Below are 72089 nucleotides of genomic sequence, written 5' to 3' on the forward strand. Positions count from 1 at the left end.
ACTAGTCCAGCTGACTAGTCTAGGCTACTACTCTAGCCTTCTCTTGTCTACTATACTGTAGTCTACTTTCGTCTACCCTAGTCTACCCTATCATAAACTACCCCACCCTAACCTTTTCTAATCTATTCCATTTGATTCGGTTCAAAGCATTTGGATGCTTTTGGACGCGATGACGCTTGAATCGGCTCGATTCGGCTCGATTCGGCACCATCGGCTCGATTCAGCTCCATTTGGCTCAAATCGCTTCGATTCAGCTCGTTTCGGCTCGATTCGGCTCGGTTCAGCCTTATTCGGCCCTATTCGGCTCGACTCGACTCTTTTCTACTCTATTTGTCTCTATGCGACTCCATTTTCACTCCCTTCTACTCCATTCTACTCTATTCTCTTCTACCCTACCCTGCCTTACTCTAATCTATTCTCATGGATTCCATTCGGCGCGATTCGAAACAATTTGACGCGATTCCTCTCGTTTTCTTTCCATTTGGCTCGATTCGCCTAGAATTGGCTCTATTCAGCCATATCCTGCACTATTTGACTCTGCAACTCTAATTGACTCAATTCTACTCTACTCTTCTCTACTTTTCTCTGCTCTACCCTACTGTACTAGATTCTGTTCTTTCTATTCTGTACTGTTCTATCCTATTCTATTCTACCCTCCCAGCCCCTCCCCTCCCCTTCTCTAATCTACTTCATTCGATTCGATTCCACGCATTTCCACGCGAGTCGACGCGATTGGCCTTGAATCAGCTCACTTCACTTCGAATCAGCTCCATTTGGCTCCAATTCACTCCATTCGGCTCGATTTGGCCCGAATTGCGTCGATTCTGCTGGATTCTGCTCGATTAGGCCTTCTTTGGCCCTATTTGGCCCTATTCTGCTCTATTCGACTCTTTTCTACTCTTTCCGTCTCTATTCTAAGCATTTCACACCATTCTACACTATTCTGCTCTACCCTAACCTACACCACTCGAATTTACTCTAATTGATTCGACGCGATTCCTCGCAATTCGTCTCCATTCGGCTCTATTCGACTCTATTATACTCTCGTCTACTCTTCTCTATTGTATTGTTTCTGTTCTATTCTACTCTATTCTACCGTACCCTATGCTGCCCAACTCTAATCTATTCTAACCCATTTCACTGGATTCGATTCAACCCATTTCGACGCGATTCGCCTCGATTTGGCTCTGTTCAAATCTCTTCGACTCTACTCTATTCCCCTCTACTCTACTCTAGCCTACTCTTCTCTCTTTGTTCTGTATTGCTCTATTCTGTTCTGTTCTATTATTCTATTCTGTTTTATTCCATTCTACTCTATTCTACCCTACCCTACCCTACTGAACCTCCCCTACTCTAATTTGTTCATTTCGATTCGACGAATTTGGACGCGATTCGGGTCGAATCAGTTCCATTCGTGTCCGCTCGGCTCCATTTGGCTCGAATCGTGTCGATCCGGCTCGATTAGGCTCGATTAGGCTCGATTAGGCTCGATTCACTGGATTCGGCTCCTTTTGGCTGCATTCAGCTCGATTCGGTCCTCCTCGGCCCTATTCAGCACTATTCTGCTCTATTCACCTCTTCTCTACTCTATTGGACTCCATTCGGTTCCATTGCACAGGATTCTACCCCATTCTACTCCTCCCTACTCTAATTTCATGGAATTGATTCGATGGGATTCTACGTGGTTTGTCTCGTTTCGTCTCCATTTGGCTCGATTCGACTCTGTTCTACTCTACTCTACACTATTCTGCTCTGCTCTACCCTTTTCTACTCTATTCTGTTGTGTTCTTTCTAGTCTCTTCTACTGCCTTCGATTCTATTTTACTCTATTCTATCCTACCCTATTCTGGTCTATTCTACTGGATTCCATTCCATGCATTTCAATGTGATTCGGCTCAACTCGGCTCCATTGCACTCCATTCATCCCCCTTCAGCTCCAATCGTTTCGATTCAGCTCTGATCGGCTCCATTCGGCTCTAGTCAGCTCTATTCGGCTCTACTAGACTCTACTCAACTCTATTATCTCTTTTCGACTCCATTAACTCCATTCTACACCATTCTACTCCATCCTTCTCTATTCTCTTGTATTGTACTCTAATCTAGTCTATTCTAATCGATTGGATGTGATTTGACTTGAATCGATGGGATTGAATGCAATTCGATGGGATCCGACGCGATATGGCACGATTCCGCAGGATTCGGCGCGATTCGTCTTGATTTCTATCGCTTCGGCTCTTTTTGGCTCTATATGGCTGTATATGGCTCTATTTGGCAATATTCAACTCTCTTCTTCTCTACTCTTCTCTACTCTACAGTACTTGACCCTATTCTATTCTTTCAGTTCTGTTCTCTTCTATGCTGTTCTGTGCTACTGCATTCTATTCTAGCCTACCCTGCCCAAACTTACCCTACCCTAATCTCTTCTATTCTATTCAACACTCTTGAACGGGATTCAACCTGACTTGGGTCATATCGGCTCGATTCAGCTCGTTTCTGGGCCATCAACTCGATTCGGTTCTGATCGGCTCTTTTCCGCTCTATTTTGTCTTTTCAGCACTATTCGATTCTATTTGACTCTAGTCTACTCTATTCTTTCTCTTCTGTTCTGTTCTACTCTACCCTACCCTACCCTAACCTTACCTGCCCTACACGAATCTATTTGATTTGATTCGACACATTTCAATCCGATTCAACATGATTCGTCTCGATTCACCTAGAATTTGGTCGATTCAGCTGCATTCAGCTCTGTTCGGCTCTATTCAACTCTATTAGTCTCCATTCTATCGTACTCGTCTCTACTTAATTGTATTCTATTGTTTCTGTTGTGTTCTACTCTAACCCCTCCTAGCCTACTCTACTCTAATCGATTCGATTCTATGCATTTGAACGCAATTCCCTGTCATTAGGCTTGAATCGGCTTGATTTAGCTCTACTTGCCTTGAATTGGGTCGATTTGGCTCGATTCAGCCTAATTAGGCTCGTTCCAACCTTATTCGGCCCTGTTCGGCTCTATTCAACACTTTTCTAATTCCTTCGTCTCTATTTGGCTCCATTCAACACCGTTTCACACCATTCTACTCTGTTCGACTCCATTCTACACTATTCTATTCTGTTCTACTCTGCGCTAGTCTAATCTATTGGAATTGACTCGATTCATCGCGATTTGTCTCTTTTCCTCTCCATTCGACTCGATTCAGCTCGAATTGGATCTGTTCATCTCTATTCTGCACTATTCAACTCTGACTATTTGACTCTACTCAACTCTACTCCATTCTACTCTTTGCATCCTCTTCTCTTCTACTCTATTCTAGTTTTCTGTGCCCTCCCCTACCGAATCCCAGCCTAACTTACACTACTCTAATCTGTTCCATTGAATTCGATTCCATTCAGTTCGACCCCATTGGACGGGATTTGGTGAGATTCCATGAGATTCGACGGGTTTGGGTAGGATTTGATGGAATTCGACGAGATTCACTGCAATAGGATGTGATTAGGTGCGATTTGGCTCGATTTAGCTCGGCTCATTTTGTTTGTCTCTATTTGGCTCGTTCCAGCACATTCGGTTCCATTCAGCTCGAACCTGGTCGATTGGACTCGATTTGGCTCGATTCGGTTCGATTCGGTGCTATTTGGCTCTAGTCAACTCTTCTCTACTCTCTTCATCTCTCTTCGATTCCATTTGGCTCCATTCCACACCGTTCTACACTATTCTATTCTACACGACCCTATCCCACCCTGCTGTATCCTAATCTAGTCTCTTCTTTTCTATTCTCTTTTATTCTATTCTCATTTTCTATTTTCTCCTTTCCATCCTATGCTATTCTACCATACCCTACACTCAACTAACCTATCCTGACCTATGCTGTCCTATTCTATTTTATTCTATTTTCTCTCTTCCACCGTATGCGACCCTACCCTTTGCTACCCCACCGTACCATACCCTACTACGTAGGGGTACTCAATAAGAGCACTAATTAAGGGGACTTGTTTGGGCAAGGGTACTAGTTCAGGCTAGTACTTAAAGCCACTTGACTAGTGAAGAGTACTAGTTAAGGCAAGGGTACTAGTGAAGACGATAGGTAGGGCAAGGGTACTAGTTAAGGGTACAGGTTACAGGAAGAGTCCTAGTTAAGGCTACTAGTTGAGGCAAGGGTACTAGTTAATAGCACTAGTTAAGGCCAGGGTGCTAGTTAAGGCTAGTGGCTAAGGCAAACCTACTAGTTCAGCATACTAGTATGGCAGAGGTACTAGTTAAGACTGCTAGGTCAGGCAAGGCAACTAGTTAAGGGTGCTAGTTAAGGCAAGGCTACTAGTTAAGGTTAGTAGTCAGGCTAGGGTACTAGTTCAGATGACTAATTTAGGGTACTTGTCAAGGCAAAGGTACCATTCAAGGCTAGTTGTCTAGGCTACTGATATATGCCACTAGTCTTGCTGACTAGTCCAGCTGACTAGTCTAGGCTACTACTCTAGCCTTCTCTTGTCTACTATACTGTAGTCTACTTTCGTCTACCCTAGTCTACCCTATCATAAACTACCCCACCCTAACCTTTTCTAATCTATTCCATTTGATTCGGTTCAAAGCATTTGGATGCTTTTGGACGCGATGACGCTTGAATCGGCTCGATTCGGCTCGATTCGGCACCATCGGCTCGATTCAGCTCCATTTGGCTCAAATCGCTTCGATTCAGCTCGTTTCGGCTCGATTCGGCTCGGTTCAGCCTTATTCGGCCCTATTCGGCTCGACTCGACTCTTTTCTACTCTATTTGTCTCTATGCGACTCCATTTTCACTCCCTTCTACTCCATTCTACTCTATTCTCTTCTACCCTACCCTGCCTTACTCTAATCTATTCTCATGGATTCCATTCGGCGCGATTCGAAACAATTTGACGCGATTCCTCTCGTTTTCTTTCCATTTGGCTCGATTCGCCTAGAATTGGCTCTATTCAGCCATATCCTGCACTATTTGACTCTGCAACTCTAATTGACTCAATTCTACTCTACTCTTCTCTACTTTTCTCTGCTCTACCCTACTGTACTAGATTCTGTTCTTTCTATTCTGTACTGTTCTATCCTATTCTATTCTACCCTCCCAGCCCCTCCCCTCCCCTTCTCTAATCTACTTCATTCGATTCGATTCCACGCATTTCCACGCGAGTCGACGCGATTGGCCTTGAATCAGCTCACTTCACTTCGAATCAGCTCCATTTGGCTCCAATTCACTCCATTCGGCTCGATTTGGCCCGAATTGCGTCGATTCTGCTGGATTCTGCTCGATTAGGCCTTCTTTGGCCCTATTTGGCCCTATTCTGCTCTATTCGACTCTTTTCTACTCTTTCCGTCTCTATTCTAAGCATTTCACACCATTCTACACTATTCTGCTCTACCCTAACCTACACCACTCTAATTTACTCTAATTGATTCGACGCGATTCGACGCGATTTCTCCATTCGGCTCTATTCGACTCTATTATACTCTCGTCTACTCTTCTCTATTGTATTGTTTCTGTTCTATTCTACTCTATTCTACCGTACCCTATGCTGCCCAACTCTAATCTATTCTAACCCATTTGACTGGATTCGATTCAACCCATTTTGACGCGATTCGCCTCGATTTGGCTCTGTTCAAATCTCTTCGACTCTATTCCCCTCTACTCTACTCTAGCCTACTCTTCTCTCTTTGTTCTGTATTGCTCTATTCTGTTCTGTTCTATTATTCTATTCTGTTTTATTCCATTCTACTCTATTCTACCCTACCCTACCCTACTGAACCTCCCCTACTCTAATCTGTTCATTTGGATTCGACGAATTTGGACGCGATTCGGGTCGAATCAGTTCCATTCGTGTCCGCTCGGCTCCATTTGGCTCGAATCGTGTCGATCCGGCTCGATTAGGCTCGATTTGGCTCGATTAGGCTCGATTCACTGGATTCGGCTCCTTTTGGCTGCATTCAGCTCGATTCGGTCCTCCTCGGCCCTATTCAGCACTATTCTGCTCTATTCACCTCTTCTCTACTCTATTGGACTCCATTCGGTTCCATTGCACAGGATTCTACCCCATTCTACTCCTCCCTACTCTAATTTCATGGAATTGATTCGATGGGATTCTACGTGGTTTGTCTTGTTTCGTCTCCATTTGGCTCGATTCGACTCTGTTCTACTCTACACTATTCTGCTCTGCTCTACCCTTTTCTACTCTATTCTGTTGTGTTCTTTCTAGTCTCTTCTACTGCCTTCGATTCTATTTTACTCTATTCTATCCTACCCTATTCTGGTCTATTCTACTGGATTCGATCCCATGCATTTCAATGTGATTCGGCTCAACTCGGCTCCATTGCACTCCATTCATCCCCCTTCAGCTCCAATCGTTTCGATTCAGCTCTGATCGGCTCCATTCGGCTCTAGTCAGCTCTATTCGGCTCTACTAGACTCTACTCAACTCTATTATCTCTTTTCGACTCCATTAACTCCATTCTACACCATTCTACTCCATCCTTCTCTATTCTATTGTATTGTACTCTAATCTAGTCTATTCTAATCGATTGGATGTGATTTGACTTGAATCGATGGGATTGAATGCAATTCGATGGGATCCGACGCGATATGGCACGATTCCGCAGGATTCGGCGCGATTCGTCCTGATTTCTATCGCTTCGGCTCTTTTTGGCTCTATATGGCTGTATATGGCTCTATTTGGCAATATTCAACTCTCTTCTTCTCTACTCTTCTCTACTCTACAGTACTTGACCCTATTCTATTCTTTCAGTTCTGTTCTCTTCTATGCTGTTCTGTGCTACTGCATTCTATTCTAGCCTACCCTGCCCAAACTTACCCTACCCTAATCTCTTCTATTCTATTCAACACTCTTGAACGGGATTCAACCTGACTTGGGTCATATCGGCTCGATTCAGCTCGTTTCTGGGCCATCAACTCGATTCGGTTCTGATCGGCTCTTTTCCGCTCTATTTTGTCTTTTCAGCACTATTCGATTCTATTTGACTCTAGTCTACTCTATTCTTTCTCTTCTGTTCTGTTCTACTCTACCCTACCCTACCCTAACCTTACCTGCCCTACACGAATCTATTTGATTTGATTCGACACATTTCAATCCGATTCAACATGATTCGTCTCGATTCACCTAGAATTTGGTCGATTCAGCTGCATTCAGCTCTGTTCGGCTCTATTCAACTCTATTAGACTCCATTCTATCGTACTCGTCTCTACTTAATTGTATTCTATTGTTTCTGTTGTGTTCTACTCTAACCCCTCCTAGCCTACTCTACTCTAATCGATTCGATTCTATGCATTTGAACGCAATTCCCTGTCATTAGGCTTGAATCGGCTTGATTTAGCTCTACTTGCCTTGAATTGGGTCGATTTGGCTCGATTCAGCCTAATTAGGCTCGTTCCAACCTTATTCGGCCCTGTTCGGCTCTATTCAACACTTTTCTAATTCCTTCGTCTCTATTTGGCTCCATTCAACACCGTTTCACACCATTCTACTCTGTTCGACTCCATTCTACACTATTCTATTCTGTTCTACTCTGCGCTAGTCTAATCTATTGGAATTGACTCGATTCATCGCGATTTGTCTCTTTTCCTCTCCATTCGACTCGATTCAGCTCGAATTGGATCTGTTCATCTCTATTCTGCACTATTCAACTCTGACTATTTGACTCTACTCAACTCTACTCCATTCTACTCTTTGCATCCTCTTCTCTTCTACTCTATTCTAGTTTTCTGTGCCCTCCCCTACCGAATCCCAGCCTAACTTACACTACTCTAATCTGTTCCATTGAATTCGATTCCATTCAGTTCGACCCCATTGGACGGGATTTGGTGAGATTCCATGAGATTCGACGGGTTTGGGTAGGATTTGATGGAATTCGACGAGATTCACTGCAATAGGATGTGATTAGGTGCGATTTGGCTCGATTTAGCTCGGCTCATTTTGTTTGTCTCCATTTGGCTCGTTCCAGCACATTCGGCTCCATTCAGCTCGAACCTGGTCGATTGGACTCGATTTGGCTCGATTCGGTTCGATTCGGTGCTATTTGGCTCTGGTCAACTCTTCTCTACTCTCTTCATCTCTCTTCGATTCCATTTGGCTCCATTCCACACCGTTCTACACTATTCTATTCTACACGACCCTATCCCACCCTGCTGTATCCTAATCTAGTCTCTTCTTTTCTCTTCTGTTTTATTCTATTCTCATTTTCTATTTTCTCCTTTCCATCCTATGCTATTCTACCATACCCTACACTCAACTAACCTATGCTGACCTATGCTGTCCTATTCTATTTTATTCTATTTTCTCTCTTCCACCGTATGCGACCCTACCCTATGCTACCCCACCGTACCGTACCCTACTACGTAGGGGTACTCAATAAGAGCACTAATTAAGGGGACTTGTTTGGGCAAGGGTACTAGTTCAGGCTAGTACTTAAAGCCACTTGACTAGTGAAGAGTACTAGTTAAGGCAAGGGTACTAGTGAAGACGATAGGTAGGGCAAGGGTACTAGTTAAGGGTACAGGTTACAGGAAGAGTCCTAGTTAAGGCTACTAGTTGAGGCAAGGGTACTAGTTAATAGCACTAGTTAAGGCCAGGGTGCTAGTTAAGGCTAGTGGCTAAGGCAAACCTACTAGTTCAGCATACTAGTATGGCAGAGGTACTAGTTAAGACTGCTAGGTCAGGCAAGGCAACTAGTTAAGGGTGCTAGTTAAGGCAAGGCTACTAGTTAAGGTTAGTAGTCAGGCTAGGGTACTAGTTCAGATGACTAATTTAGGGTACTTGTCAAGGCAAAGGTACCATTCAAGGCTAGTTGTCTAGGCTACTGATATATGCCACTAGTCTTGCTGACTAGTCCAGCTGACTAGTCTAGGCTACTACTCTAGCCTTCTCTTGTCTACTATACTGTAGTCTACTTTCGTCTACCCTAGTCTACCCTATCATAAACTACCCCACCCTAACCTTTTCTAATCTATTCCATTTGATTCGGTTCAAAGCATTTGGATGCTTTTGGACGCGATGACGCTTGAATCGGCTCGATTCGGCTCGATTCGGCACCATCGGCTCGATTCAGCTCCATTTGGCTCAAATCGCTTCGATTCAGCTCGTTTCGGCTCGATTCGGCTCGGTTCAGCCTTATTCGGCCCTATTCGGCTCGACTCGACTCTTTTCTACTCTATTTGTCTCTATGCGACTCCATTTTCACTCCCTTCTACTCCATTCTACTCTATTCTCTTCTACCCTACCCTGCCTTACTCTATTCTCATGGATTCCATTCGGCGCGATTCGAAACAATTTGACGTGATTCCTCTCGTTTTCTTTCCATTTGGCTCGATTCGCCTAGAATTGGCTCTATTCAGCCATATCCTGCACTATTTGACTCTGCAACTCTAATTGACTCAATTCTACTCTACTCTTCTCTACTTTTCTCTGCTCTACCCTACTGTACTAGATTCTGTTCTTTCTATTCTGTACTGTTCTATCCTATTCTATTCTACCCTCCCAGCCCCTCCCCTCCCCTTCTCTAATCTACTTCATTCGATTCGATTCCACGCATTTCCACGCGAGTCGACGCGATTGGCCTTGAATCAGCTCACTTCACTTCGAATCAGCTCCATTTGGCTCCAATTCACTCCATTCGGCTCGATTTGGCCCGAATTGCGTCGATTCTGCTGGATTCTGCTCGATTAGGCCTTCTTTGGCCCTATTTGGCCCTATTCTGCTCTATTCGACTCTTTCCTACTCTTTCCGTCTCTATTCTAAGCATTTCACACCATTCTACACTATTCTGCTCTACCCTAACCTACACCACTCTAATTTACTCTAATTGATTCGACGCGATTCGACGCGATTTCTCCATTCGGCTCTATTCGACTCTATTATACTCTCGTCTACTCTTCTCTATTGTATTGTTTCTGTTCTATTCTACTCTATTCTACCCTACCCTATGCTGCCCAACTCTAATCTATTCTAACCCATTTGACTGGATTCGATTCAACCCATTTCGACGCGATTCGCCTCGATTTGGCTCTGTTCAAATCTCTTCGACTCTACTCTATTCCCCTCTACTCTACTCTAGCCTACTCTTCTCTCTTTGTTCTGTATTGCTCTATTCTGTTCTGTTCTATTATTCTATTCTGTTTTATTCCATTCTACTCTATTCTACCCTACCCTACCCTACTGAACCTCCCCTACTCTAATCTGTTCATTTGGATTCGACGAATTTGGACGCGATTCGGGTCGAATCAGTTCCATTCGTGTCCGCTCGGCTCCATTTGGCTCGAATCGTGTCGATCCGGCTCGATTAGGCTCGATTAGGCTCGATTAGGCTCGATTCACTGGATTCGGCTCCTTTTGGCTGCATTCAGCTCGATTCGGTCCTCCTCGGCCCTATTCAGCACTATTCTGCTCTATTCACCTCTTCTCTACTCTATTGGACTCCATTCGGTTCCATTGCACAGGATTCTACCCCATTCTACTCCTCCCTACTCTAATTTCATGGAATTGATTCGATGGGATTCTACGTGGTTTGTCTCGTTTCGTCTCCATTTGGCTCGATTCGACTCTGTTCTACTCTACTCTACACTATTCTGCTCTGCTCTACCCTTTTCTACTCTATTCTGTTGTGTTCTTTCTAGTCTCTTCTACTGCCTTCGATTCTATTTTACTCTATTCTATCCTACCCTATTCTGGTCTATTCTACTGGATTCCATTCCATGCATTTCAATGTGATTCGGCTCAACTCGGCTCCATGGCACTCCATTCATCCCCCTTCAGCTCCAATCGTTTCGATTCAGCTCTGATCGGCTCCATTCGGCTCTAGTCAGCTCTATTCGGCTCTACTAGACTCTACTCAACTCTATTATCTCTTTTCGACTCCATTAACTCCATTCTACACCATTCTACTCCATCCTTCTCTATTCTCTTGTATTGTACTCTAATCTAGTCTATTCTAATCGATTGGATGTGATTTGACTTGAATCGATGGGATTGAATGCAATTCGATGGGATCCGACGCGATATGGCACGATTCCGCAGGATTCGGCGCGATTCGTCTTGATTTCTATCGCTTCGGCTCTTTTTGGCTCTATATGGCTGTATATGGCTCTATTTGGCAATATTCAACTCTCTTCTTCTCTACTCTTCTCTACTCTACAGTACTTGACCCTATTCTATTCTTTCAGTTCTGTTCTCTTCTATGCTGTTCTGTGCTACTGCATTCTATTCTAGCCTACCCTGCCCAAACTTACCCTACCCTAATCTCTTCTATTCTATTCAACACTCTTGAACGGGATTCAACCTGACTTGGGTCATATCGGCTCGATTCAGCTCGTTTCTGGGCCATCAACTCGATTCGGTTCTGATCGGCTCTTTTCCGCTCTATTTTGTCTTTTCAGCACTATTCGATTCTATTTGACTCTAGTCTACTCTATTCTTTCTCTTCTGTTCTGTTCTACTCTACCCTACCCTACCCTAACCTTACCTGCCCTACACGAATCTATTTGATTTGATTCGACACATTTCAATCCGATTCAACATGATTCGTCTCGATTCACCTAGAATTTGGTCGATTCAGCTGCATTCAGCTCTGTTCGGCTCTATTCAACTCTATTAGTCTCCATTCTATCGTACTCGTCTCTACTTAATTGTATTCTATTGTTTCTGTTGTGTTCTACTCTAACCCCTCCTAGCCTACTCTACTCTAATCGATTCGATTCTATGCATTTGAACGCAATTCCCTGTCATTAGGCTTGAATCGGCTTGATTTAGCTCTACTTGCCTTGAATTGGGTCGATTTGGCTCGATTCAGCCTAATTAGGCTCGTTCCAACCTTATTCGGCCCTGTTCGGCTCTATTCAACACTTTTCTAATTCCTTCGTCTCTATTTGGCTCCATTCAACACCGTTTCACACCATTCTACTCTGTTCGACTCCATTCTACACTATTCTATTCTGTTCTACTCTGCGCTAGTCTAATCTATTGGAATTGACTCGATTCATCGCGATTTGTCTCTTTTCCTCTCCATTCGACTCGATTCAGCTCGAATTGGATCTGTTCATCTCTATTCTGCACTATTCAACTCTGACTATTTTACTCTACTCAACTCTACTCCATTCTACTCTTTGCATCCTCTTCTCTTCTACTCTATTCTAGTTTTCTGTGCCCTCCCCTACCGAATCCCAGCCTAACTTACACTACTCTAATCTGTTCCATTGAATTCGATTCCATTCAGTTCGACCCCATTGGACGGGATTTGGTGAGATTCCATGAGATTCGACGGGTTTGGGTAGGATTTGATGGAATTCGACGAGATTCACTGCAATAGGATGTGATTAGGTGCGATTTGGCTCGATTTAGCTCGGCTCATTTTGTTTGTCTCTATTTGGCTCGTTCCAGCACATTCGGTTCCATTCAGCTCGAACCTGGTCGATTGGACTCGATTTGGCTCGATTCGGTTCGATTCGGTGCTATTTGGCTCTAGTCAACTCTTCTCTACTCTCTTCATCTCTCTTCGATTCCATTTGGCTCCATTCCACACCGTTCTACACTATTCTATTCTACACGACCCTATCCCACCCTGCTGTATCCTAATCTAGTCTCTTCTTTTCTATTCTCTTTTATTCTATTCTCATTTTCTATTTTCTCCTTTCCATCCTATGCTATTCTACCATACCCTACACTCAACTAACCTATCCTGACCTATGCTGTCCTATTCTATTTTATTCTATTTTCTCTCTTCCACCGTATGCGACCCTACCCTTTGCTACCCCACCGTACCATACCCTACTACGTAGGGGTACTCAATAAGAGCACTAATTAAGGGGACTTGTTTGGGCAAGGGTACTAGTTCAGGCTAGTACTTAAAGCCACTTGACTAGTGAAGAGTACTAGTTAAGGCAAGGGTACTAGTGAAGACGATAGGTAGGGCAAGGGTACTAGTTAAGGGTACAGGTTACAGGAAGAGTCCTAGTTAAGGCTACTAGTTGAGGCAAGGGTACTAGTTAATAGCACTAGTTAAGGCCAGGGTGCTAGTTAAGGCTAGTGGCTAAGGCAAACCTACTAGTTCAGCATACTAGTATGGCAGAGGTACTAGTTAAGACTGCTAGGTCAGGCAAGGCAACTAGTTAAGGGTGCTAGTTAAGGCAAGGCTACTAGTTAAGGTTAGTAGTCAGGCTAGGGTACTAGTTCAGATGACTAATTTAGGGTACTTGTCAAGGCAAAGGTACCATTCAAGGCTAGTTGTCTAGGCTACTGATATATGCCACTAGTCTTGCTGACTAGTCCAGCTGACTAGTCTAGGCTACTACTCTAGCCTTCTCTTGTCTACTATACTGTAGTCTACTTTCGTCTACCCTAGTCTACCCTATCATAAACTACCCCACCCTAACCTTTTCTAATCTATTCCATTTGATTCGGTTCAAAGCATTTGGATGCTTTTGGACGCGATGACGCTTGAATCGGCTCGATTCGGCTCGATTCGGCACCATCGGCTCGATTCAGCTCCATTTGGCTCAAATCGCTTCGATTCAGCTCGTTTCGGCTCGATTCGGCTCGGTTCAGCCTTATTCGGCCCTATTCGGCTCGACTCGACTCTTTTCTACTCTATTTGTCTCTATGCGACTCCATTTTCACTCCCTTCTACTCCATTCTACTCTATTCTCTTCTACCCTACCCTGCCTTACTCTAATCTATTCTCATGGATTCCATTCGGCGCGATTCGAAACAATTTGACGCGATTCCTCTCGTTTTCTTTCCATTTGGCTCGATTCGCCTAGAATTGGCTCTATTCAGCCATATCCTGCACTATTTGACTCTGCAACTCTAATTGACTCAATTCTACTCTACTCTTCTCTACTTTTCTCTGCTCTACCCTACTGTACTAGATTCTGTTCTTTCTATTCTGTACTGTTCTATCCTATTCTATTCTACCCTCCCAGCCCCTCCCCTCCCCTTCTCTAATCTACTTCATTCGATTCGATTCCACGCATTTCCACGCGAGTCGACGCGATTGGCCTTGAATCAGCTCACTTCACTTCGAATCAGCTCCATTTGGCTCCAATTCACTCCATTCGGCTCGATTTGGCCCGAATTGCGTCGATTCTGCTGGATTCTGCTCGATTAGGCCTTCTTTGGCCCTATTTGGCCCTATTCTGCTCTATTCGACTCTTTTCTACTCTTTCCGTCTCTATTCTAAGCATTTCACACCATTCTACACTATTCTGCTCTACCCTAACCTACACCACTCTAATTTACTCTAATTGATTCGACGCGATTCGACGCGATTTCTCCATTCGGCTCTATTCGACTCTATTATACTCTCGTCTACTCTTCTCTATTGTATTGTTTCTGTTCTATTCTACTCTATTCTACCGTACCCTATGCTGCCCAACTCTAATCTATTCTAACCCATTTGACTGGATTCGATTCAACCCATTTTGACGCGATTCGCCTCGATTTGGCTCTGTTCAAATCTCTTCGACTCTATTCCCCTCTACTCTACTCTAGCCTACTCTTCTCTCTTTGTTCTGTATTGCTCTATTCTGTTCTGTTCTATTATTCTATTCTGTTTTATTCCATTCTACTCTATTCTACCCTACCCTACCCTACTGAACCTCCCCTACTCTAATCTGTTCATTTGGATTCGACGAATTTGGACGCGATTCGGGTCGAATCAGTTCCATTCGTGTCCGCTCGGCTCCATTTGGCTCGAATCGTGTCGATCCGGCTCGATTAGGCTCGATTTGGCTCGATTAGGCTCGATTCACTGGATTCGGCTCCTTTTGGCTGCATTCAGCTCGATTCGGTCCTCCTCGGCCCTATTCAGCACTATTCTGCTCTATTCACCTCTTCTCTACTCTATTGGACTCCATTCGGTTCCATTGCACAGGATTCTACCCCATTCTACTCCTCCCTACTCTAATTTCATGGAATTGATTCGATGGGATTCTACGTGGTTTGTCTTGTTTCGTCTCCATTTGGCTCGATTCGACTCTGTTCTACTCTACACTATTCTGCTCTGCTCTACCCTTTTCTACTCTATTCTGTTGTGTTCTTTCTAGTCTCTTCTACTGCCTTCGATTCTATTTTACTCTATTCTATCCTACCCTATTCTGGTCTATTCTACTGGATTCGATCCCATGCATTTCAATGTGATTCGGCTCAACTCGGCTCCATTGCACTCCATTCATCCCCCTTCAGCTCCAATCGTTTCGATTCAGCTCTGATCGGCTCCATTCGGCTCTAGTCAGCTCTATTCGGCTCTACTAGACTCTACTCAACTCTATTATCTCTTTTCGACTCCATTAACTCCATTCTACACCATTCTACTCCATCCTTCTCTATTCTATTGTATTGTACTCTAATCTAGTCTATTCTAATCGATTGGATGTGATTTGACTTGAATCGATGGGATTGAATGCAATTCGATGGGATCCGACGCGATATGGCACGATTCCGCAGGATTCGGCGCGATTCGTCCTGATTTCTATCGCTTCGGCTCTTTTTGGCTCTATATGGCTGTATATGGCTCTATTTGGCAATATTCAACTCTCTTCTTCTCTACTCTTCTCTACTCTACAGTACTTGACCCTATTCTATTCTTTCAGTTCTGTTCTCTTCTATGCTGTTCTGTGCTACTGCATTCTATTCTAGCCTACCCTGCCCAAACTTACCCTACCCTAATCTCTTCTATTCTATTCAACACTCTTGAACGGGATTCAACCTGACTTGGGTCATATCGGCTCGATTCAGCTCGTTTCTGGGCCATCAACTCGATTCGGTTCTGATCGGCTCTTTTCCGCTCTATTTTGTCTTTTCAGCACTATTCGATTCTATTTGACTCTAGTCTACTCTATTCTTTCTCTTCTGTTCTGTTCTACTCTACCCTACCCTACCCTAACCTTACCTGCCCTACACGAATCTATTTGATTTGATTCGACACATTTCAATCCGATTCAACATGATTCGTCTCGAGTCACCTAGAATTTGGTCGATTCAGCTGCATTCAGCTCTGTTCGGCTCTATTCAACTCTATTAGACTCCATTCTATCGTACTCGTCTCTACTTAATTGTATTCTATTGTTTCTGTTGTGTTCTACTCTAACCCCTCCTAGCCTACTCTACTCTAATCGATTCGATTCTATGCATTTGAACGCAATTCCCTGTCATTAGGCTTGAATCGGCTTGATTTAGCTCTACTTGCCTTGAATTGGGTCGATTTGGCTCGATTCAGCCTAATTAGGCTCGTTCCAACCTTATTCGGCCCTGTTCGGCTCTATTCAACACTTTTCTAATTCCTTCGTCTCTATTTGGCTCCATTCAACACCGTTTCACACCATTCTACTCTGTTCGACTCCATTCTACACTATTCTATTCTGTTCTACTCTGCGCTAGTCTAATCTATTGGAATTGACTCGATTCATCGCGATTTGTCTCTTTTCCTCTCCATTCGACTCGATTCAGCTCGAATTGGATCTGTTCATCTCTATTCTGCACTATTCAACTCTGACTATTTGACTCTACTCAACTCTACTCCATTCTACTCTTTGCATCCTCTTCTCTTCTACTCTATTCTAGTTTTCTGTGCCCTCCCCTACCGAATCCCAGCCTAACTTACACTACTCTAATCTGTTCCATTGAATTCGATTCCATTCAGTTCGACCCCATTGGACGGGATTTGGTGAGATTCCATGAGATTCGACGGGTTTGGGTAGGATTTGATGGAATTCGACGAGATTCACTGCAATAGGATGTGATTAGGTGCGATTTGGCTCGATTTAGCTCGGCTCATTTTGTTTGTCTCCATTTGGCTCGTTCCAGCACATTCGGCTCCATTCAGCTCGAACCTGGTCGATTGGACTCGATTTGGCTCGATTCGGTTCGATTCGGTGCTATTTGGCTCTGGTCAACTCTTCTCTACTCTCTTCATCTCTCTTCGATTCCATTTGGCTCCATTCCACACCGTTCTACACTATTCTATTCTACACGACCCTATCCCACCCTGCTGTATCCTAATCTAGTCTCTTCTTTTCTCTTCTGTTTTATTCTATTCTCATTTTCTATTTTCTCCTTTCCATCCTATGCTATTCTACCATACCCTACACTCAACTAACCTATCCTGACCTATGCTGTCCTATTCTATTTTATTCTATTTTCTCTCTTCCACCGTATGCGACCCTACCCTATGCTACCCCACCGTACCGTACCCTACTACGTAGGGGTACTCAATAAGAGCACTAATTAAGGGGACTTGTTTGGGCAAGGGTACTAGTTCAGGCTAGTACTTAAAGCCACTTGACTAGTGAAGAGTACTAGTTAAGGCAAGGGTACTAGTGAAGACGATAGGTAGGGCAAGGGTACTAGTTAAGGGTACAGGTTACAGGAAGAGTCCTAGTTAAGGCTACTAGTTGAGGCAAGGGTACTAGTTAATAGCACTAGTTAAGGCCAGGGTGCTAGTTAAGGCTAGTGGCTAAGGCAAACCTACTAGTTCAGCATACTAGTATGGCAGAGGTACTAGTTAAGACTGCTAGGTCAGGCAAGGCAACTAGTTAAGGGTGCTAGTTAAGGCAAGGCTACTAGTTAAGGTTAGTAGTCAGGCTAGGGTACTAGTTCAGATGACTAATTTAGGGTACTTGTCAAGGCAAAGGTACCATTCAAGGCTAGTTGTCTAGGCTACTGATATATGCCACTAGTCTTGCTGACTAGTCCAGCTGACTAGTCTAGGCTACTACTCTAGCCTTCTCTTGTCTACTATACTGTAGTCTACTTTCGTCTACCCTAGTCTACCCTATCATAAACTACCCCACCCTAACCTTTTCTAATCTATTCCATTTGATTCGGTTCAAAGCATTTGGATGCTTTTGGACGCGATGACGCTTGAATCGGCTCGATTCGGCTCGATTCGGCACCATCGGCTCGATTCAGCTCCATTTGGCTCAAATCGCTTCGATTCAGCTCGTTTCGGCTCGATTCGGCTCGGTTCAGCCTTATTTGGCCCTATTCGGCTCGACTCGACTCTTTTCTACTCTATTTGTCTCTATGCGACTCCATTTTCACTCCCTTCTACTCCATTCTACTCTATTCTCTTCTACCCTACCCTGCCTTACTCTAATCTATTCTCATGGATTCCATTCGGCGCGATTCGAAACAATTTGACGTGATTCCTCTCGTTTTCTTTCCATTTGGCTCGATTCGCCTAGAATTGGCTCTATTCAGCCATATCCTGCACTATTTGACTCTGCAACTCTAATTGACTCAATTCTACTCTACTCTTCTCTACTTTTCTCTGCTCTACCCTACTGTACTAGATTCTGTTCTTTCTATTCTCTACTGTTCTATCCTATTCTATTCTACCCTCCCAGCCCCTCCCCTCCCCTTCTCTAATCTACTTCATTCGATTCGATTCCACGCATTTCCACGCGAGTCGACGCGATTGGCCTTGAATCAGCTCACTTCACTTCGAATCAGCTCCATTTGGCTCCAATTCACTCCATTCGGCTCGATTTGGCCCGAATTGCGTCGATTCTGCTGGATTCTGCTCGATTAGGCCTTCTTTGGCCCTATTTGGCCCTATTCTGCTCTATTCGACTCTTTCCTACTCTTTCCGTCTCTATTCTAAGCATTTCACACCATTCTACACTATTCTGCTCTACCCTAACCTACACCACTCTAATTTACTCTAATTGATTCGACGCGATTCGACGCGATTTCTCCATTCGGCTCTATTCGACTCTATTATACTCTCGTCTACTCTTCTCTATTGTATTGTTTCTGTTCTATTCTACTCTATTCTACCCTACCCTATGCTGCCCAACTCTAATCTATTCTAACCCATTTGACTGGATTCGATTCAACCCATTTCGACGCGATTCGCCTCGATTTGGCTCTGTTCAAATCTCTTCGACTCTACTCTATTCCCCTCTACTCTACTCTAGCCTACTCTTCTCTCTTTGTTCTGTATTGCTCTATTCTGTTCTGTTCTATTATTCTATTCTGTTTTATTCCATTCTACTCTATTCTACCCTACCCTACCCTACTGAACCTCCCCTACTCTAATCTGTTCATTTCGATTCGACGAATTTGGACGCGATTCGGGTCGAATCAGTTCCATTCGTGTCCGCTCGGCTCCATTTGGCTCGAATCGTGTCGATCCGGCTCGATTAGGCTCGATTAGGCTCGATTAGGCTCGATTCACTGGATTCGGCTCCTTTTGGCTGCATTCAGCTCGATTCGGTCCTCCTCGGCCCTATTCAGCACTATTCTGCTCTATTCACCTCTTCTCTACTCTATTGGACTCCATTCGGTTCCATTGCACAGGATTCTACCCCATTCTACTCCTCCCTACTCTAATTTCATGGAATTGATTCGATGGGATTCTACGTGGTTTGTCTTGTTTCGTCTCCATTTGGCTCGATTCGACTCTGTTCTACTCTACTCTACACTATTCTGCTCTGCTCTACCCTTTTCTACTCTATTCTGTTGTGTTCTTTCTAGTCTCTTCTACTGCCTTCGATTCTATTTTACTCTATTCTATCCTACCCTATTCTGGTCTATTCTACTGGATTCGATCCCATGCATTTCAATGTGATTCGGCTCAACTCGGCTCCATTGCACTCCATTCATCCCCCTTCAGCTCCAATCGTTTCGATTCAGCTCTGATCGGCTCCATTCGGCTCTAGTCAGCTCTATTCGGCTCTACTAGACTCTACTCAACTCTATTATCTCTTTTCGACTCCATTAACTCCATTCTACACCATTCTACTCCATCCTTCTCTATTCTATTGTATTGTACTCTAATCTAGTCTATTCTAATCGATTGGATGTGATTTGACTTGAATCGATGGGATTGAATGCAATTCGATGGGATCCGACGCGATATGGCACGATTCCGCAGGATTCGGCGCGATTCGTCCTGATTTCTATCGCTTCGGCTCTTTTTGGCTCTATATGGCTGTATATGGCTCTATTTGGCAATATTCAACTCTCTTCTTCTCTACTCTTCTCTACTCTACAGTACTTGACCCTATTCTATTCTTTCAGTTCTGTTCTCTTCTATGCTGTTCTGTGCTACTGCATTCTATTCTAGCCTACCCTGCCCAAACTTACCCTACCCTAATCTCTTCTATTCTATTCAACACTCTTGAACGGGATTCAACCTGACTTGGGTCATATCAGCTCGATTCAGCTCGTTTCTGGGCCATCAACTCGATTCGGTTCTGATCGGCTCTTTTCCGCTCTATTTTGTCTTTTCAGCACTATTCGATTCTATTTGACTCTAGTCTACTCTATTCTTTCTCTTCTGTTCTGTTCTACTCTACCCTACCCTACCCTAACCTTACCTGCCCTACACGAATCTATTTGATTTGATTCGACACATTTCAATCCGATTCAACATGATTCGTCTCGAGTCACCTAGAATTTGGTCGATTCAGCTGCATTCAGCTCTGTTCGGCTCTATTCAACTCTATTAGACTCCATTCTATCGTACTCGTCTCTACTTAATTGTATTCTATTGTTTCTGTTGTGTTCTACTCTAACCCCTCCTAGCCTACTCTACTCTAATCGATTCGATTCTATGCATTTGAACGCAATTCCCTGTCATTAGGCTTGAATCGGCTTGATTTAGCTCTACTTGCCTTGAATTGGGTCGATTTGGCTCGATTCAGCCTAATTAGGCTCGTTCCAACCTTATTCGGCCCTGTTCGGCTCTATTCAACACTTTTCTAATTCCTTCGTCTCTATTTGGCTCCATTCAACACCGTTTCACACCATTCTACTCTGTTCGACTCCATTCTACACTATTCTATTCTGTTCTACTCTGCGCTAGTCTAATCTATTGGAATTGACTCGATTCATCGCGATTTGTCTCTTTTCCTCTCCATTCGACTCGATTCAGCTCGAATTGGATCTGTTCATCTCTATTCTGCACTATTCAACTCTGACTATTTGACTCTACTCAACTCTACTCCATTCTACTCTTTGCATCCTCTTCTCTTCTACTCTATTCTAGTTTTCTGTGCCCTCCCCTACCGAATCCCAGCCTAACTTACACTACTCTAATCTGTTCCATTGAATTCGATTCCATTCAGTTCGACCCCATTGGACGGGATTTGGTGAGATTCCATGAGATTCGACGGGTTTGGGTAGGATTTGATGGAATTCGACGAGATTCACTGCAATAGGATGTGATTAGGTGCGATTTGGCTCGATTTAGCTCGGCTCATTTTGTTTGTCTCCATTTGGCTCGTTCCAGCACATTCGGCTCCATTCAGCTCGAACCTGGTCGATTGGACTCGATTTGGCTCGATTCGGTTCGATTCGGTGCTATTTGGCTCTGGTCAACTCTTCTCTACTCTCTTCATCTCTCTTCGATTCCATTTGGCTCCATTCCACACCGTTCTACACTATTCTATTCTACACGACCCTATCCCACCCTGCTGTATCCTAATCTAGTCTCTTCTTTTCTCTTCTGTTTTATTCTATTCTCATTTTCTATTTTCTCCTTTCCATCCTATGCTATTCTACCATACCCTACACTCAACTAACCTATCCTGACCTATGCTGTCCTATTCTATTTTATTCTATTTTCTCTCTTCCACCGTATGCGACCCTACCCTATGCTACCCCACCGTACCGTACCCTACTACGTAGGGGTACTCAATAAGAGCACTAATTAAGGGGACTTGTTTGGGCAAGGGTACTAGTTCAGGCTAGTACTTAAAGCCACTTGACTAGTGAAGAGTACTAGTTAAGGCAAGGGTACTAGTGAAGACGATAGGTAGGGCAAGGGTACTAGTTAAGGGTACAGGTTACAGGAAGAGTCCTAGTTAAGGCTACTAGTTGAGGCAAGGGTACTAGTTAATAGCACTAGTTAAGGCCAGGGTGCTAGTTAAGGCTAGTGGCTAAGGCAAGCCTACTAGTTCAGCATACTAGTATGGCAGAGGTACTAGTTAAGACTGCTAGGTCAGGCAAGGCAACTAGTTAAGGGTGCTAGTTAAGGCAAGGCTACTAGTTAAGGTTAGTAGTCAGGCTAGGGTACTAGTTCAGATGACTAATTTAGGGTACTTGTCAAGGCAAAGGTACCATTCAAGGCTAGTTGTCTAGGCTACTGATATATGCCACTAGTCTTGCTGACTAGTCCAGCTGACTAGTCTAGGCTACTACTCTAGCCTTCTCTTGTCTACTATACTGTAGTCTACTTTCGTCTACCCTAGTCTACCCTATCATAAACTACCCCACCCTAACCTTTTCTAATCTATTCCATTTGATTCGGTTCAAAGCATTTGGATGCTTTTGGACGCGATGACGCTTGAATCGGCTCGATTCGGCTCGATTCGGCACCATCGGCTCGATTCAGCTCCATTTGGCTCAAATCGCTTCGATTCAGCTCGTTTCGGCTCGATTCGGCTCGGTTCAGCCTTATTCGGCCCTATTCGGCTCGACTCGACTCTTTTCTACTCTATTTGTCTCTATGCGACTCCATTTTCACTCCCTTCTACTCCATTCTACTCTATTCTCTTCTACCCTACCCTGCCTTACTCTAATCTATTCTCATGGATTCCATTCGGCGCGATTCGAAACAATTTGACGCGATTCCTCTCGTTTTCTTTCCATTTGGCTCGATTCGCCTAGAATTGGCTCTATTCAGCCATATCCTGCACTATTTGACTCTGCAACTCTAATTGACTCAATTCTACTCTACTCTTCTCTACTTTTCTCTGCTCTACCCTACTGTACTAGATTCTGTTCTTTCTATTCTGTACTGTTCTATCCTATTCTATTCTACCCTCCCAGCCCCTCCCCTCCCCTTCTCTAATCTACTTCATTCGATTCGATTCCACGCATTTCCACGCGAGTCGACGCGATTGGCCTTGAATCAGCTCACTTCACTTCGAATCAGCTCCATTTGGCTCCAATTCACTCCATTCGGCTCGATTTGGCCCGAATTGCGTCGATTCTGCTGGATTCTGCTCGATTAGGCCTTCTTTGGCCCTATTTGGCCCTATTCTGCTCTATTCGACTCTTTTCTACTCTTTCCGTCTCTATTCTAAGCATTTCACACCATTCTACACTATTCTGCTCTACCCTAACCTACACCACTCTAATTTACTCTAATTGATTCGACGCGATTCGACGCGATTTCTCCATTCGGCTCTATTCGACTCTATTATACTCTCGTCTACTCTTCTCTATTGTATTGTTTCTGTTCTATTCTACTCTATTCTACCGTACCCTATGCTGCCCAACTCTAATCTATTCTAACCCATTTGACTGGATTGGATTCAACCCATTTTGACGCGATTCGCCTCGATTTGGCTCTGTTCAAATCTCTTCGACTCTATTCCCCTCTACTCTACTCTAGCCTACTCTTCTCTCTTTGTTCTGTATTGCTCTATTCTGTTCTGTTCTATTATTCTATTCTGTTTTATTCCATTCTACTCTATTCTACCCTACCCTACCCTACTGAACCTCCCCTACTCTAATCTGTTCATTTGGATTCGACGAATTTGGACGCGATTCGGGTCGAATCAGTTCCATTCGTGTCCGCTCGGCTCCATTTGGCTCGAATCGTGTCGATCCGGCTCGATTAGGCTCGATTTGGCTCGATTAGGCTCGATTCACTGGATTCGGCTCCTTTTGGCTGCATTCAGCTCGATTCGGTCCTCCTCGGCCCTATTCAGCACTATTCTGCTCTATTCACCTCTTCTCTACTCTATTGGACTCCATTCGGTTCCATTGCACAGGATTCTACCCCATTCTACTCCTCCCTACTCTAATTTCATGGAATTGATTCGATGGGATTCTACGTGGTTTGTCTCGTTTCGTCTCCATTTGGCTCGATTCGACTCTGTTCTACTCTACTCTACACTATTCTGCTCTGCTCTACCCTTTTCTACTCTATTCTGTTGTGTTCTTTCTAGTCTCTTCTACTGCCTTCGATTCTATTTTACTCTATTCTATCCTACCCTATTCTGGTCTATTCTACTGGATTCGATCCCATGCATTTCAATGTGATTCGGCTCAACTCGGCTCCATTGCACTCCATTCATCCCCCTTCAGCTCCAATCGTTTCGATTCAGCTCTGATCGGCTCCATTCGGCTCTAGTCAGCTCTATTCGGCTCTACTAGACTCTACTCAACTCTATTATCTCTTTTCGACTCCATTAACTCCATTCTACACCATTCTACTCCATCCTTCTCTATTCTCTTGTATTGTACTCTAATCTAGTCTATTCTAATCGATTGGATGTGATTTGACTTGAATCGATGGGATTGAATGCAATTCGATGGGATCCGACGCGATATGGCACGATTCCGCAGGATTCGGCGCGATTCGTCCTGATTTCTATCGCTTCGGCTCTTTTTGGCTCTATATGGCTGTATATGGCTCTATTTGGCAATATTCAACTCTCTTCTTCTCTACTCTTCTCTACTCTACAGTACTTGACCCTATTCTATTCTTTCAGTTCTGTTCTCTTCTATGCTGTTCTGTGCTACTGCATTCTATTCTAGCCTACCCTGCCCAAACTTACCCTACCCTAATCTCTTCTATTCTATTCAACACTCTTGAACGGGATTCAACCTGACTTGGGTCATATCAGCTCGATTCAGCTCGTTTCTGGGCCATCAACTCGATTCGGTTCTGATCGGCTCTTTTCCGCTCTATTTTGTCTTTTCAGCACTATTCGATTCTATTTGACTCTAGTCTACTCTATTCTTTCTCTTCTGTTCTGTTCTACTCTACCCTACCCTACCCTAACCTTACCTGCCCTACACGAATCTATTTGATTTGATTCGACACATTTCAATCCGATTCAACATGATTCGTCTCGAGTCACCTAGAATTTGGTCGATTCAGCTGCATTCAGCTCTGTTCGGCTCTATTCAACTCTATTAGACTCCATTCTATCGTACTCGTCTCTACTTAATTGTATTCTATTGTTTCTGTTGTGTTCTACTCTAACCCCTCCTAGCCTACTCTACTCTAATCGATTCGATTCTATGCATTTGAACGCAATTCCCTGTCATTAGGCTTGAATCGGCTTGATTTAGCTCTACTTGCCTTGAATTGGGTCGATTTGGCTCGATTCAGCCTAATTAGGCTCGTTCCAACCTTATTCGGCCCTGTTCGGCTCTATTCAACACTTTTCTAATTCATTCGTCTCTATTTGGCTCCATTCAACACCATTTCACACCAGTCTACTCTGTTCGACTCCATTCTACACTATTCTATTCTGTTCTACTCTGCGCTACACTAATCTATTGGAATTGACTCGATTCATCGCGATTTGTCTCTTTTCCTCTCCATTCGACTCGATTCAGCTCGAATTGGATCTGTTCATCTCTATTCTGCACTATTCAACTCTGACTATTTGACTCTACTCAACTCTACTCCATTCTACTCTTTGCATCCTCTTCTCTTCTACTCCATTCTAGTTTTCTGTGCCCTACCCTACCGAATCCCAGCCTAACTTACACTACTCTAATCTGTTCCATTGAATTCGATTCCATTCAGTTCGACCCCATTGGACGGGATTTGGTGAGATTCCATGAGATTCGACGGGTTTGGGTAGGATTTGATGGAATTCGATGAGATTCACTGCAATAGGATGTGATTAGGTGCGATTTGGCTCGATTTAGCTCGGCTCATTTTGTTTGTCTCTATTTGGCTCGTTCCAGCACATTCGGTTCCATTCGGCTCGAACCTGGTCGATTGGACTCGATTTGGCTCGATTCGGTTCGATTCGGTGCTATTTGGCTCTAGTCAACTCTTCTCTACTCTCTTCATCTCTCTTCGATTCCATTTGGCTCCATTCCACACCGTTCTACACTATTCTATTCTACACGACCCTATCCCACCCTGCTGTATCCTAATCTAGTCTCTTCTTTTCTCTTCTGTTTTATTCTATTCTCATTTTCTATTTTCTCCTTTCCATCCTATGCTATTCTACCATACCCTACACTCAACTAACCTATCCTGACCTATGCTGTCCTATTCTATTTTATTCTATTTTCTCTCTTCCACCGTATGCGACCCTACCCTATGCTACCCCACCGTACCGTACCCTACTACGTAGGGGTACTCAATAAGAGCACTAATTAAGGGGACTTGTTTGGGCAAGGGTACTAGTTCAGGCTAGTACTTAAAGCCACTTGACTAGTGAAGAGTACTAGTTAAGGCAAGGGTACTAGTGAAGACGATAGGTAGGGCAAGGGTACTAGTTAAGGGTACAGGTTACAGGAAGAGTCCTAGTTAAGGCTACTAGTTGAGGCAAGGGTACTAGTTAATAGCACTAGTTAAGGCCAGGGTGCTAGTTAAGGCTAGTGGCTAAGGCAAACCTACTAGTTCAGCATACTAGTATGGCAGAGGTACTAGTTAAGACTGCTAGGTCAGGCAAGGCAACTAGTTAAGGGTGCTAGTTAAGGCAAGGCTACTAGTTAAGGTTAGTAGTCAGGCTAGGGTACTAGTTCAGATGACTAATTTAGGGTACTTGTCAAGGCAAAGGTACCATTCAAGGCTAGTTGTCTAGGCTACTGATATATGCCACTAGTCTTGCTGACTAGTCCAGCTGACTAGTCTAGGCTACTACTCTAGCCTTCTCTTGTCTACTATACTGTAGTCTACTTTCGTCTACCCTAGTCTACCCTATCATAAACTACCCCACCCTAACCTTTTCTAATCTATTCCATTTGATTCGGTTCAAAGCATTTGGATGCTTTTAGACGCGATGACGCTTGAATCGGCTCGATTCGGCTCGATTCGGCACCATCGGCTCGATTCAGCTCCATTTGGCTCAAATCGCTTCGATTCAGCTCGTTTCGGCTCGATTCGGCTCGGTTCAGCCTTATTCGGCCCTATTCGGCTCGACTCGACTCTTTTCTACTCTATTTGTCTCTATGCGACTCCATTTTCACTCCCTTCTACTCCATTCTACTCTATTCTCTTCTACCCTACCCTGCCTTACTCTAATCTATTCTCATGGATTCCATTCGGCGCGATTCGAAACAATTTGACGCGATTCCTCTCGTTTTCTTTCCATTTGGCTCGATTCGCCTAGAATTGGCTCTATTCAGCCATATCCTGCACTATTTGACTCTGCAACTCTAATTGACTCAATTCTACTCTACTCTTCTCTACTTTTCTCTGCTCTACCCTACTGTACTAGATTCTGTTCTTTCTATTCTGTACTGTTCTATCCTATTCTATTCTACCCTCCCAGCCCCTCCCCTCCCCTTCTCTAATCTACTTCATTCGATTCGATTCCACGCATTTCCACGCGAGTCGACGCGATTGGCCTTGAATCAGCTCACTTCACTTCGAATCAGCTCCATTTGGCTCCAATTCACTCCATTCGGCTCGATTTGGCCCGAATTGCGTCGATTCTGCTGGATTCTGCTCGATTAGGCCTTCTTTGGCCCTATTTGGCCCTATTCTGCTCTATTCGACTCTTTTCTACTCTTTCCGTCTCTATTCTAAGCATTTCACACCATTCTACACTATTCTGCTCTACCCTAACCTACACCACTCTAATTTACTCTAATTGATTCGACGCGATTCGACGCGATTTCTCCATTCGGCTCTATTCGACTCTATTATACTCTCGTCTACTCTTCTCTATTGTATTGTTTCTGTTCTATTCTACTCTATTCTACCGTACCCTATGCTGCCCAACTCTAATCTATTCTAACCCATTTGACTGGATTGGATTCAACCCATTTTGACGCGATTCGCCTCGATTTGGCTCTGTTCAAATCTCTTCGACTCTATTCCCCTCTACTCTACTCTAGCCTACTCTTCTCTCTTTGTTCTGTATTGCTCTATTCTGTTCTGTTCTATTATTCTATTCTGTTTTATTCCATTCTACTCTATTCTACCCTACCCTACCCTACTGAACCTCCCCTACTCTAATCTGTTCATTTGGATTCGACGAATTTGGACGCGATTCGGGTCGAATCAGTTCCATTCGTGTCCGCTCGGCTCCATTTGGCTCGAATCGTGTCGATCCGGCTCGATTAGGCTCGATTTGGCTCGATTAGGCTCGATTCACTGGATTCGGCTCCTTTTGGCTGCATTCAGCTCGATTCGGTCCTCCTCGGCCCTATTCAGCACTATTCTGCTCTATTCACCTCTTCTCTACTCTATTGGACTCCATTCGGTTCCATTGCACAGGATTCTACCCCATTCTACTCCTCCCTACTCTAATTTCATGGAATTGATTCGATGGGATTCTACGTGGTTTGTCTCGTTTCGTCTCCATTTGGCTCGATTCGACTCTGTTCTACTCTACTCTACACTATTCTGCTCTGCTCTACCCTTTTCTACTCTATTCTGTTGTGTTCTTTCTAGTCTCTTCTACTGCCTTCGATTCTATTTTACTCTATTCTATCCTACCCTATTCTGGTCTATTCTACTGGATTCGATCCCATGCATTTCAATGTGATTCGGCTCAACTCGGCTCCATTGCACTCCATTCATCCCCCTTCAGCTCCAATCGTTTCGATTCAGCTCTGATCGGCTCCATTCGGCTCTAGTCAGCTCTATTCGGCTCTACTAGACTCTACTCAACTCTATTATCTCTTTTCAACTCCATTAACTCCATTCTACACCATTCTACTCCATCCTTCTCTATTCTCTTGTATTGTACTCTAATCTAGTCTATTCTAATCGATTGGATGTGATTTGACTTGAATCGATGGGATTGAATGCAATTCGATGGGATCCGACGCGATATGGCACGATTCCGCAGGATTCGGCGCGATTCGTCCTGATTTCTATCGCTTCGGCTCTTTTTGGCTCTATATGGCTGTATATGGCTCTATTTGGCAATATTCAACTCTCTTCTTCTCTACTCTTCTCTACTCTACAGTACTTGACCCTATTCTATTCTTTCAGTTCTGTTCTCTTCTATGCTGTTCTGTGCTACTGCATTCTATTCTAGCCTACCCTGCCCAAACTTACCCTACCCTAATCTCTTCTATTCTATTCAACACTCTTGAACGGGATTCAACCTGACTTGGGTCATATCAGCTCGATTCAGCTCGTTTCTGGGCCATCAACTCGATTCGGTTCTGATCGGCTCTTTTCCGCTCTATTTTGTCTTTTCAGCACTATTCGATTCTATTTGACTCTAGTCTACTCTATTCTTTCTCTTCTGTTCTGTTCTACTCTACCCTACCCTACCCTAACCTTACCTGCCCTACACGAATCTATTTGATTTGATTCGACACATTTCAATCCGATTCAACATGATTCGTCTCGAGTCACCTAGAATTTGGTCGATTCAGCTGCATTCAGCTCTGTTCGGCTCTATTCAACTCTATTAGACTCCATTCTATCGTACTCGTCTCTACTTAATTGTATTCTATTGTTTCTGTTGTGTTCTACTCTAACCCCTCCTAGCCTACTCTACTCTAATCGATTCGATTCTATGCATTTGAACGCAATTCCCTGTCATTAGGCTTGAATCGGCTTGATTTAGCTCTACTTGCCTTGAATTGGGTCGATTTGGCTCGATTCAGCCTAATTAGGCTCGTTCCAACCTTATTCGGCCCTGTTCGGCTCTATTCAACACTTTTCTAATTCATTCGTCTCTATTTGGCTCCATTCAACACCATTTCACACCAGTCTACTCTGTTCGACTCCATTCTACACTATTCTATTCTGTTCTACTCTGCGCTACACTAATCTATTGGAATTGACTCGATTCATCGCGATTTGTCTCTTTTCCTCTCCATTCGACTCGATTCAGCTCGAATTGGATCTGTTCATCTCTATTCTGCACTATTCAACTCTGACTATTTGACTCTACTCAACTCTACTCCATTCTACTCTTTGCATCCTCTTCTCTTCTACTCCATTCTAGTTTTCTGTGCCCTACCCTACCGAATCCCAGCCTAACTTACACTACTCTAATCTGTTCCATTGAATTCGATTCCATTCAGTTCGACCCCATTGGACGGGATTTGGTGAGATTCCATGAGATTCGACGGGTTTGGGTAGGATTTGATGGAATTCGATGAGATTCACTGCAATAGGATGTGATTAGGTGCGATTTGGCTCGATTTAGCTCGGCTCATTTTGTTTGTCTCTATTTGGCTCGTTCCAGCACATTCGGTTCCATTCGGCTCGAACCTGGTCGATTGGACTCGATTTGGCTCGATTCGGTTCGATTCGGTGCTATTTGGCTCTAGTCAACTCTTCTCTACTCTCTTCATCTCTCTTCGATTCCATTTGGCTCCATTCCACACCGTTCTACACTATTCTATTCTACACGACCCTATCCCACCCTGCTGTATCCTAATCTAGTCTCTTCTTTTCTATTCTCTTTTATTCTATTCTCATTTTCTATTTTCTCCTTTCCATCCTATGCTATTCTACCATACCCTACACTCAACTAACCTATCCTGACCTATGCTGTCCTATTCTATTTTATTCTATTTTCTCTCTTCCACCGTATGCGACCCTACCCTGTGCTACCCCACCGTACCATACCCTACTACGTAGGGGTACTCAATAAGAGCACTAATTAAGGGGACTTGTTTGGGCAAGGGTACTAGTTCAGGCTAGTACTTAAAGCCACTTGACTAGTGAAGAGTACTAGTTAAGGCAAGGGTACTAGTGAAGACGATAGGTAGGGCAAGGGTACTAGTTAAGGGTACAGGTTACAGGAAGAGTCCTAGTTAAGGCTACTAGTTGAGGCAAGGGTACTAGTTAATAGCACTAGTTAAGGCCAGGGTGCTAGTTAAGGCTAGTGGTTAAGGCAAACCTACTAGTTCAGCATACTAGTATGGCAGAGGTACTAGTTAAGACTGCTAGGTCAGGCAAGGCAACTAGTTAAGGGTGCTAGTTAAGGCAAGGCTACTAGTTAAGGTTAGTAGTCAGGCTAGGGTACTAGTTCAGATGACTAATTTAGGGTACTTGTCAAGGCAAAGGTACCATTCAAGGCTAGTTGTCTAGGCTACTGATATATGCCACTAGTCTTGCTGACTAGTCCAGCTGACTAGTCTAGGCTACTACTCTAGCCTTCTCTTGTCTACTATACTGTAGTCTACTTTCGTCTACCCTAGTCTACCCTATCATAAACTACCCCACCCTAACCTTTTCTAATCTATTCCATTTGATTCGGTTCAAAGCATTTGGATGCTTTTGGACGCGATGACGCTTGAATCGGCTCGATTCGGCTCGATTCGGCACCATCGGCTCGATTCAGCTCCATTTGGCTCAAATCGCTTCGATTCAGCTCGTTTCGGCTCGATTCGGCTCGGTTCAGCCTTATTCGGCCCTATTCGGCTCGACTCGACTCTTTTCTACTCTATTTGTCTCTATGCGACTCCATTTTCACTCCCTTCTACTCCATTCTACTCTATTCTCTTCTACCCTACCCTGCCTTACTCTAATCTATTCTCATGGATTCCATTCGGCGCGATTCGAAACAATTTGACGCGATTCCTCTCGTTTTCTTTCCATTTGGCTCGATTCGCCTAGAATTGGCTCTATTCAGCCATATCCTGCACTATTTGACTCTGCAACTCTAATTGACTCAATTCTACTCTACTCTTCTCTACTTTTCTCTGCTCTACCCTACTGTACTAGATTCTGTTCTTTCTATTCTGTACTGTTCTATCCTATTCTATTCTACCCTCCCAGCCCCTCCCCTCCCCTTCTCTAATCTACTTCATTCGATTCGATTCCACGCATTTCCACGCGAGTCGACGCGATTGGCCTTGAATCAGCTCACTTCACTTCGAATCAGCTCCATTTGGCTCCAATTCACTCCATTCGGCTCGATTTGGCCCGAATTGCGTCGATTCTGCTGGATTCTGCTCGATTAGGCCTTCTTTGGCCCTATTTGGCCCTATTCTGCTCTATTCGACTCTTTTCTACTCTTTCCGTCTCTATTCTAAGCATTTCACACCATTCTACACTATTCTGCTCTACCCTAACCTACACCACTCTAATTTACTCTAATTGATTCGACGCGATTCGACGCGATTTCTCCATTCGGCTCTATTCGACTCTATTATACTCTCGTCTACTCTTCTCTATTGTATTGTTTCTGTTCTATTCTACTCTATTCTACCGTACCCTATGCTGCCCAACTCTAATCTATTCTAACCCATTTGACTGGATTGGATTCAACCCATTTTGACGCGATTCGCCTCGATTTGGCTCTGTTCAAATCTCTTCGACTCTATTCCCCTCTACTCTACTCTAGCCTACTCTTCTCTCTTTGTTCTGTATTGCTCTATTCTGTTCTGTTCTATTATTCTATTCTGTTTTATTCCATTCTACTCTATTCTACCCTACCCTACCCTACTGAACCTCCCCTACTCTAATCTGTTCATTTGGATTCGACGAATTTGGACGCGATTCGGGTCGAATCAGTTCCATTCGTGTCCGCTCGGCTCCATTTGGCTCGAATCGTGTCGATCCGGCTCGATTAGGCTCGATTTGGCTCGATTAGGCTCGATTCACTGGATTCGGCTCCTTTTGGCTGCATTCAGCTCGATTCGGTCCTCCTCGGCCCTATTCAGCACTATTCTGCTCTATTCACCTCTTCTCTACTCTATTGGACTCCATTCGGTTCCATTGCACAGGATTCTACCCCATTCTACTCCTCCCTACTCTAATTTCATGGAATTGATTCGATGGGATTCTACGTGGTTTGTCTCGTTTCGTCTCCATTTGGCTCGATTCGACTCTGTTCTACTCTACTCTACACTATTCTGCTCTGCTCTACCCTTTTCTACTCTATTCTGTTGTGTTCTTTCTAGTCTCTTCTACTGCCTTCGATTCTATTTTACTCTATTCTATCCTACCCTATTCTGGTCTATTCTACTGGATTCGATCCCATGCATTTCAATGTGATTCGGCTCAACTCGGCTCCATTGCACTCCATTCATCCCCCTTCAGCTCCAATCGTTTCGATTCAGCTCTGATCGGCTCCATTCGGCTCTAGTCAGCTCTATTCGGCTCTACTAGACTCTACTCAACTCTATTATCTCTTTTCAACTCCATTAACTCCATTCTACACCATTCTACTCCATCCTTCTCTATTCTCTTGTATTGTACTCTAATCTAGTCTATTCTAATCGATTGGATGTGATTTGACTTGAATCGATGGGATTGAATGCAATTCGATGGGATCCGACGCGATATGGCACGATTCCGCAGGATTCGGCGCGATTCGTCCTGATTTCTATCGCTTCGGCTCTTTTTGGCTCTATATGGCTGTATATGGCTCTATTTGGCAATATTCAACTCTCTTCTTCTCTACTCTTCTCTACTCTACAGTACTTGACCCTATTCTATTCTTTCAGTTCTGTTCTCTTCTATGCTGTTCTGTGCTACTGCATTCTATTCTAGCCTACCCTGCCCAAACTTACCCTACCCTAATCTCTTCTATTCTATTCAACACTCTTGAACGGGATTCAACCTGACTTGGGTCATATCAGCTCGATTCAGCTCGTTTCTGGGCCATCAACTCGATTCGGTTCTGATCGGCTCTTTTCCGCTCTATTTTGTCTTTTCAGCACTATTCGATTCTATTTGACTCTAGTCTACTCTATTCTTTCTCTTCTGTTCTGTTCTACTCTACCCTACCCTACCCTAACCTTACCTGCCCTACACGAATCTATTTGATTTGATTCGACACATTTCAATCCGATTCAACATGATTCGTCTCGAGTCACCTAGAATTTGGTCGATTCAGCTGCATTCAGCTCTGTTCGGCTCTATTCAACTCTATTAGACTCCATTCTATCGTACTCGTCTCTACTTAATTGTATTCTATTGTTTCTGTTGTGTTCTACTCTAACCCCTCCTAGCCTACTCTACTCTAATCGATTCGATTCTATGCATTTGAACGCAATTCCCTGTCATTAGGCTTGAATCGGCTTGATTTAGCTCTACTTGCCTTGAATTGGGTCGATTTGGCTCGATTCAGCCTAATTAGGCTCGTTCCAACCTTATTCGGCCCTGTTCGGCTCTATTCAACACTTTTCTAATTCATTCGTCTCTATTTGGCTCCATTCAACACCATTTCACACCAGTCTACTCTGTTCGACTCCATTCTACACTATTCTATTCTGTTCTACTCTGCGCTACACTAATCTATTGGAATTGACTCGATTCATCGCGATTTGTCTCTTTTCCTCTCCATTCGACTCGATTCAGCTCGAATTGGATCTGTTCATCTCTATTCTGCACTATTCAACTCTGACTATTTGACTCTACTCAACTCTACTCCATTCTACTCTTTGCATCCTCTTCTCTTCTACTCCATTCTAGTTTTCTGTGCCCTACCCTACCGAATCCCAGCCTAACTTACACTACTCTAATCTGTTCCATTGAATTCGATTCCATTCAGTTCGACCCCATTGGACGGGATTTGGTGAGATTCCATGAGATTCGACGGGTTTGGGTAGGATTTGATGGAATTCGATGAGATTCACTGCAATAGGATGTGATTAGGTGCGATTTGGCTCGATTTAGCTCGGCTCATTTTGTTTGTCTCTATTTGGCTCGTTCCAGCACATTCGGTTCCATTCGGCTCGAACCTGGTCGATTGGACTCGATTTGGCTCGATTCGGTTCGATTCGGTGCTATTTGGCTCTAGTCAACTCTTCTCTACTCTCTTCATCTCTCTTCGATTCCATTTGGCTCCATTCCACACCGTTCTACACTATTCTATTCTACACGACCCTATCCCACCCTGCTGTATCCTAATCTAGTCTCTTCTTTTCTATTCTCTTTTATTCTATTCTCATTTTCTATTTTCTCCTTTCCATCCTATGCTATTCTACCATACCCTACACTCAACTAACCTATCCTGACCTATGCTGTCCTATTCTATTTTATTCTATTTTCTCTCTTCCACCGTATGCGACCCTACCCTGTGCTACCCCACCGTACCATACCCTACTACGTAGGGGTACTCAATAAGAGCACTAATTAAGGGGACTTGTTTGGGCAAGGGTACTAGTTCAGGCTAGTACTTAAAGCCACTTGACTAGTGAAGAGTACTAGTTAAGGCAAGGGTACTAGTGAAGACGATAGGTAGGGCAAGGGTACTAGTTAAGGGTACAGGTTACAGGAAGAGTCCTAGTTAAGGCTACTAGTTGAGGCAAGGGTACTAGTTAATAGCACTAGTTAAGGCCAGGGTGCTAGTTAAGGCTAGTGGTTAAGGCAAACCTACTAGTTCAGCATACTAGTATGGCAGAGGTACTAGTTAAGACTGCTAGGTCAGGCAAGGCAACTAGTTAAGGGTGCTAGTTAAGGCAAGGCTACTAGTTAAGGTTAGTAGTCAGGCTAGGGTACTAGTTCAGATGACTAATTTAGGGTACTTGTCAAGGCAAAGGTACCATTCAAGGCTAGTTGTCTAGGCTACTGATATATGCCACTAGTCTTGCTGACTAGTCCAGCTGACTAGTCTAGGCTACTACTCTAGCCTTCTCTTGTCTACTATACTGTAGTCTACTTTCGTCTACCCTAGTCTACCCTATCATAAACTACCCCACCCTAACCTTTTCTAATCTATTCCATTTGATTCGGTTCAAAGCATTTGGATGCTTTTGGACGCGATGACGCTTGAATCGGCTCGATTCGGCTCGATTCGGCACCATCGGCTCGATTCAGCTCCATTTGGCTCAAATCGCTTCGATTCAGCTCGTTTCGGCTCGATTCGGCTCGGTTCAGCCTTATTCGGCCCTATTCGGCTCGACTCGACTCTTTTCTACTCTATTTGTCTCTATGCGACTCCATTTTCACTCCCTTCTACTCCATTCTACTCTATTCTCTTCTACCCTACCCTGCCTTACTCTAATCTATTCTCATGGATTCCATTCGGCGCGATTCGAAACAATTTGACGCGATTCCTCTCGTTTTCTTTCCATTTGGCTCGATTCGCCTAGAATTGGCTCTATTCAGCCATATCCTGCACTATTTGACTCTGCAACTCTAATTGACTCAATTCTACTCTACTCTTCTCTACTTTTCTCTGCTCTACCCTACTGTACTAGATTCTGTTCTTTCTATTCTCTACTGTTCTATCCTATTCTATTCTACCCTCCCAGCCCCTCCCCTCCCCTTCTCTAATCTACTTCATTCGATTCGATTCCACGCATTTCCACGCGAGTCGACGCGATTGGCCTTGAATCAGCTCACTTCACTTCGAATCAGCTCCATTTGGCTCCAATTCACTCCATTCGGCTCGATTTGGCCCGAATTGCGTCGATTCTGCTGGATTCTGCTCGATTAGGCCTTCTTTGGCCCTATTTGGCCCTATTCTGCTCTATTCGACTCTTTTCTACTCTTTCCGTCTCTATTCTAAGCATTTCACACCATTCTACACTATTCTGCTCTACCCTAACCTACACCACTCGAATTTACTCTAATTGATTCGACGCGATTCCTCGCAATTCGTCTCCATTCGGCTCTATTCGACTCTATTATACTCTCGTCTACTCTTCTCTATTGTATTGTTTCTGTTCTATTCTACTCTATTCTACCGTACCCTATGCTGCCCAACTCTAATCTATTCTAACCCATTTCACTGGATTCGATTCAACCCATTTCGACGCGATTCGCCTCGATTTGGCTCTGTTCAAATCTCTTCGACTCTACTCTATTCCCCTCTACTCTACTCTAGCCTACTCTTCTCTCTTTGTTCTGTATTGCTCTATTCTGTTCTGTTCTATTATTCTATTCTGTTTTATTCCATTCTACTCTATTCTACCCTACCCTACCCTACTGAACCTCCCCTACTCTAATTTGTTCATTTCGATTCGACGAATTTGGACGCGATTCGGGTCGAATCAGTTCCATTCGTGTCCGCTCGGCTCCATTTGGCTCGAATCGTGTCGATCCGGCTCGATTAGGCTCGATTAGGCTCGATTAGGCTCGATTCACTGGATTCGGCTCCTTTTGGCTGCATTCAGCTCGATTCGGTCCTCCTCGGCCCTATTCAGCACTATTCTGCTCTATTCACCTCTTCTCTACTCTATTGGACTCCATTCGGTTCCATTGCACAGGATTCTACCCCATTCTACTCCTCCCTACTCTAATTTCATGGAATTGATTCGATGGGATTCTACGTGGTTTGTCTCGTTTCGTCTCCATTTGGCTCGATTCGACTCTGTTCTACTCTACTCTACACTATTCTGCTCTGCTCTACCCTTTTCTACTCTATTCTGTTGTTTTCTTTCTAGTCTCTTCTACTGCCTTCGATTCTATTTTACTCTATTCTATCCTACCCTATTCTGGTCTATTCTACTGGATTCGATTCCATGCATTTCAATGTGATTCGGCTCAACTCGGCTCCATTGCACTCCATTCATCCCCCTTCAGCTCCAATCGTTTCGATTCAGCTCTGATCGGCTCCATTCGGCTCTAGTCAGCTCTATTCGGCTCTACTAGACTCTACTCAACTCTATTATCTCTTTTCGACTCCATTAACTCCATTCTACACCATTCTACTCCATCCTTCTCTATTCTCTTGTATTGTACTCTAATCTAGTCTATTCTAATCGATTGGATGTGATTTGACTTGAATCGATGGGATTGAATGCAATTCGATGGGATCCGACGCGATATGGCACGATTCCGCAGGATTCGGCGCGATTCGTCCTGATTTCTATCGCTTCGGCTCTTTTTGGCTCTATATGGCTGTATATGGCTCTATTTGGCAATATTCAACTCTCTTCTTCTCTACTCTTCTCTACTCTACAGTACTTGACCCTATTCTATTCTTTCAGTTCCGTTCTCTTCTATGCTGTTCTGTGCTACTGCATTCTATTCTAGCCTACCCTGCCCAAACTTACCCTACCCTAATCTCTTCTATTCTATTCAACACTCTTGAACGGGATTCAACCTGACTTGGGTCATATCGGCTCGATTCAGCTCGTTTCTGGGCCATCAACTCGATTCGGTTCTGATCGGCTCTTTTCCGCTCTATTTTGTCTTTTCAGCACTATTCGATTCTATTTGACTCTAGTCTACTCTATTCTTTCTCTTCTGTTCTGTTCTACTCTACCCTACCCTAACCTAACCTTACCTGCCCTACACGAATCTATTTGATTTGATTCGACACATTTCAATCCGATTCAACATGATTCGTCTCGATTCACCTAGAATTTGGTCGATTCAGCTGCATTCAGCTCTGTTCGGCTCTATTCAACTCTATTAGACTCCATTCTATCGTACTCGTCTCTACTTAATTGTATTCTATTGTTTCTGTTGTGTTCTACTCTAACCCCTCCTAGCCTACTCTACTCTAATCGATTCGATTCTATGCATTTGAACGCAATTCCCTGTCATTAGGCTTGAATCGGCTTGATTTAGCTCTACTTGCCTTGAATTGGGTCGATTTGGCTCGATTCAGCCTAATTAGGCTCGTTCCAACCTTATTCGGCCCTGTTCGGCTCTATTCAACACTTTTCTAATTCCTTCGTCTCTATTTGGCTCCATTCAACACCGTTTCACACCATTCTACTCTGTTCGACTCCATTCTACACTATTCTATTCTGTTCTACTCTGCGCTAGTCTAATCTATTGGAATTGACTCGATTCATCGCGATTTGTCTCTTTTCCTCTCCATTCGACTCGATTCAGCTCGAATTGGATCTGTTCATCTCTATTCTGCACTATTCAACTCTGACTATTTGACTCTACTCAACTCTACTCCATTCTACTCTTTGCATCCTCTTCTCTTCTACTCTATTCTAGTTTTCTGTGCCCTCCCCTACCGAATCCCAGCCTAACTTACACTACTCTAATCTGTTCCATTGAATTCGATTCCATTCAGTTCGACCCCATTGGACGGGATTTGGTGAGATTCCATGAGATTCGACGGGTTTGGGTAGGATTTGATGGAATTCGACGAGATTCACTGCAATAGGATGTGATTAGGTGCGATTTGGCTCGATTTAGCTCGGCTCATTTTGTTTGTCTCTATTTGGCTCGTTCCAGCACATTCGGTTCCATTCAGCTCGAACCTGGTCGATTGGACTCGATTTGGCTCGATTCGGTTCGATTCGGTGCTATTTGGCTCTAGTCAACTCTTCTCTACTCTCTTCATCTCTCTTCGATTCCATTTGGCTCCATTCCACACCGTTCTACACTATTCTATTCTACACGACCCTATCCCACCCTGCTGTATCCTAATCTAGTCTCTTCTTTTCTATTCTCTTTTATTCTATTCTCATTTTCTATTTTCTCCTTTCCATCCTATGCTATTCTACCATACCCTACACTCAACTAACCTATCCTGACCTATGCTGTCCTATTCTATTTTATTCTATTTTCTCTCTTCCACCGTATGCGACCCTACCCTGTGCTACCCCACCGTACCATACCCTACTACGTAGGGGTACTCAATAAGAGCACTAATTAAGGGGACTTGTTTGGGCAAGGGTACTAGTTCAGGCTAGTACTTAAAGCCACTTGACTAGTGAAGAGTACTAGTTAAGGCAAGGGTACTAGTGAAGACGATAGGTAGGGCAAGGGTACTAGTTAAGGGTACAGGTTACAGGAAGAGTCCTAGTTAAGGCTACTAGTTGAGGCAAGGGTACTAGTTAATAGCACTAGTTAAGGCCAGGGTGCTAGTTAAGGCTAGTGGCTAAGGCAAACCTACTAGTTCAGCATACTAGTATGGCAGAGGTACTAGTTAAGACTGCTAGGTCAGGCAAGGCAACTAGTTAAGGGTGCTAGTTAAGGCAAGGCTACTAGTTAAGGTTAGTAGTCAGGCTAGGGTACTAGTTCAGATGACTAATTTAGGGTACTTGTCAAGGCAAAGGTACCATTCAAGGCTAGTTGTCTAGGCTACTGATATATGCCACTAGTCTTGCTGACTAGTCCAGCTGACTAGTCTAGGCTACTACTCTAGCCTTCTCTTGTCTACTATACTGTAGTCTACTTTCGTCTACCCTAGTCTACCCTATCATAAACTACCCCACCCTAACCTTTTCTAATCTATTCCATTTGATTCGGTTCAAAGCATTTGGATGCTTTTGGACGCGATGACGCTTGAATCGGCTCGATTCGGCTCGATTCGGCACCATCGGCTCGATTCAGCTCCATTTGGCTCAAATCGCTTCGATTCAGCTCGTTTCGGCTCGATTCGGCTGGTTCAGCCTTATTCGGCCCTATTCGGCTCGACTCGACTCTTTTCTACTCTATTTGTCTCTATGCGACTCCATTTTCACTCCCTTCTACTCCATTCTACTCTATTCTCTTCTACCCTACCCTGCCTTACTCTAATCTATTCTCATGGATTCCATTCGGCGCGATTCGAAACAATTTGACGCGATTCCTCTCGTTTTCTTTCCATTTGGCTCGATTCGCCTAGAATTGGCTCTATTCAGCCATATCCTGCACTATTTGACTCTGCAACTCTAATTGACTCAATTCTACTCTACTCTTCTCTACTTTTCTCTGCTCTACCCTACTGTACTAGATTCTGTTCTTTCTATTCTGTACTGTTCTATCCTATTCTATTCTACCCTCCCAGCCCCTCCCCTCCCTTTCTCTAATCTACTTCATTCGATTCGATTCCACGCATTTCCACGCGATTCGACGCGATTGGCCTTGAATCAGCTCACTTCACTTCGAATCAGCTCCATTTGGCTCCAATTCACTCCATTCGGCTCGATTTGGCCCGAATTGCGTCGATTCTGCTGGATTCTGCTCGATTAGGCCTTCTTTGGCCCTATTTGGCCCTATTCTGCTCTATTCGACTCTTTTCTACTCTTTCCGTCTCTATTCTAAGCATTTCACACCATTCTACACTATTCTGCTCTAACCTACACCACTCTAATTTACTCTAATTGATTCGACGCGATTCCTCGCAATTCGTCTCCATTCGGCTCTATTCGACTCTATTATACTCTCGTCTACTCTTCTCTATTGTATTGTTTCTGTTCTATTCTACTCTATTCTACCGTACCCTATGCTGCCCAACTCTAATCTATTCTAACCCATTTCACTGGATTCGATTCAACCCATTTCGACGCGATTCGCCTCGATTTGGCTCTGTTCAAATCTCTTCGACTCTACTCTATTCCCCTCTACTCTACTCTAGCCTACTCCTCTCTTTGTTCTGTATTGCTCTATTCTGTTCTGTTCTATTATTCTATTCTGTTTTATTCCATTCTACTCTATTCTACCCTACCCTACCCTACTGAACCTCCCCTACTCTAATCTGTTCATTTCGATTCGATGAATTTGGACGCGATTCGGGTCGAATCAGTTCCATTCGTGTCCGCTCGGCTCCATTTGGCTCGAATCGTGTCGATCCGGCTCGATTAGGCTCGATTTGGCTCGATTAGGCTCGATTCACTGGATTCGGCTCCTTTTGGCTGCATTCAGCTCGATTCGGTCCTCCTCGGCCCTATTCAGCACTATTCTGCTCTATTCACCTCTTCTCTACTCTATTGGACTCCATTCGGTTCCATTGCACAGGATTCTACCCCATTCTACTCCTCCCTACTCTAATTTCATGGAATTGATTCGATGGGATTCTACGTGGTTTGTCTTGTTTCGTCTCCATTTGGCTCGACTCGACTCTGTTCTACTCTACTCTACACTATTCTGCTCTGCTCTACCCTTTTCTACTCTATTCTGTTGTGTTCTTTCTAGTCTCTTCTACTGCCTTCGATTCTATTTTACTCTATTCTATCCTACCCTATTCTGGTCTATTCTACTGGATTCGATTCCATGCATTTCAATGTGATTCGGCTCAACTCGGCTCCATTGCACTCCATTCATCCCCCTTCAGCTCCAATCGTTTCGATTCAGCTCTGATCGGCTCCATTCGGCTCTAGTCAGCTCTATTCGGCTCTACTAGACTCTACTCAACTCTATTATCTCTTTTCGACTCCATTAACTCCATTCTACACCATTCTACTCCATCCTTCTCTATTCTATTGTATTGTACTCTAATCTAGTCTATTCTAATCGATTGGATGTGATTTGACTTGAATCGATGGGATTGAATGCAATTCGATGGGATCCGACGCGATATGGCACGATTCCGCAGGATTCGGCGCGATTCGTCTTGATTTCTATCGCTTCGGCTCTTTTTGGCTCTATATGGCTGTATATGGCTCTATTTGGCAATATTCAACTCTCTTCTTCTCTACTCTTCTCTACTCTACAGTACTTGACCCTATTCTATTCTTTCAGTTCCGTTCTCTTCTATGCTGTTCTGTGCTACTGCATTCTATTCTAGCCTACCCTGCCCAAACTTACCCGACCCTAATCTCTTCTATTCTATTCAACACTCTTGAACGGGATTCAACCTGACTTGGGTCATATCGGCTCGATTCAGCTCGTTTCTGGGCCATCAACTCGATTCGGTTCTGATCGGCTCTTTTCCGCTCTATTTTGTCTTTTCAGCACTATTCGATTCTATTTGACTCTAGTCTACTCTATTCTTTCTCTTCTGTTCTGTTCTACTCTACCCTACCCTACCCTAACCTTACCTGCCCTACACGAATCTATTTGATTTGATTCGACACATTTCAATCCGATTCAACATGATTCGTCTCGATTCACCTAGAATTTGGTCGATTCAGCTGCATTCAGCTCTGTTCGGCTCTATTCAACTCTATTAGACTCCATTCTATCGTACTCGTCTCTACTTAATTGTATTCTATTGTTTCTGTTGTGTTCTACTCTAACCCCTCCTAGCCTACTCTACTCTAATCGATTCGATTCTATGCATTTGAGCGCAATTCCCTGTCATTAGGCTTGAATCGGCTTGATTTAGCTCTACTTGCCTTGAATTGGGTCGATTTGGCTCGATTCAGCCTAATTAGGCTCGTTCCAACCTTATTCGGCCCTGTTCGGCTCTATTCAACACTTTTCTAATTCATTCGTCTCTATTTGGCTCCATTCAACACCATTTCACACCAGTCTACTCTGTTCGACTCCATTCTACACTATTCTATTCTGTTCTACTCTGCGCTACTCTAATCTATTGGAATTGACTCGATTCATCGCGATTTGTCTCTTTTCCTCTCCATTCGACTCGATTCAGCTCGAATTGGATCTGTTCATCTCTATTCTGCACTATTCAACTCTGACTATTTGACTCTACTCAACTCTACTCCATTCTACTCTTTGCATCCTCTTCTCTTCTACTCTATTCTAGTTTTCTGTGCCCTCCCCTACCGAATCCCAGCCTAACTTACACTACTCTAATCTGTTCCATTGAATTCGATTCCATTCAGTTCGACCCCATTGGACGGGATTTGGTGAGATTCCATGAGATTCGACGGGTTTGGGTAGGATTTGATGGAATTCGACGAGATTCACTGCAATAGGATGTGATTAGGTGCGATTTGGCTCGATTTAGCTCGGCTCATTTTGTTTGTCTCTATTTGGCTCGTTCCAGCACATTCGGTTCCATTCGGCTCGAACCTGGTCGATTGGACTCGATTTGGCTCGATTCGGTTCGATTCGGTGCTATTTGGCTCTAGTCAACTCTTCTCTACTCTCTTCATCTCTCTTCGATTCCATTTGGCTCCATTCCACACCGTTCTACACTATTCTATTCTACACGACCCTATCCCACCCTGCTGTATCCTAATCTAGTCTCTTCTTTTCTATTCTCTTTTATTCTATTCTCATTTTCTATTTTCTCCTTTCCATCCTATGCTATTCTACCATACCCTACACTCAACTAACCTATCCTGACCTATGCTGTCCTATTCTATTTTATTCTATTTTCTCTCTTCCACCGTATGCGACCCTACCCTGTGCTACCCCACCGTACCATACCCTACTACGTAGGGGTACTCAATAAGAGCACTAATTAAGGGGACTTGTTTGGGCAAGGGTACTAGTTCAGGCTAGTACTTAAAGCCACTTGACTAGTGAAGAGTACTAGTTAAGGCAAGGGTACTAGTGAAGACGATAGGTAGGTCAAGGGTACTAGTTAAGGGTACAGGTTACAGGAAGAGTCCTAGTTAAGGCTACTAGTTGAGGCAAGGGTACTAGTTAATAGCACTAGTTAAGGCCAGGGTGCTAGTTAAGGCTAGTGGCTAAGGCAAACCTACTAGTTCAGCATACTAGTATGGCAGAGGTACTAGTTAAGACTGCTAGGTCAGGCAAGGCAACTAGTTAAGGGTGCTAGTTAAGGCAAGGCTACTAGTTAAGGTTAGTAGTCAGGCTAGGGTACTAGTTGAGATGACTAATTTAGGGTACTTGTCAAGGCAAAGGTACCATTCAAGGCTAGTTGTCTAGGCTACTGATATATGCCACTAGTCTTGCTGACTAGTCCAGCTGACTAGTCTAGGCTACTACTCTAGCCTTCTCTTGTCTACTATACTGTAGTCTACTTTCGTCTACCCTAGTCTACCCTATCATAAACTACCCCACCCTAACCTTTTCTAATCTATTCCATTTGATTCGGTTCAAAGCATTTGGATGCTTTTGGACGCGATGACGCTTGAATCGGCTCGATTCGGCTCGATTCGGCACCATCGGCTCGATTCAGCTCCATTTGGCTCAAATCGCTTCGATTCAGCTCGTTTCGGCTCGATTCGGCTCGGTTCAGCCTTATTCGGCCCTATTCGGCTCGACTCGACTCTTTTCTACTCTATTTGTCTCTATGCGACTCCATTTTCACTCCCTTCTACTCCATTCTACTCTATTCTCTTCTACCCTACCCTGCCTTACTCTAATCTATTCTCATGGATTCCATTCGGCGCGATTCGAAACAATTTGACGCGATTCCTCTCGTTTTCTTTCCATTTGGCTCGATTCGCCTAGAATTGGCTCTATTCAGCCATATCCTGCACTATTTGACTCTGCAACTCTAATTGACTCAATTCTACTCTACTCTTCTCTACTTTTCTCTGCTCTACCCTACTGTACTAGATTCTGTTCTTTCTATTCTGTACTGTTCTATCCTATTCTATTCTACCCTCCCAGCCCCTCCCCTCCCCTTCTCTAATCTACTTCATTCGATTCGATTCCACGCATTTCCACGCGAGTCGACGCGATTGGCCTTGAATCAGCTCACTTCACTTCGAATCAGCTCCATTTGGCTCCAATTCACTCCATTCGGCTCGATTTGGCCCGAATTGCGTCGATTCTGCTGGATTCTGCTCGATTAGGCCTTCTTTGGCCCTATTTGGCCCTATTCTGCTCTATTCGACTCTTTTCTACTCTTTCCGTCTCTATTCTAAGCATTTCACACCATTCTACACTATTCTGCTCTAACCTACACCACTCTAATTTACTCTAATTGATTCGACGCGATTCCTCGCAATTCGTCTCCATTCGGCTCTATTCGACTCTATTATACTCTCGTCTACTCTTCTCTATTGTATTGTTTCTGTTCTATTCTACTCTATTCTACCGTACCCTATGCTGCCCAACTCTAATCTATTCTAACCCATTTCACTGGATTCGATTCAACCCATTTTGACGCGATTCGCCTCGATTTGGCTCTGTTCAAATCTCTTCGACTCTACTCTATTCCCCTCTACTCTACTCTAGCCTACTCCTCTCTTTGTTCTGTATTGCTCTATTCTGTTCTGTTCTATTATTCTATTCTGTTTTATTCCATTCTACTCTATTCTACCCTACCCTACCCTACTGAACCTCCCCTACTCTAATCTGTTCATTTCGATTCGACGAATTTGGACGCGATTCGGGTCGAATCAGTTCCATTCGTGTCCGCTCGGCTCCATTTGGCTCGAATCGTGTCGATCCGGCTCGATTAGGCTCGATTTGGCTCGATTAGGCTCGATTCACTGGATTCGGCTCCTTTTGGCTGCATTCAGCTCGATTCGGTCCTCCTCGGCCCTATTCAGCACTATTCTGCTCTATTCACCTCTTCTCTACTCTATTGGACTCCATTCGGTTCCATTGCACAGGATTCTACCCCATTCTACTCCTCCCTACTCTAATTTCATGGAATTGATTCGATGGGATTCTACGTGGTTTGTCTTGTTTCGTCTCCATTTGGCTCGACTCGACTCTGTTCTACTCTACTCTACACTATTCTGCTCTGCTCTACCCTTTTCTACTCTATTCTGTTGTGTTCTTTCTAGTCTCTTCTACTGCCTTCGATTCTATTTTACTCTATTCTATCCTACCCTATTCTGGTCTATTCTACTGGATTCGATTCCATGCATTTCAATGTGATTCGGCTCAACTCGGCTCCATTGCACTCCATTCATCCCCCTTCAGCTCCAATCGTTTCGATTCAGCTCTGATCGGCTCCATTCGGCTCTAGTCAGCTCTATTCGGCTCTACTAGACTCTACTCAACTCTATTATCTCTTTTCGACTCCATTAACTCCATTCTACACCATTCTACTCCATCCTCCTCTATTCTATTGTATTGTACTCTAATCTAGTCTATTCTAATCGATTGGATGTGATTTGACTTGAATCGATGGGATTGAATGCAATTCGATGGGATCCGACGCGATATGGCACGATTCCGCAGGATTCGGCGCGATTCGTCTTGATTTCTATCGCTTCGGCTCTTTTTGGCTCTATATGGCTGTATATGGCTCTATTTGGCAATATTCAACTCTCTTCTTCTCTACTCTTCTCTACTCTACAGTACTTGACCCTATTCTATTCTTTCAGTTCCGTTCTCTTCTATGCTGTTCTGTGCTACTGCATTCTATTCTAGCCTACCCTGCCCAAACTTACCCTACCCTAATCTCTTCTATTCTATTCAACACTCTTGAACGGGATTCAACCTGACTTGGGTCATATCGGCTCGATTCAGCTCGTTTCTGGGCCATCAACTCGATTCGGTTCTGATCGGCTCTTTTCCGCTCTATTTTGTCTTTTCAGCACTATTCGATTCTATTTGACTCTAGTCTACTCTATTCTTTCTCTTCTGTTCTGTTCTACTCTACCCTACCCTACCCTAACCTTACCTGCCCTACACGAATCTATTTGATTTGATTCGACACATTTCAATCCGATTCAACATGATTCGTCTCGATTCACCTAGAATTTGGTCGATTCAGCTGCATTCAGCTCTGTTCGGCTCTATTCAACTCTATTAGACTCCATTCTATCGTACTCGTCTCTACTTAATTGTATTCTATTGTTTCTGTTGTGTTCTACTCTAACCCCTCCTAGCCTACTCTACTCTAATCGATTCGATTCTATGCATTTGAGCGCAATTCCCTGTCATTAGGCTTGAATCGGCTTGATTTAGCTCTACTTGCCTTGAATTGGGTCGATTTGGCTCGATTCAGCCTAATTAGGCTCGTTCCAACCTTATTCGGCCCTGTTCGGCTCTATTCAACACTTTTCTAATTCATTCGTCTCTATTTGGCTCCATTCAACACCATTTCACACCAGTCTACTCTGTTCGACTCCATTCTACACTATTCTATTCTGTTCTACTCTGCGCTACTCTAATCTATTGGAATTGACTCGATTCATCGCGATTTGTCTCTTTTCCTCTCCATTCGACTCGATTCAGCTCGAATTGGATCTGTTCATCTCTATTCTGCACTATTCAACTCTGACTATTTGACTCTACTCAACTCTACTCCATTCTACTCTTTGCATCCTCTTCTCTTCTACTCTATTCTAGTTTTCTGTGCCCTCCCCTACCGAATCCCAGCCTAACTTACACTACTCTAATCTGTTCCATTGAATTCGATTCCATTCAGTTCGACCCCATTGGACGGGATTTGGTGAGATTCCATGAGATTCGACGGGTTTGGGTAGGATTTGATGGAATTCGACGAGATTCACTGCAATAGGATGTGATTAGGTGCGATTTGGCTCGATTTAGCTCGGCTCATTTTGTTTGTCTCTATTTGGCTCGTTCCAGCACATTCGGTTCCATTCGGCTCGAACCTGGTCGATTGGACTCGATTTGGCTCGATTCGGTTCGATTCGGTGCTATTTGGCTCTAGTCAACTCTTCTCTACTCTCTTCATCTCTCTTCGATTCCATTTGGCTCCATTCCACACCGTTCTACACTATTCTATTCTACACGACCCTATCCCACCCTGCTGTATCCTAATCTAGTCTCTTCTTTTCTATTCTCTTTTATTCTATTCTCATTTTCTATTTTCTCCTTTCCATCCTATGCTATTCTACCATACCCTACACTCAACTAACCTATCCTGACCTATGCTGTCCTATTCTATTTTATTCTATTTTCTCTCTTCCACCGTATGCGACCCTACCCTGTGCTACCCCACCGTACCATACCCTACTACGTAGGGGTACTCAATAAGAGCACTAATTAAGGGGACTTGTTTGGGCAAGGGTACTAGTTCAGGCTAGTACTTAAAGCCACTTGACTAGTGAAGAGTACTAGTTAAGGCAAGGGTACTAGTGAAGACGATAGGTAGGGCAAGGGTACTAGTTAAGGGTACAGGTTACAGGAAGAGTCCTAGTTAAGGCTACTAGTTGAGGCAAGGGTACTAGTTAATAGCACTAGTTAAGGCCAGGGTGCTAGTTAAGGCTAGTGGCTAAGGCAAACCTACTAGTTCAGCATACTAGTATGGCAGAGGTACTAGCTAAGACTGCTAGGTCAGGCAAGGCAACTAGTTAAGGGTGCTAGTTAAGGCAAGGCTACTAGTTAAGGTTAGTAGTCAGGCTAGGGTACTAGTTCAGATGACTAATTTAGGGTACTTGTCAAGGCAAAGGTACCATTCAAGGCTAGTTGTCTAGGCTACTGATATATGCCACTAGTCTTGCTGACTAGTCCAGCTGACTAGTCTAGGCTACTACTCTAGCCTTCTCTTGTCTACTATACTGTAGTCTACTTTCGTCTACCCTAGTCTACCCTATCATAAACTACCCCACCCTAACCTTTTCTAATCTATTCCATTTGATTCGGTTCAAAGCATTTGGATGCTTTTGGACGCGATGACGCTTGAATCGGCTCGATTCGGCTCGATTCGGCACCATCGGCTCGATTCAGCTCCATTTGGCTCAAATCGCTTCGATTCAGCTCGTTTCGGCTCGATTCGGCTCGGTTCAGCCTTATTCGGCCCTATTCGGCTCGACTCGACTCTTTTCTACTCTATTTGTCTCTATGCGACTCCATTTTCACTCCCTTCTACTCCATTCTACTCTATTCTCTTCTACCCTACCCTGCCTTACTCTAATCTATTCTCATGGATTCCATTCGGCGCGATTCGAAACAATTTGACGCGATTCCTCTCGTTTTCTTTCCATTTGGCTCGATTCGCCTAGAATTGGCTCTATTCAGCCATATCCTGCACTATTTGACTCTGCAACTCTAATTGACTCAATTCTACTCTACTCTTCTCTACTTTTCTCTGCTCTACCCTACTGTACTAGATTCTGTTCTTTCTATTCTGTACTGTTCTATCCTATTCTATTCTACCCTCCCAGCCCCTCCCCTCCCCTTCTCTAATCTACTTCATTCGATTCGATTCCACGCATTTCCACGCGAGTCGACGCGATTGGCCTTGAATCAGCTCACTTCACTTCGAATCAGCTCCATTTGGCTCCAATTCACTCCATTCGGCTCGATTTGGCCCGAATTGCGTCGATTCTGCTGGATTCTGCTCGATTAGGCCTTCTTTGGCCCTATTTGGCCCTATTCTGCTCTATTCGACTCTTTTCTACTCTTTCCGTCTCTATTCTAAGCATTTCACACCATTCTACACTATTCTGCTCTAACCTACACCACTCTAATTTACTCTAATTGATTCGACGCGATTCCTCGCAATTCGTCTCCATTCGGCTCTATTCGACTCTATTATACTCTCGTCTACTCTTCTCTATTGTATTGTTTCTGTTCTATTCTACTCTATTCTACCGTACCCTATGCTGCCCAACTCTAATCTATTCTAACCCATTTCACTGGATTCGATTCAACCCATTTTGACGCGATTCGCCTCGATTTGGCTCTGTTCAAATCTCTTCGACTCTACTCTATTCCCCTCTACTCTACTCTAGCCTACTCTTCTCTCTTTGTTCTGTATTGCTCTATTCTGTTCTGTTCTATTATTCTATTCTGTTTTATTCCATTCTACTCTATTCTACCCTACCCTACCCTACTGAACCTCCCCTACTCTAATCTGTTCATTTCGATTCGACGAATTTGGACGCGATTCGGGTCGAATCAGTTCCATTCGTGTCCGCTCGGCTCCATTTGGCTCGAATCGTGTCGATCCGGCTCGATTAGGCTCGATTTGGCTCGATTAGGCTCGATTCACTGGATTCGGCTCCTTTTGGCTGCATTCAGCTCGATTCGGTCCTCCTCGGCCCTATTCAGCACTATTCTGCTCTATTCACCTCTTCTCTACTCTATTGGACTCCATTCGGTTCCATTGCACAGGATTCTACCCCATTCTACTCCTCCCTACTCTAATTTCATGGAATTGATTCGATGGGATTCTACGTGGTTTGTCTTGTTTCGTCTCCATTTGGCTCGACTCGACTCTGTTCTACTCTACTCTACACTATTCTGCTCTGCTCTACCCTTTTCTACTCTATTCTGCTGTGTTCTTTCTAGTCTCTTCTACTGCCTTCGATTCTATTTTACTCTATTCTATCCTACCCTATTCTGGTCTATTCTACTGGATTCGATTCCATGCATTTCAATGTGATTCGGCTCAACTCGGCTCCATTGCACTCCATTCATCCCCCTTCAGCTCCAATCGTTTCGATTCAGCTCTGATCGGCTCCATTCGGCTCTAGTCAGCTCTATTCGGCTCTACTAGACTCTACTCAACTCTATTATCTCTTTTCCACTCCATTAACTCTATTCTACACCATTCTACTCCATCCTCCTCTATTCTATTGTATTGTACTCTAATCTAGTCTATTCTAATCGATTGGATGTGATTTGACTTGAATCGATGGGATTGAATGCAATTCGATGGGATCCGACGCGATATGGCACGATTCCGCAGGATTCGGCGCGATTCGTCTTGATTTCTATCGCTTCGGCTCTTTTTGGCTCTATATGGCTGTATATGGCTCTATTTGGCAATATTCAACTCTCTTCTTCTCTACTCTTCTCTACTCTACAGTACTTGACCCTATTCTATTCTTTCAGTTCCGTTCTCTTCTATGCTGTTCTGTGCTACTGCATTCTATTCTAGCCTACCCTGCCCAAACTTACCCTACCCTAATCTCTTCTATTCTATTCAACACTCTTGAACGGGATTCAACCTGACTTGGGTCATATCGGCTCGATTCAGCTCGTTTCTGGGCCATCAACTCGATTCGGTTCTGATCGGCTCTTTTCCGCTCTATTTTGTCTTTTCAGCACTATTCGATTCTATTTGACTCTAGTCTACTCTATTCTTTCTCTTCTGTTCTGTTCTACTCTACCCTACCCTACCCTAACCTTACCTGCCCTACACGAATCTATTTGATTTGATTCGACACATTTCAATCCGATTCAACATGATTCGTCTCGATTCACCTAGAATTTGGTCGATTCAGCTGCATTCAGCTCTGTTCGGCTCTATTCAACTCTATTAGACTCCATTCTATCGTACTCGTCTCTACTTAATTGTATTCTATTGTTTCTGTTGTGTTCTACTCTAACCCCTCCTAGCCTACTCTACTCTAATCGATTCGATTCTATGCATTTGAACGCAATTCCCTGTCATTAGGCTTGAATCGGCTTGATTTAGCTCTACTTGCCTTGAATTGGGTCGATTTGGCTCGATTCAGCCTAATTAGGCTCGTTCCAACCTTATTCGGCCCTGTTCGGCTCTATTCAACACTTTTCTAATTCATTCGTCTCTATTTGGCTCCATTCAACACCATTTCACACCAGTCTACTCTGTTCGACTCCATTCTACACTATTCTATTCTGTTCTACTCTGCGCTACTCTAATCTATTGGAATTGACTCGATTCATCGCGATTTGTCTCTTTTCCTCTCCATTCGACTCGATTCAGCTCGAATTGGATCTGTTCATCTCTATTCTGCACTATTCAACTCTGACTATTTGACTCTACTCAACTCTACTCCATTCTACTCTTTGCATCCTCTTCTCTTCTACTCTATTCTAGTTTTCTGTGCCCTCCCCTACCGAATCCCAGCCTAACTTACACTACTCTAATCTGTTCCATTGAATTCGATTCCATTCAGTTCGACCCCATTGGACGGGATTTGGTGAGATTCCATGAGATTCGACGGGTTTGGGTAGGATTTGATGGAATTCGACGAGATTCACTGCAATAGGATGTGATTAGGTGCGATTTGGCTCGATTTAGCTCGGCTCATTTTGTTTGTCTCTATTTGGCTCGTTCCAGCACATTCGGTTCCATTCGGCTCGAACCTGGTCGATTGGACTCGATTTGGCTCGATTCGGTTCGATTCGGTGCTATTTGGCTCTAGTCAACTCTTCTCTACTCTCTTCATCTCTCTTCGATTCCATTTGGCTCCATTCCACACCGTTCTACACTATTCTATTCTACACGACCCTATCCCACCCTGCTGTATCCTAATCTAGTCTCTTCTTTTCTATTCTCTTTTATTCTATTCTCATTTTCTATTTTCTCCTTTCCATCCTATGCTATTCTACCATACCCTACACTCAACTAACCTATCCTGACCTATGCTGTCCTATTCTATTTTATTCTATTTTCTCTCTTCCACCGTATGCGACCCTACCCTGTGCTACCCCACCGTACCATACCCTACTACGTAGGGGTACTCAATAAGAGCACTAATTAAGGGGACTTGTTTGGGCAAGGGTACTAGTTCAGGCTAGTACTTAAAGCCACTTGACTAGTGAAGAGTACTAGTTAAGGCAAGGGTACTAGTGAAGACGATAGGTAGGGCAAGGGTACTGGTTACAGGAAGAGTCCTAGTTAAGGCTACTAGTTGAGGCAAGGGTACTAGTTAATAGCACTAGTTAAGGCCAGGGTGCTAGTTAAGGCTAGTGGCTAAGGCAAACCTACTAGTTCAGCATACTAGTATGGCAGAGGTACTAGCTAAGACTGCTAGGTCAGGCAAGGCAACTAGTTAAGGGTGCTAGTTAAGGCAAGGCTACTAGTTAAGGTTAGTAGTCAGGCTAGGGTACTAGTTCAGATGACTAATTTAGGGTACTTGTCAAGGCAAAGGTACCATTCAAGGCTAGTTGTCTAGGCTACTGATATATGCCACTAGTCTTGCTGACTAGTCCAGCTGACTAGTCTAGGCTACTACTCTAGCCTTCTCTTGTCTACTATACTGTAGTCTACTTTCGTCTACCCTAGTCTACCCTATCATAAACTACCCCACCCTAACCTTTTCTAATCTATTCCATTTGATTCGGTTCAAAGCATTTGGATGCTTTTGGACGCGATGACGCTTGAATCGGCTCGATTCGGCTCGATTCGGCACCATCGGCTCGATTCAGCTCCATTTGGCTCAAATCGCTTCGATTCAGCTCGTTTCGGCTCGATTCGGCTCGGTTCAGCCTTATTCGGCCCTATTCGGCTCGACTCGACTCTTTTCTACTCTATTTGTCTCTATGCGACTCCATTTTCACTCCCTTCTACTCCATTCTACTCTATTCTCTTCTACCCTACCCTGCCTTACTCTAATCTATTCTCATGGATTCCATTCGGCGCGATTCGAAACAATTTGACGCGATTCCTCTCGTTTTCTTTCCATTTGGCTCGATTCGCCTAGAATTGGCTCTATTCAGCCATATCCTGCACTATTTGACTCTGCAACTCTAATTGACTCAATTCTACTCTACTCTTCTCTACTTTTCTCTGCTCTACCCTACTGTACTAGATTCTGTTCTTTCTATTCTGTACTGTTCTATCCTATTCTATTCTACCCTCCCAGCCCCTCCCCTCCCCTTCTCTAATCTACTTCATTCGATTCGATTCCACGCATTTCCACGCGAGTCGACGCGATTGGCCTTGAATCAGCTCACTTCACTTCGAATCAGCTCCATTTGGCTCCAATTCACTCCATTCGGCTCGATTTGGCCCGAATTGCGTCGATTCTGCTGGATTCTGCTCGATTAGGCCTTCTTTGGCCCTATTTGGCCCTATTCTGCTCTATTCGACTCTTTTCTACTCTTTCCGTCTCTATTCTAAGCATTTCACACCATTCTACACTATTCTGCTCTAACCTACACCACTCTAATTTACTCTAATTGATTCGACGCGATTCCTCGCAATTCGTCTCCATTCGGCTCTATTCGACTCTATTATACTCTCGTCTACTCTTCTCTATTGTATTGTTTCTGTTCTATTCTACTCTATTCTACCGTACCCTATGCTGCCCAACTCTAATCTATTCTAACCCATTTGACTGGATTCGATTCAACCCATTTTGACGCGATTCGCCTCGATTTGGCTCTGTTCAAATCTCTTCGACTCTACTCTATTCCCCTCTACTCTACTCTAGCCTACTCTTCTCTCTTTGTTCTGTATTGCTCTATTCTGTTCTGTTCTATTATTCTATTCTGTTTTATTCCATTCTACTCTATTCTACCCTACCCTACCCTACTGAACCTCCCCTACTCTAATCTGTTCATTTCGATTCGACGAATTTGGACGCGATTCGGGTCGAATCAGTTCCATTCGTGTCCGCTCGGCTCCATTTGGCTCGAATCGTGTCGATCCGGCTCGATTAGGCTCGATTTGGCTCGATTAGGCTCGATTCACTGGATTCGGCTCCTTTTGGCTGCATTCAGCTCGATTCGGTCCTCCTCGGCCCTATTCAGCACTATTCTGCTCTATTCACCTCTTCTCTACTCTATTGGACTCCATTCGGTTCCATTGCACAGGATTCTACCCCATTCTACTCCTCCCTACTCTAATTTCATGGAATTGATTCGATGGGATTCTACGTGGTTTGTCTTGTTTCGTCTCCATTTGGCTCGACTCGACTCTGTTCTACTCTACTCTACACTATTCTGCTCTGCTCTACCCTTTTCTACTCTATTCTGCTGTGTTCTTTCTAGTCTCTTCTACTGCCTTCGATTCTATTTTACTCTATTCTATCCTACCCTATTCTGGTCTATTCTACTGGATTCGATTCCATGCATTTCAATGTGATTCGGCTCAACTCGGCTCCATTGCACTCCATTCATCCCCCTTCAGCTCCAATCGTTTCGATTCAGCTCTGATCGGCTCCATTCGGCTCTAGTCAGCTCTATTCGGCTCTACTAGACTCTACTCAACTCTATTATCTCTTTTCCACTCCATTAACTCCATTCTACACCATTCTACTCCATCCTCCTCTATTCTATTGTATTGTACTCTAATCTAGTCTATTCTAATCGATTGGATGTGATTTGACTTGAATCGATGGGATTGAATGCAATTCGATGGGATCCGACGCGATATGGCACGATTCCGCAGGATTCGGCGCGATTCGTCTTGATTTCTATCGCTTCGGCTCTTTTTGGCTCTATATGGCTGTATATGGCTCTATTTGGCAATATTCAACTCTCTTCTTCTCTACTCTTCTCTACTCTACAGTACTTGACCCTATTCTATTCTTTCAGTTCCGTTCTCTTCTATGCTGTTCTGTGCTACTGCATTCTATTCTAGCCTACCCTGCCCAAACTTACCCTACCCTAATCTCTTCTATTCTATTCAACACTCTTGAACGGGATTCAACCTGACTTGGGTCATATCGGCTCGATTCAGCTCGTTTCTGGGCCATCAACTCGATTCGGTTCTGATCGGCTCTTTTCCGCTCTATTTTGTCTTTTCAGCACTATTCGATTCTATTTGACTCTAGTCTACTCTATTCTTTCTCTTCTGTTCTGTTCTACTCTACCCTACCCTACCCTAACCTTACCTGCCCTACACGAATCTATTTGATTTGATTCGACACATTTCAATCCGATTCAACATGATTCGTCTCGATTCACCTAGAATTTGGTCGATTCAGCTGCATTCAGCTCTGTTCGGCTCTATTCAACTCTATTAGACTCCATTCTATCGTACTCGTCTCTACTTAATTGTATTCTATTGTTTCTGTTGTGTTCTACTCTAACCCCTCCTAGCCTACTCTACTCTAATCGATTCGATTCTATGCATTTGAACGCAATTCCCTGTCATTAGGCTTGAATCGGCTTGATTTAGCTCTACTTGCCTTGAATTGGGTCGATTTGGCTCGATTCAGCCTAATTAGGCTCGTTCCAACCTTATTCGGCCCTGTTCGGCTCTATTCAACACTTTTCTAATTCATTCGTCTCTATTTGGCTCCATTCAACACCATTTCACACCAGTCTACTCTGTTCGACTCCATTCTACACTATTCTATTCTGTTCTACTCTGCGCTAGTCTAATCTATTGGAATTGACTCGATTCATCGCGATTTGTCTCTTTTCCTCTCCATTCGACTCGATTCAGCTCGAATTGGATCTGTTCATCTCTATTCTGCACTATTCAACTCTGACTATTTGACTCTACTCAACTCTACTCCATTCTACTCTTTGCATCCTCTTCTCTTCTACTCTATTCTAGTTTTCTGTGCCCTCCCCTACCGAATCCCAGCCTAACTTACACTACTCTAATCTGTTCCATTGAATTCGATTCCATTCAGTTCGACCCCATTGGACGGGATTTGGTGAGATTCCATGAGATTCGACGGGTTTGGGTAGGATTTGATGGAATTCGACGAGATTCACTGCAATAGGATGTGATTAGGTGCGATTTGGCTCGATTTAGCTCGGCTCATTTTGTTTGTCTCTATTTGGCTCGTTCCAGCACATTCGGTTCCATTCGGCTCGAACCTGGTCGATTGGACTCGATTTGGCTCGATTCGGTTCGATTCGGTGCTATTTGGCTCTAGTCAACTCTTCTCTACTCTCTTCATCTCTCTTCGATTCCATTTGGCTCCATTCCACACCGTTCTACACTATTCTATTCTACACGACCCTATCCCACCCTGCTGTATCCTAATCTAGTCTCTTCTTTTCTATTCTCTTTTATTCTATTCTCATTTTCTATTTTCTCCTTTCCATCCTATGCTATTCTACCATACCCTACACTCAACTAACCTATCCTGACCTATGCTGTCCTATTCTATTTTATTCTATTTTCTCTCTTCCACCGTATGCGACCCTACCCTGTGCTACCCCACCGTACCATACCCTACTACGTAGGGGTACTCAATAAGAGCACTAATTAAGGGGACTTGTTTGGGCAAGGGTACTAGTTCAGGCTAGTACTTAAAGCCACTTGACTAGTGAAGAGTACTAGTTAAGGCAAGGGTACTAGTGAAGACGATAGGTAGGGCAAGGGTACTGGTTACAGGAAGAGTCCTAGTTAAGGCTACTAGTTGAGGCAAGGGTACTAGTTAATAGCACTAGTTAAGGCCAGGGTGCTAGTTAAGGCTAGTGGCTAAGGCAAACCTACTAGTTCAGCATACTAGTATGGCAGAGGTACTAGTTAAGACTGCTAGGTCAGGCAAGGCAACTAGTTAAGGGTGCTAGTTAAGGCAAGGCTACTAGTTAAGGTTAGTAGTCAGGCTAGGGTACTAGTTCAGATGACTAATTTAGGGTACTTGTCAAGGCAAAGGTACCATTCAAGGCTAGTTGTCTAGGCTACTGATATATGCCACTAGTCTTGCTGACTAGTCCAGCTGACTAGTCTAGGCTACTACTCTAGCCTTCTCTTGTCTACTATACTGTAGTCTACTTTCGTCTACCCTAGTCTACCCTATCATAAACTACCCCACCCTAACCTTTTCTAATCTATTCCATTTGATTCGGTTCAAAGCATTTGGATGCTTTTGGACGCGATGACGCTTGAATCGGCTCGATTCGGCTCGATTCGGCACCATCGGCTCGATTCAGCTCCATTTGGCTCAAATCGCTTCGATTCAGCTCGTTTCGGCTCGATTCGGCTCGGTTCAGCCTTATTCGGCCCTATTCGGCTCGACTCGACTCTTTTCTACTCTATTTGTCTCTATGCGACTCCATTTTCACTCCCTTCTACTCCATTCTACTCTATTCTCTTCTACCCTACCCTGCCTTACTCTAATCTATTCTCATGGATTCCATTCGGCGCGATTCGAAACAATTTGACGCGATTCCTCTCGTTTTCTTTCCATTTGGCTCGATTCGCCTAGAATTGGCTCTATTCAGCCATATCCTGCACTATTTGACTCTGCAACTCTAATTGACTCAATTCTACTCTACTCTTCTCTACTTTTCTCTGCTCTACCCTACTGTACTAGATTCTGTTCTTTCTATTCTGTACTGTTCTATCCTATTCTATTCTACCCTCCCAGCCCCTCCCCTCCCCTTCTCTAATCTACTTCATTCGATTCGATTCCACGCATTTCCACGCGAGTCGACGCGATTGGCCTTGAATCAGCTCACTTCACTTCGAATCAGCTCCATTTGGCTCCAATTCACTCCATTCGGCTCGATTTGGCCCGAATTGCGTCGATTCTGCTGGATTCTGCTCGATTAGGCCTTCTTTGGCCCTATTTGGCCCTATTCTGCTCTATTCGACTCTTTTCTACTCTTTCCGTCTCTATTCTAAGCATTTCACACCATTCTACACTATTCTGCTCTACCCTAACCTACACCACTCGAATTTACTCTAATTGATTCGACGCGATTCCTCGCAATTCGTCTCCATTCGGCTCTATTCGACTCTATTATACTCTCGTCTACTCTTCTCTATTGTATTGTTTCTGTTCTATTCTACTCTATTCTACCGTACCCTATGCTGCCCAACTCTAATCTATTCTAACCCATTTCACTGGATTCGATTCAACCCATTTTGACGCGATTCGCCTCGATTTGGCTCTGTTCAAATCTCTTCGACTCTACTCTATTCCCCTCTACTCTACTCTAGCCTACTCCTCTCTTTGTTCTGTATTGCTCTATTCTGTTCTGTTCTATTATTCTATTCTGTTTTATTCCATTCTACTCTATTCTACCCTACCCTACCCTACTGAACCTCCCCTACTCTAATTTGTTCATTTCGATTCGACGAATTTGGACGCGATTCGGGTCGAATCAGTTCCATTCGTGTCCGCTCGGCTCCATTTGGCTCGAATCGTGTCGATCCGGCTCGATTAGGCTCGATTAGGCTCGATTAGGCTCGATTCACTGGATTCGGCTCCTTTTGGCTGCATTCAGCTCGATTCGGTCCTCCTCGGCCCTATTCAGCACTATTCTGCTCTATTCACCTCTTCTCTACTCTATTGGACTCCATTCGGTTCCATTGCACAGGATTCTACCCCATTCTACTCCTCCCTACTCTAATTTCATGGAATTGATTCGATGGGATTCTACGTGGTTTGTCTCGTTTCGTCTCCATTTGGCTCGATTCGACTCTGTTCTACTCTACTCTACACTATTCTGCTCTGCTCTACCCTTTTCTACTCTATTCTGTTGTGTTCTTTCTAGTCTCTTCTACTGCCTTCGATTCTATTTTACTCTATTCTATCCTACCCTATTCTGGTCTATTCTACTGGATTCCATTCCATGCATTTCAATGTGATTCGGCTCAACTCGGCTCCATGGCACTCCATTCATCCCCCTTCAGCTCCAATCGTTTCGATTCAGCTCTGATCGGCTGCATTCGGCTCTAGTCAGCTCTATTCGGCTCTACTAGACTCAACTCTATTATCTCTTTTCGACTCCATTAACTCCATTCTACACCATTCTACTCCATCCTTCTCTATTCTCTTGTATTGTACTCTAATCTAGTCTATTCTAATCGATTGGATGTGATTTGACTTGAATCGATGGGATTGAATGCAATTCGATGGGATCCGACGCGATATGGCACGATTCCGCAGGATTCGGCGCGATTCGTCTTGATTTCTATCGCTTCGGCTCTTTTTGGCTCTATACGGCTGTATATGGCTCTATTTGGCAATATTCAACTCTCTTCTTCTCTACTCTTCTCTACTCTACAGTACTTGACCCTATTCTATTCTTTCAGTTCTGTTCTCTTCTATGCTGTTCTGTGCTACTGCATTCTATTCTAGCCTACCCTGCCCAAACTTACCCTACCCTAATCTCTTCTATTCTATTCAACACTCTTGAACGGGATTCAACCTGACTTGGGTCATATCGGCTCGATTCAGCTCGTTTCTGGGCCATCAACTCGATTCGGTTCTGATCGGCTCTTTTCCGCTCTATTTTGTCTTTTCAGCACTATTCGATTCTATTTGACTCTAGTCTACTCTATTCTTTCTCTTCTGTTCTGTTCTACTCTACCCTACCCTACCCTAACCTTACCTGCCCTACACGAATCTATTTGATTTGATTCGACACATTTCAATCCGATTCAACATGATTCGTCTCGAGTCACCTAGAATTTGGTCGATTCAGCTGCATTCAGCTCTGTTCGGCTCTATTCAACTCTATTAGACTCCATTCTATCGTACTCGTCTCTACTTAATTGTATTCTATTGTTTCTGTTGTGTTCTACTCTAACCCCTCCTAGCCTACTCTACTCTAATCGATTCGATTCTATGCATTTGAACGCAATTCCCTGTCATTAGGCTTGAATCGGCTTGATTTAGCTCTACTTGCCTTGAATTGGGTCGATTTGGCTCGATTCAGCCTAATTAGGCTCGTTCCAACCTTATTCGGCCCTGTTCGGCTCTATTCAACACTTTTCTAATTCCTTCGTCTCTATTTGGCTCCATTCAACACCGTTTCACACCATTCTACTCTGTTCGACTCCATTCTACACTATTCTATTCTGTTCTACTCTGCGCTAGTCTAATCTATTGGAATTGACTCGATTCATCGCGATTTGTCTCTTTTCCTCTCCATTCGACTCGATTCAGCTCGAATTGGATCTGTTCATCTCTATTCTGCACTATTCAACTCTGACTATTTGACTCTACTCAACTCTACTCCATTCTACTCTTTGCATCCTCTTCTCTTCTACTCTATTCTAGTTTTGTGTGCCCTCCCCTACCGAATCCCAGCCTAACTTACACTACTCTAATCTGTTCCATTGAATTCGATTCCATTCAGTTCGACCCCATTGGACGGGATTTGGTGAGATTCCATGAGATTCGACGGGTTTGGGTAGGATTTGATGGAATTCGACGAGATTCACTGCAATAGGATGTGATTAGGTGCGATTTGGCTCGATTTAGCTCGGCTCATTTTGTTTGTCTCTATTTGGCTCGTTCCAGCACATTCGGTTCCATTCAGCTCGAACCTGGTCGATTGGACTCGATTTGGCTCGATTCGGTTCGATTCGGTGCTATTTGGCTCTAGTCAACTCTTCTCTACTCTCTTCATCTCTCTTCGATTCCATTTGGCTCCATTCCACACCGTTCTACACTATTCTATTCTACACGACCCTATCCCACCCTGCTGTATCCTAATCTAGTCTCTTCTTTTCTATTCTCTTTTATTCTATTGTCATTTTCTATTTTCTCCTTTCCATCCTATGCTATTCTACCATACCCTACACTCAACTAACCTATCCTGACCTATGCTGTCCTATTCTATTTTATTCTATTTTCTCTCTTCCACCGTATGCGACCCTACCCTATGCTACCCCACCGTACCATACCCTACTACGTAGGGGTACTCAATAAGAGCACTAATTAAGGGGACTTGTTTGGGCAAGGGTACTAGTTCAGGCTAGTACTTAAAGCCACTTGACTAGTGAAGAGTACTAGTTAAGGCAAGGGTACTAGTGAAGACGATAGGTAGGGCAAGGGTACTAGTTAAGGGTACAGGTTACAGGAAGAGTCCTAGTTAAGGCTACTAGTTGAGGCAAGGGTACTAGTTAATAGCACTAGTTAAGGCCAGGGTGCTAGTTAAGGCTAGTGGCTAAGGCAAACCTACTAGTTCAGCATACTAGTATGGCAGAGGTACTAGTTAAGACTGCTAGGTCAGGCAAGGCAACTAGTTAAGGGTGCTAGTTAAGGCAAGGCTACTAGTTAAGGTTAGTAGTCAGGCTAGGGTACTAGTTCAGATGACTAATTTAGGGTACTTGTCAAGGCAAAGGTACCATTCAAGGCTAGTTGTCTAGGCTACTGATATATGCCACTAGTCTTGCTGACTAGTCCAGCTGACTAGTCTAGGCTACTACTCTAGCCTTCTCTTGTCTACTATACTGTAGTCTACTTTCGTCTACCCTAGTCTACCCTATCATAAACTACCCCACCCTAACCTTTTCTAATCTATTCCATTTGATTCGGTTCAAAGCATTTGGATGCTTTTGGACGCGATGACGCTTGAATCGGCTCGATTCGGCTCGATTCGGCACCATCGGCTCGATTCAGCTCCATTTGGCTCAAATCGCTTCGATTCAGCTCGTTTCGGCTCGATTCGGCTCGGTTCAGCCTTATTCGGCCCTATTCGGCTCGACTCTTTTCTACTCTATTTGTCTCTATGCGACTCCATTTTCACTCCCTTCTACTCCATTCTACTCTATTCTCTTCTACCCTACCCTGCCTTACTCTAATCTATTCTCATGGATTCCATTCGGCGCGATTCGAAACAATTTGACGCGATTCCTCTCGTTTTCTTTCCATTTGGCTCGATTCGCCTAGAATTGGCTCTATTCAGCCATATCCTGCACTATTTGACTCTGCAACTCTAATTGACTCAATTCTACTCTACTCTTCTCTACTTTTCTCTGCTCTACCCTACTGTACTAGATTCTGTTCTTTCTATTCTGTACTGTTCTATCCTATTCTATTCTACCCTCCCAGCCCCTCCCCTCCCCTTCTCTAATCTACTTCATTCGATTCGATTCCACGCATTTCCACGCGAGTCGACGCGATTGGCCTTGAATCAGCTCACTTCACTTCGAATCAGCTCCATTTGGCTCCAATTCACTCCATTCGGCTCGATTTGGCCCGAATTGCGTCGATTCTGCTGGATTCTGCTCGATTAGGCCTTCTTTGGCCCTATTTGGCCCTATTCTGCTCTATTCGACTCTTTTCTACTCTTTCCGTCTCTATTCTAAGCATTTCACACCATTCTACACTATTCTGCTCTAACCTACACCACTCGAATTTACTCTAATTGATTCGACGCGATTCCTCGCAATTCGTCTCCATTCGGCTCTATTCGACTCTATTATACTCTCGTCTACTCTAGTCTACTCTTCTCTATTGTATTGTTTCTGTTCTATTCTACTCTATTCTACCGTACCCTATGCTGCCCAACTCTAATCTATTCTAACCCATTTCACTGGATTCGATTCAACCCATTTCGACGCGATTCGCCTCGATTTGGCTCTGTTCAAATCTCTTCGACTCTACTCTATTCCCCTCTACTCTACTCTAGCCTACTCCTCTCTTTGTTCTGTATTGCTCTATTCTGTTCTGTTCTATTATTCTATTCTGTTTTATTCCATTCTACTCTATTCTACCCTACCCTACCCTACTGAACCTCCCCTACTCTAATCTGTTCATTTGGATTCGACGAATTTGGACGCGATTCGGGTCGAATCAGTTCCATTCGTGTCCGCTCGGCTCCATTTGGCTCGAATCGTGTCGATCCGGCTCGATTAGGCTCGATTAGGCTCGATTAGGCTCGATTCACTGGATTCGGCTCCTTTTGGCTGCATTCAGCTCGATTCGGTCCTCCTCGGCCCTATTCAGCACTATTCTGCTCTATTCACCTCTTCTCTACTCTATTGGACTCCATTCGGTTCCATTGCACAGGATTCTACCCCATTCTACTCCTCCCTACTCTAATTTCATGGAATTGATTCGATGGGATTCTACGTGGTTTGTCTTGTTTCGTCTCCATTTGGCTCGACTCGACTCTGTTCTACTCTACTCTACACTATTCTGCTCTGCTCTACCCTTTTCTACTCTATTCTGTTGTGTTCTTTCTAGTCTCTTCTACTGCCTTCGATTCTATTTTACTCTATTCTATCCTACCCTATTCTGGTCTATTCTACTGGATTCGATTCCATGCATTTCAATGTGATTCGGCTCAACTCGGCTCCATTGCACTCCATTCATCCCCCTTCAGCTCCAATCGTTTCGATTCAGCTCTGATCGGCTCCATTCGGCTCTAGTCAGCTCTATTCGGCTCTACTAGACTCTACTCAACTCTATTATCTCTTTTCGACTCCATTAACTCCATTCTACACCATTCTACTCCATCCTTCTCTATTCTCTTGTATTGTACTCTAATCTAGTCTATTCTAATCGATTGGATGTGATTTGACTTGAATCGATGGGATTGAATGCAATTCGATGGGATCCGACGCGATATGGCACGATTCCGCAGGATTCGGCGCGATTCGTCTTGATTTCTATCGCTTCGGCTCTTTTTGGCTCTATATGGCTGTATATGGCTCTATTTGGCAATATTCAACTCTCTTCTTCTCTACTCTTCTCTACTCTACAGTACTTGACCCTATTCTATTCTTTCAGTTCCGTTCTCTTCTATGCTGTTCTGTGCTACTGCATTCTATTCTAGCCTACCCTGCCCAAACTTACCCTACCCTAATCTCTTCTATTCTATTCAACACTCTTGAACGGAATTCAACCTGACTTGGGTCATATCGGCTCGATTCAGCTCGTTTCTGGGCCATCAACTCGATTCGGTTCTGATCGGCTCTTTTCCGCTCTATTTTGTCTTTTCAGCACTATTCGATTCTATTTGACTCTAGTCTACTCTATTCTTTCTCTTCTGTTCTGTTCTACTCTACCCTACCCTACCCTAACCTTACCTGCCCTACACGAATCTATTTGATTTGATTCGACACATTTCAATCCGATTCAACATGATTCGTCTCGATTCACCTAGAATTTGGTCGATTCAGCTGCATTCAGCTCTGTTCGGCTCTATTCAACTCTATTAGACTCCATTCTATCGTACTCGTCTCTACTTAATTGTATTCTATTGTTTCTGTTGTGTTCTACTCTAACCCCTCCTAGCCTACTCTACTCTAATCGATTCGATTCTATGCATTTGAACGCAATTCCCTGTCATTAGGCTTGAATCGGCTTGATTTAGCTCTACTTGCCTTGAATTGGGTCGATTTGGCTCGATTCAGCCTAATTAGGCTCGTTCCAACCTTATTCGGCCCTGTTCGGCTCTATTCAACACTTTTCTAATTCCTTCGTCTCTATTTGGCTCCATTCAACACCGTTTCACACCATTCTACTCTGTTCGACTCCATTCTACACTATTCTATTCTGTTCTACTCTGCGCTAGTCTAATCTATTGGAATTGACTCGATTCATCGCGATTTGTCTCTTTTCCTCTCCATTCGACTCGATTCAGCTCGAATTGGATCTGTTCATCTCTATTCTGCACTATTCAACTCTGACTATTTGACTCTACTCAACTCTACTCCATTCTACTCTTTGCATCCTCTTCTCTTCTACTCTATTCTAGTTTTCTGTGCCCTCCCCTACCGAATCCCAGCCTAACTTACACTACTCTAATCTGTTCCATTGAATTCGATTCCATTCAGTTCGACCCCATTGGACGGGATTTGGTGAGATTCCATGAGATTCGACGGGTTTGGGTAGGATTTGATGGAATTCGACGAGATTCACTGCAATAGGATGTGATTAGGTGCGATTTGGCTCGATTTAGCTCGGCTCATTTTGTTTGTCTCTATTTGGCTCGTTCCAGCACATTCGGTTCCATTCAGCTCGAACCTGGTCGATTGGACTCGATTTGGCTCGATTCGGTTCGATTCGGTGCTATTTGGCTCTAGTCAACTCTTCTCTACTCTCTTCATCTCTCTTCGATTCCATTTGGCTCCATTCCACACCGTTCTACACTATTCTATTCTACACGACCCTATCCCACCCTGCTGTATCCTAATCTAGTCTCTTCTTTTCTATTCTCTTTTATTCTATTCTCATTTTCTATTTTCTCCTTTCCATCCTATGCTATTCTACCATACCCTACACTCAACTAACCTATCCTGACCTATGCTGTCCTATTCTATTTTATTCTATTTTCTCTCTTCCACCGTATGCGACCCTACCCTATGCTACCCCACCGTACCATACCCTACTACGTAGGGGTACTCAATAAGAGCACTAATTAAGGGGACTTGTTTGGGCAAGGGTACTAGTTCAGGCTAGTACTTAAAGCCACTTGACTAGTGAAGAGTACTAGTTAAGGCAAGGGTACTAGTGAAGACGATAGGTAGGGCAAGGGTACTAGTTAAGGGTACAGGTTACAGGAAGAGTCCTAGTTAAGGCTACTAGTTGAGGCAAGGGTACTAGTTAATAGCACTAGTTAAGGCCAGGGTGCTAGTTAAGGCTAGTGGCTAAGGCAAACCTACTAGTTCAGCATACTAGTATGGCAGAGGTACTAGTTAAGACTGCTAGGTCAGGCAAGGCAACTAGTTAAGGGTGCTAGTTAAGGCAAGGCTACTAGTTAAGGTTAGTAGTCAGGCTAGGGTACTAGTTCAGATGACTAATTTAGGGTACTTGTCAAGGCAAAGGTACCATTCAAGGCTAGTTGTCTAGGCTACTGATATATGCCACTAGTCTTGCTGACTAGTCCAGCTGACTAGTCTAGGCTACTACTCTAGCCTTCTCTTGTCTACTATACTGTAGTCTACTTTCGTCTACCCTAGTCTACCCTATCATAAACTACCCCACCCTAACCTTTTCTAATCTATTCCATTTGATTCGGTTCAAAGCATTTGGATGCTTTTGGACGCGATGACGCTTGAATCGGCTCGATTCGGCTCGATTCGGCACCATCGGCTCGATTCAGCTCCATTTGGCTCAAATCGCTTCGATTCAGCTCGTTTCGGCTCGATTCGGCTCGGTTCAGCCTTATTCGGCCCTATTCGGCTCGACTCGACTCTTTTCTACTCTATTTGTCTCTATGCGACTCCATTTTCACTCCCTTCTACTCCATTCTACTCTATTCTCTTCTACCCTACCCTGCCTTACTCTAATCTATTCTCATGGATTCCATTCGGCGCGATTCGAAACAATTTGACGCGATTCCTCTCGTTTTCTTTCCATTTGGCTCGATTCGCCTAGAATTGGCTCTATTCAGCCATATCCTGCACTATTTGACTCTGCAACTCTAATTGACTCAATTCTACTCTACTCTTCTCTACTTTTCTCTGCTCTACCCTACTGTACTAGATTCTGTTCTTTCTATTCTGTACTGTTCTATCCTATTCTATTCTACCCTCCCAGCCCCTCCCCTCCCCTTCTCTAATCTACTTCATTCGATTCGATTCCACGCATTTCCACGCGAGTCGACGCGATTGGCCTTGAATCAGCTCACTTCACTTCGAATCAGCTCCATTTGGCTCCAATTCACTCCATTCGGCTCGATTTGGCCCGAATTGTGTCGATTCTGCTGGATTCTGCTCGATTAGGCCTTCTTTGGCCCTATTTGGCCCTATTCTGCTCTATTCGACTCTTTTCTACTCTTTCCGTCTCTATTCTAAGCATTTCACACCATTCTACACTATTCTGCTCTAACCTACACCACTCGAATTTACTCTAATTGATTCGACGCGATTCCTCGCAATTCGTCTCCATTCGACTCTATTATACTCTCGTCTACTCTTCTCTATTGTATTGTTTCTGTTCTATTCTACTCTATTCTACCGTACCCTATGCTGCCCAACTCTAATCTATTCTAACCCATTTCACTGGATTCGATTCAACCCATTTCGACGCGATTCGCCTCGATTTGGCTCTGTTCAAATCTCTTCGACTCTACTCTATTCCCCTCTACTCTACTCTAGCCTACTCCTCTCTTTGTTCTGTATTGCTCTATTCTGTTCTGTTCTATTATTCTATTCTGTTTTATTCCATTCTACTCTATTCTACCCTACCCTACCCTACTGAACCTCCCCTACTCTAATCTGTTCATTTGGATTCGACGAATTTGGACGCGATTCGGGTCGAATCAGTTCCATTCGTGTCCGCTCGGCTCCATTTGGCTCGAATCGTGTCGATCCGGCTCGATTAGGCTCGATTAGGCTCGATTAGGCTCGATTCACTGGATTCGGCTCCTTTTGGCTGCATTCAGCTCGATTCGGTCCTCCTCGGCCCTATTCAGCACTATTCTGCTCTATTCACCTCTTCTCTACTCTATTGGACTCCATTCGGTTCCATTGCACAGGATTCTACCCCATTCTACTCCTCCCTACTCTAATTTCATGGAATTGATTCGATGGGATTCTACGTGGTTTGTCTTGTTTCGTCTCCATTTGGCTCGACTCGACTCTGTTCTACTCTACTCTACACTATTCTGCTCTGCTCTACCCTTTTCTACTCTATTCTGTTGTGTTCTTTCTAGTCTCTTCTACTGCCTTCGATTCTATTTTACTCTATTCTATCCTACCCTATTCTGGTCTATTCTACTGGATTCGATTCCATGCATTTCAATGTGATTCGGCTCAACTCGGCTCCATTGCACTCCATTCATCCCCCTTCAGCTCCAATCGTTTCGATTCAGCTCTGATCGGCTCCATTCGGCTCTAGTCAGCTCTATTCGGCTCTACTAGACTCTACTCAACTCTATTATCTCTTTTCGACTCCATTAACTCCATTCTACACCATTCTACTCCATCCTTCTCTATTCTCTTGTATTGTACTCTAATCTAGTCTATTCTAATCGATTGGATGTGATTTGACTTGAATCGATGGGATTGAATGCAATTCGATGGGATCCGACGCGATATGGCACGATTCCGCAGGATTCGGCGCGATTCGTCTTGATTTCTATCGCTTCGGCTCTTTTTGGCTCTATATGGCTGTATATGGCTCTATTTGGCAATATTCAACTCTCTTCTTCTCTACTCTTCTCTACTCTACAGTACTTGACCCTATTCTATTCTTTCAGTTCTGTTCTCTTCTATGCTGTTCTGTGCTACTGCATTCTATTCTAGCCTACCCTGCCCAAACTTACCCTACCCTAATCTCTTCTATTCTATTCAACACTCTTGAACGGAATTCAACCTGACTTGGGTCATATCGGCTCGATTCAGCTCGTTTCTGGGCCATCAACTCGATTCGGTTCTGATCGGCTCTTTTCCGCTCTATTTTGTCTTTTCAGCACTATTCGATTCTATTTGACTCTAGTCTACTCTATTCTTTCTCTTCTGTTCTGTTCTACTCTACCCTACCCTACCCTAACCTTACCTGCCCTACACGAATCTATTTGATTTGATTCGACACATTTCAATCCGATTCAACATGATTCGTCTCGATTCACCTAGAATTTGGTCGATTCAGCTGCATTCAGCTCTGTTCGGCTCTATTCAACTCTATTAGACTCCATTCTATCGTACTCGTCTCTACTTAATTGTATTCTATTGTTTCTGTTGTGTTCTACTCTAACCCCTCCTAGCCTACTCTACTCTAATCGATTCGATTCTATGCATTTGAACGCAATTCCCTGTCATTAGGCTTGAATCGGCTTGATTTAGCTCTACTTGCCTTGAATTGGGTCGATTTGGCTCGATTCAGCCTAATTAGGCTCGTTCCAACCTTATTCGGCCCTGTTCGGCTCTATTCAACACTTTTCTAATTCATTCGTCTCTATTTGGCTCCATTCAACACCATTTCACACCAGTCTACTCTGTTCGACTCCATTCTACACTATTCTATTCTGTTCTACTCTGCGCTAGTCTAATCTATTGGAATTGACTCGATTCATCGCGATTTGTCTCTTTTCCTCTCCATTCGACTCGATTCAGCTCGAATTGGATCTGTTCATCTCTATTCTGCACTATTCAACTCTGACTATTTGACTCTACTCAACTCTACTCCATTCTACTCTTTGCATCCTCTTCTCTTCTACTCTATTCTAGTTTTCTGTGCCCTCCCCTACCGAATCCCAGCCTAACTTACACTACTCTAATCTGTTCCATTGAATTCGATTCCATTCAGTTCGACCCCATTGGACGGGATTTGGTGAGATTCCATGAGATTCGACGGGTTTGGGTAGGATTTGATGGAATTCGACGAGATTCACTGCAATAGGATGTGATTAGGTGCGATTTGGCTCGATTTAGCTCGGCTCATTTTGTTTGTCTCTATTTGGCTCGTTCCAGCACATTCGGTTCCATTCGGCTCGAACCTGGTCGATTGGACTCGATTTGGCTCGATTCGGTTCGATTCGGTGCTATTTGGCTCTAGTCAACTCTTCTCTACTCTCTTCATCTCTCTTCGATTCCATTTGGCTCCATTCCACACCGTTCTACACTATTCTATTCTACACGACCCTATCCCACCCTGCTGTATCCTAATCTAGTCTCTTCTTTTCTATTCTCTTTTATTCTATTCTCATTTTCTATTTTCTCCTTTCCATCCTATGCTATTCTACCATACCCTACACTCAACTAACCTATCCTGACCTATGCTGTCCTATTCTATTTTATTCTATTTTCTCTCTTCCACCGTATGCGACCCTACCCTGTGCTACCCCACCGTACCATACCCTACTACGTAGGGGTACTCAATAAGAGCACTAATTAAGGGGACTTGTTTGGGCAAGGGTACTAGTTCAGGCTAGTACTTAAAGCCACTTGACTAGTGAAGAGTACTAGTTAAGGCAAGGGTACTAGTGAAGACGATAGGTAGGGCAAGGGTACTAGTTAAGGGTACAGGTTACAGGAAGAGTCCTAGTTAAGGCTACTAGTTGAGGCAAGGGTACTAGTTAATAGCACTAGTTAAGGCCAGGGTGCTAGTTAAGGCTAGTGGCTAAGGCAAACCTACTAGTTCAGCATACTAGTATGGCAGAGGTACTAGTTAAGACTGCTAGGTCAGGCAAGGCAACTAGTTAAGGGTGCTAGTTAAGGCAAGGCTACTAGTTAAGGTTAGTAGTCAGGCTAGGGTACTAGTTCAGATGACTAATTTAGGGTACTTGTCAAGGCAAAGGTACCATTCAAGGCTAGTTGTCTAGGCTACTGATATATGCCACTAGTCTTGCTGACTAGTCCAGCTGACTAGTCTAGGCTACTACTCTAGCCTTCTCTTGTCTACTATACTGTAGTCTACTTTCGTCTACCCTAGTCTACCCTATCATAAACTACCCCACCCTAACCTTTTCTAATCTATTCCATTTGATTCGGTTCAAAGCATTTGGATGCTTTTGGACGCGATGACGCTTGAATCGGCTCGATTCGGCTCGATTCGGCACCATCGGCTCGATTCAGCTCCATTTGGCTCAAATCGCTTCGATTCAGCTCGTTTCGGCTCGATTCGGCTCGGTTCAGCCTTATTCGGCCCTATTCGGCTCGACTCGACTCTTTTCTACTCTATTTGTCTCTATGCGACTCCATTTTCACTCCCTTCTACTCCATTCTACTCTATTCTCTTCTACCCTACCCTGCCTTACTCTAATCTATTCTCATGGATTCCATTCGGCGCGATTCGAAACAATTTGACGCGATTCCTCTCGTTTTCTTTCCATTTGGCTCGATTCGCCTAGAATTGGCTCTATTCAGCCATATCCTGCACTATTTGACTCTGCAACTCTAATTGACTCAATTCTACTCTACTCTTCTCTACTTTTCTCTGCTCTACCCTACTGTACTAGATTCTGTTCTTTCTATTCTGTACTGTTCTATCCTATTCTATTCTACCCTCCCAGCCCCTCCCCTCCCCTTCTCTAATCTACTTCATTCGATTCGATTCCACGCATTTCCACGCGAGTCGACGCGATTGGCCTTGAATCAGCTCACTTCACTTCGAATCAGCTCCATTTGGCTCCAATTCACTCCATTCGGCTCGATTTGGCCCGAATTGTGTCGATTCTGCTGGATTCTGCTCGATTAGGCCTTCTTTGGCCCTATTTGGCCCTATTCTGCTCTATTCGACTCTTTTCTACTCTTTCCGTCTCTATTCTAAGCATTTCACACCATTCTACACTATTCTGCTCTAACCTACACCACTCGAATTTACTCTAATTGATTCGACGCGATTCCTCGCAATTCGTCTCCATTCGACTCTATTATACTCTCGTCTACTCTTCTCTATTGTATTGTTTCTGTTCTATTCTACTCTATTCTACCGTACCCTATGCTGCCCAACTCTAATCTATTCTAACCCATTTCACTGGATTCGATTCAACCCATTTCGACGCGATTCGCCTCGATTTGGCTCTGTTCAAATCTCTTCGACTCTACTCTATTCCCCTCTACTCTACTCTAGCCTACTCCTCTCTTTGTTCTGTATTGCTCTATTCTGTTCTGTTCTATTATTCTAT

Source organism: Elephas maximus, chromosome 17 (genome assembly GCF_024166365.1).
Source record: "Elephas maximus indicus isolate mEleMax1 chromosome 17, mEleMax1 primary haplotype, whole genome shotgun sequence".
Taxonomy (NCBI): Eukaryota; Metazoa; Chordata; class Mammalia; order Proboscidea; family Elephantidae; genus Elephas; species Elephas maximus.